Source organism: Corvus cornix, chromosome 1A (genome assembly GCF_000738735.6).
Source record: "Corvus cornix cornix isolate S_Up_H32 chromosome 1A, ASM73873v5, whole genome shotgun sequence".
Classification (NCBI taxonomy): Eukaryota; Metazoa; Chordata; class Aves; order Passeriformes; family Corvidae; genus Corvus; species Corvus cornix.
This window is the reverse complement of record NC_047057.1, coordinates 66,693,956-66,766,044: the sequence shown is the minus strand read 5'-3', so window position 1 is coordinate 66,766,044 and position 72,089 is coordinate 66,693,956. Positions and strand designations below refer to the sequence as shown.

Sequence of the window (72,089 nt, the reverse complement as noted above, 5' to 3'; positions counted from 1 at the left end):
CTGAGGATGAGGTAGAAATGAAAGCAAGTTTTGATATAGAATAAAAGATGTTTTGCTGAAACAGTGATCGATGAGTAACTGAGAAGGCAAAGGTTGGAGATGAGTTGGAAGGAGATTTTTAGGAGTAGGACAAAGGTATGTAACTACAAACAAAGACATGTTTTTCGCCAAGTAAATAAGTCTCAAGAAGAGCATAAGTAAATAGAAAACATGTCTTTACCAAAAAGAGAGATATGGCAGGCAAACAAGAAATGTTGATGTAGCAAGAAGAAGAAAGGTCTGAGAATTTTCCACTGTAAGCTTAAATTGTAACTTACTTTACTCTTGTGATTGGATAATAATGACTATAATATGGTGATGGTAGTAGCTATGATAGGCTATAGGCAAATGTAAAGGTATTGTGTATGGTGCTTATTGGTTGTTATGTATTAAGATACTCTGCAAAGAAAAGTATATAATGCTTTGTAACTTGAACAGAAAGCGGCTTCAGGTATGCCTACAGCTGGAGCTGGCAGCTGTAGGGCTGGCTCTGGATACCCACTCCCTGAAATGCTGTAACTTTGCCTATGCAATAAACAGCTTTCAAGAGAGCTGCCTGAAGTCCAGACATCCTCCGTGAAACTTTCTCCTATAGGTGTGAACTGGGAAGAATGAGCAAATAAAATTCCTATCCAGAGAAGAAGAGCAGAATAGCAATTACCCAAATTACAATTGGTCTAACATGGTATGAGGGTCCTCTATGTCCTTTGGCCTTTCAGCTTCCAACTGATGAGGCTCCAGTAGCTGTTGGTTGTCATTGTTCTGTACAAATTACAGCCTGCTAAAACTGGATTGATGCAAAACAGATTGTATTAAATCTGTTTTAATTACCCAGTTGAGTACTGTTTCCTTATGTAGCCTATTAGCCAAAGCTGTTGGATGCTACAGCTGACTTGACTTTTGGAGGTGAGGCAAGTGACTCTTGCTTATGGAAACAGTAAACTGGTTTACCATTGTGTCCAACTGTGTTCAGAATTTTGTTGGGCGATCTGTGCCCTTAGTAATCTCTCTGTGTCATGAAAGGAAATGGGTAAACCCTCTAAATTGAAAGAGAATTTGAAAGAGATGTGGTAAAATATTTGTGCTCAGCTTATGGGAAGCACAAAGATAAATACATATTTTGCAATATGTTTCACTGCAGCATTGGGACCTGACTACAGACAGGAAAGCTAAAAATGCAACAGCAAAAAAATGGGAAGAATATTAAGATAGAAGGATTGGGGGTTACATGTTTATGAACGAGATAGTTATTATTAGTTTAATTTAAATGGTTTTTAACCACTTGAGAGAGTTTACTATATGTTCTTGTCTTGCAACTAAATGATGCTTCCTTCCCACTCCTGCAAGTTTTTTTCTTCTCCAAAGCCATAGTGCCAGTGATCTTGCATTCAGGAAATACCAGCTGAGCCTTTTTTAGCCTCAGTGTATATAGCTGAATTCAGTGCTCTTAATTATTTTCCAGCTTTGTTTTACAAGGTTTACAGACATTTAAATGTTACAGCATATTTAAATACTGAGATCAGTTCAATTGTCCTTATCTTTTTGTTTAATAAATACACAGTGTAAATTCTGCTTTGTCAGGTTGGGGTATGTGAATGCATGTGTGTGAGAGGAAATTCAATTATCAGCAGATAATTTTTTGCTCTTCTCAAAGCAAGTAGCTGTGATTACAGTTCATCCACGCACACTAAAAAACCCAGTACAAGCCCTTAATGTATGTCAGGCTCTGGATTTCCAGATTGCTGTTTTGACATCTAACATGGACAGAACTGTGTGGTGTTTTTAAATTTGTATCTTGGATTTTTCTGTGACATTCCCAGCTTTTTTGTGTGACATTGAGCTGTTAGCAGCTCACTTTACATTCATTGAGTGGATCTTGCACAGAAGCAGTTTTACTGAAGACAAAAAAAATCTGTCTCAAAATGCTATAGTAAAATTTTGTGTATTGAAATCATCCCAGACCAAATCTAATTTGATACATATGAATTGACAACAAGAATCTTCAATTAATGTACAGATTTTGATTCTGAAATAGATAGCAGTGACTGGAAACAAACTGCAGTTTTGAGATATAAAATACTATTATAATTTTAGGATTCTAGATGGTGATTTTTAAATCTTGAAATGTAAGGTGCAGTACAAATGTTATTACTTCTTTATTTCTTATTGACACTGTAAGGTTTTATGGGGAATGTAGTTAGAAAATGGAGATCTGGTTGAATTCTAGGGCTTACCTAGAAGTTCAGGACCTTTTATTCCCATTCCTGGAAATGCATGCATTAGCTTCCTAATTCAGTTTTGGAGATTGCTTCCTCATGTATTACCTTAACAGCTGATTGACACTTGTTTTCACTGGCCCATTGTAGCATGAGTTGTGTATAGTCTATTTTATTTGATTACCCTGGAGGCCAAGATCTGCTTGACTTTTTACTTTCATCTGGCTTTGTTTGGTATACAGCAAAATTGGGCTCAGTGCAGTGAGATGCCAGTAAAAGCCATTCAATTTTGGCCATCCCCTGCCAGTGAAGGCTGTTTAATTTTGTGTGATGCTGAGGTTTTGTGTAACCCTGAGACCACCAGCTTCATGCTGAAAGAAACACGGGCAGTCTCAGTGATGTGACAGAAGCCATTTTCAGAGCTTGTCACACTGATATTGGGACAGGACTTCAGCAGCATTACAGCACTCCCGCTATTTTTGTGTTCTGCAGCTGCTTTGAAAGAAGAAGAGGGGTAAACCTGGCACAAGGGGTGGCAGCTCTCCCCATCTGGCAGTGGAGAAAGGGGATTCCCCTGCAGTGCTTAGTGGCAGTTTGGAGGCAACAGTCTGCTGATCACCACCATCATGTGGTGATGACAAAACAGTAGAGGGGAGAGTCAGGCAATGCCTGCACTCAACAGAAATAGGGAAAGAATCACAGAATCAGAATCACAGATTGGTGTGTGTTGGAACAGACCTTAAAGATCATCTTGTCCCTCCCCCTGCCATGGGCAGAGACACCTTCCATTAGAGCAGGTTGCTCCAAGCGCCATCCAACCTGGCCTTGAACACTTCCAGGAGTGGGGTACCCACAGCTTCTTAGGGCAATCTGTGTCAAGGCCTCAAGACTCTCACAGGGAAGAAATTCTTCCTAATAGCTAATCTAAACTACTCTCTGTCAGTTTGAAGCCATTCCCCCTTGTCCTGTCACTCCAGTTCCTGATGCAGAGTCCTTCTCCAGCTTCCTTATAGGCCTTCAGATATGGGAAGGTGCTGTGGTGTCTCCACACAACCTTCTCTTCTCCAGACAAAATCCAGCAGTCCACAGCTCTTGCTCAGTATTCTCTCTTTCTGTGGTGCCAGGCTGTTGCTCAAACCCTATCTCCTAGTCCCTTCAGACTTACTTCTCCAGAATTCCATGTTTTTTTCTCTGAGTTTCATATGCCACTTCACCTCCAGAGTAAAGCCATAAGAGAGAAAAAAAACCCATATAGTTGATACTTGCCATCACCTTGCCTCTTTAGCCTACTGGTTATTTAGGTTATAAATGTGTTCTGCCAAGTACTTTGCACTGCAAGGATCTGTCCCTGAGTGCTTGTTAGGCATTGCTATCCTACTGTTCATTGAAAACTTTATGCCAGCTGAGGATGTAGTTATTAGCACTAATTGGTGTAACTGGGCTCATTTCACTTGACGCGATCAACAGTCTCCAATGTTTAAGAATCACTTTATTTGTAACAACACTTTATGCAACATCTTTGTACAGCCTCTCACATCTGCCTGAGGCATTTGCAATGTCATCAAAAAGCCACCTCTAACTTTGGTCACCCTAATGATGCACTATGAGTTCCAGCAAAGAAATTTGGTTTTCTTAAACAGATTTCAGAATAATGCTACCTTTCATGGTACTCATTATTTTTAAAAATTACTTTGCAACAACAAATATTCCTAGAACAGCAATATGTGAATAGAGATTAATGTTTTGCATAGTGGGACAAGTCATTTCAAGTCTGCCCCTGTCTTGCCAAAAATACCAAAGTTAAATGAAATTGATAATATGGAAATGACAGCACTCTCTTCGCTTGCTAAATGCTCTTTCCTAGCCCCGAAGGCCCTCTCCCACAAGCTATGGAGTCCTCAGCAAGTCACATTTCATCTTAAACATGGAAAAAGAGATTCAGAGACATAGAGGCTGGTCCTTTTAGAACATTAATGAGAGACAAAGTGTTAGCATAAATGAAGGGGACAAACCCAGTATTTCACAAGGACTTAGGAAGAATAGATACGCTTCAGGTTTTAATAATTACAGACCCTATTCTGTTCATAGTTACTTAAATTACTTGAATGATGGTTGAATTCAATACAGGAGGCTCTGTCTAAATATAATTGATGATGAGTTAAATAGGCTTTAGGTCTGTTCTTCAACTTTCAGTGCTGTTCTCAAGGTGACGGACAGTAATTTACAGGGGTAGCAGCAATTCCTCAAAAGCTGGAAGCACCATTGATTTTGACCTAAGTTTTCAAGTAGGGAATTGCCAATCACTTCCCTGAAGGTTTCAGCTGCTGTGGGTGAAGCACACGTAGCACTGGCTCTTCACTTTGAGATGGCAAGATAGCCAATGTATCAATGCTGTCCTTTTGATAAAGCTCCCAGGCAGGAGCTGCTGTAGCACTACTTCTAGAAGTGGGGATTTTCAGACATCTCAGATATAATGATTTTCCCAAGTAGAGGACTTAATGTTGAGGTAAACAGAATTGCCCAATCAAAATTTATAAAGAAATAACATTTATTATGTGACCGAAATATCGGTCTCAAAAGCCACGATCGAGAAAAGCAGCACCGAGCCCGGGGTTGGAGCTGGGTGAACACATATAGATCTGATCTCTATCGCATCAGACCTCCCAAGTTCACGACTGCTGCTTTGGCTGGTCCCTTCTTATACAGTTTTTGGGCAGAGTCTGAATTAATTCTATTCTTCTTGTAATTTTAGCACATTCATGAAGTTTTCCTGTCCCAGAGTTGGGCTGCACAAAGCCTTTCCTGGGTCCAATGAATTGTCCATCCTGGTTGATGAGTGGGCCATTTCTGGTGATGGAAGGGCCATCTCTGATGATGGATGGGCCATCTCTGGTTCCTGGAACAGTTATTTTTAGTTCCTGGAATGTCCGATTCCTTATCAGATGAGATGCAGATATCAGAATGTGGTGATCAAGTCGTCATGGTGCAAATGTCCCGGTGATAAGATCCAACCCCACCTAGGTGGAATCCTCACTTATTGTGAGACAACATCTTTTAGTGTTGTGAAATTTTTCTCTCAGCCAGGCTGGTGGAGGGATTTTGAAACTCTGTCTCTACATGGTCTGATTACATTCCAGTTTTATACATAATAGCATGAATTACATACTTTATTTATAACAATGTGCATTTATTATTTACCAGCAATACCCAATTGGCAGCAGACACAACAGATACCAAGAGATGGTCTTGGCAAGGATGGATCAAATGTAAAGTCACACAAAGAAAAATATCAAAGCCTACAAAGCAAATCTTGAATGAAAAACTAATTGAAATTCACCATTGATTAGCTGTATAGGCTTCGGGATTCTAGTGCCAAGTGGAAGGTTTATTTGCACAAGTCTGGAGATTTGATTTTTGTTTTGGCCTTTATTCCTGGGTGCTGAGAAATTCATATAATTTTATCTAGTTTCTAAAGACACTGTATAAGGTGTTCTAAAACTACTCATAATTGCAGTAAGCAGATTTGCAAAATCCTTTCTCTTCTGTGCAAAGATGTTTATCATATGTATTATTCAACTACTCTGTAGTATACTAAGTACAAAGCTATTTGTTGTTATCTGCTATCACTGGCAATTCCAACTATCTTTATTGGAAACTCCAGGTATCTTTATTGCTGGAATCAAATTTAGAAAAAAAAAATTGCTATCATACAGAAACATGCAGGCATACATACGGGATAAGGAATATTAATGACACAGAGATGAGCCTTCCTTTAAGCCAAAAAGATTTGTATAAGTTATTTGATAATAATTGTATTGAATTGGAGATTTTTGGTAGGATGAGCTAGAAAATAGTACTTCACCTGCACTCTCTGGAAGACCCTCTAGTAAGGTAACCTAACTCATTGCTGCCCCTGCTATGCTGCATTATTTCTGCATATTTCTTGGATTGTGCTTTCTTGGGCTCCTGGTTCCCTTCTCTTCTGCATTTGTGAAGATCCCAGCAGAGAAAAGCTGAAGGCTTGAGTTCCTCCAATGCATGTAAATAAAAGGCTATAGCCCAGTGTTGCTGCCTGCCCCTGAGGTGCAGCCTGGCCCGGGACTGGCCAGGCAAGTCCAGACTTGTTTCAACCATGTGCTCTGATTCCCCTTTGTTCTAAGCACCGGTAAAACTGAAAGTAACTCAGATTCCACTGAAACAGAGTCCAATTGGCTGGTTATCCTGGGTCCACCCCTAGTTCTCTCCTTTCCCTTCCCCTGAGTAGAAGATGAGCCGAGCGGGCTCCACCCCCTCTTGCCTTGGCTCTCCTGTTAACAACTGCTCTTGTCTCTTTCTTGGAACAGGAGGAATAAAACAAACAGGATTGAAGCACAAGCTTGAGCTGTATTTCTACCTCTTTGCTTCTGCTATTGACATTGGCTTTACAGCTATCACTTGCTGCATTTTGGAGCCACTGAGTCACTGGATGGCCCGTGCCATCTCTCTAGGCAGCTCGGGGCTTTCTAAGGTGCAACAGTGAGCTGAACGACTGAGCAAGCTGTGAGCAATCGTCAGCCCAGAGATTGAGTAATACCATCTACAGAATATGTAGAATTTCCCATGTAGTTTTGGGACTTTCTGAAGAAAGTTTCTGCATAAGTATAGAGATTTTCAAGGAATTTCTAAGCACTATGAACCTTTCTTTTAATTCTTCCAGCTTTATTTCCAATGGCTTTTGGCTTTTTCATGTGCAGTGGTTGCTCATAGTAATAACCCTGAAGAGAAAAGGCAGCATAAAGCTTCTGAAAATAAAAGAGATGCTTGTAATATCATTGCCCTCTCTACAGGGACTTCTGTAAACTGATTCCTTGCTGCACTCAGCATGTAAACATCCAGAAGCAGAATGTTGTTTGTGGAATTTATAATAGAACCGGGGATTCCAAAAATTGATCCACAAAGTCTTATAACTACAGGAGCTCCAAACTATACATTTTCCATCTGCCTTGACTTTGCTGGTTTTCAAACACAACTCAGTTTGCATTTACATCCTATTTGGAATAATTTTCACTTGGTACATCCTTACAAAGAGACTGTGGAGAAGAATGATTATCTGCCAAGAACTGAAGTGTTTGGGAATATTCTTTGTGTGTTATTTAAATGAATGACTTCTTTTGTCACCCTTGAAATATGCATCATCACTTTGGCAACCTCTGTGTGGTGGAAGGTGTGCAGTGCAATGAGACGCAGAAACGAACAAGAGGCAGACAGCAGGGCTACATGATGAATGAGAAAAATAAGTCATTAGGAAAGCCTGGGGTAAAACCAGAAGGGGCAAAAAAAAATCTCTCTCACGTGGCTGAGGTAGGAAAATGGGGTTGGTTTCATTTTCTTCTGTCTTGGCAGATGTCTGGGACTGCTTGCAAAGGCTTAGAGGGAAAACGTGCATGAAAAATGCAAAAGTTCATGAAAAAGCATAAACTCCTCACTTCCAGTGTTCAATTATTTTATGACATTATTTTATTTTCTCTGACTCCCTGTTATTTTCCACTGATTCCTCTGTCCTTCCTATGAATAAAATGTACCAATTACTCACCATTACTCACACCCCCCCTCTCTGCAAGGCTCTGTAGCTGCAATCATTTTTGCTGCTCCAAAAGCTTCTTCTTCCCCATGAGCTCTTTGGTTATAAAATATGACTTTCAGTCATAGAATCTCTATCCCTATATTCCTGCCATCTCTGTATCCCACCTGCAGACATCAATGAGCACTTGCCATCAGCAGGCTTATTTCCAGAACGTCGGCTCCAACACCCTCAGCTCTGCTCTAAGCCCCAACATTTTGTTTGCCTATGTCCTCTACCTGTTTGAGGAGGTACATAAAAAATACATTTCTCTCAGTAACTGAATAGCATTTTTTATCTTCCTGATCAAAAATATTATTATTTCAGTAAAAAAAAGCCCCCCAAACCTATTCTCTTGCATTGGGTTTTGCTTATTCTTTTTTATTCCGGAGTGGTATCTTCAGATCATGATTAAAAAGATGAAATGAAATGCTTTTCAAATTAATTTTTCAATACGGTCATTAAAAATGATCGTATTGAAAAATAGGATATGCCTGTAATAGTGTGCAACTCAGAATTAATGTTTTCAAGGATAACATGATAGTTTGCTTTTCAATGAATTATGATTGAAAAGTTTAAATGTTACAAACTTTTGCTGTCCTGTAACTTTGTGGAATTCCAACACCAGTGCATATCTGTGCAACACCTTTTTTTTCCTTTTTTTTCTCTTTTAATTTTTTTTTGACTTGCCCAGCTTAAATCTGCGTATTATCCTTTTGCTACATGTGACTCCCAGTAGGGTTCTTGAATATGTACAATACATAAATCATCAAATCATAGAATCACAAAATGGTTTGAATTGGAAGGGTCCTTAAAGATCACCCAGTTCCACTCCCTGCTTGTCCTTGGACACTTCCAGGGATGGGGCAGCCACAGCTTCTCTGGGCAACTCTGGCAATAAGCAGGGCCTCGCTACCCTCACAGGGAAGAATTTCTTCCTAATAGCTAATCTAAATTCATTCACTTTTTTTTTTTTTTTTAATGGTGGGGGTTTTTTTAACCCTAAGTACATTCATGGAAATCCTGGTCTTTGATGAAAATGGCAGTACATGGACAGAACACCTTATTCATATTTCTATCAGCATCCCTTTTTTATATCAGTATATCAATATGCAATCAGTATATCAATACAGGTAAAGCAGTTCAATTTTTTAGTGTTAGGAAGATGTTACGTGTTATTTTCTTGGAATAAATTATATATATAAAAAGCATCAAACCCCATAAGCCTTTGAAGCTTGGGCATGTACTGTGTACTTGCTCCTGTTAATATAAAAAGCAGTAGTGGTGCCACCACCTTCTATATTCATTTGTTAATTGGCTGCTTATCTCATCCCCATGAGAAGTCCTAACTCCATTCATCATGAGTTCTTTAACCACTCTGAACACATTAAATCAACCTGCAAATACCTGGATTTCCTCCACTGCACCTCCTCATCCTACAGAACCACAGTATCCAGCATAGCTTTTTCTTGGTACTTTTTTCTTTCCTGATGGATTTCAGATATTGTTCATACTAATTTAGCTGCTTATCAGGCACACTCTAATGTATCCCCATTATCCCCACAAACTTGTTGCACTGTTACAAGATCACTAGACTGTCTTGCATTGCTTTAACCAACTAATGTTATTTAGCTTTAAGCACATATATTCCATTGGTTTAGGAATGCTTCTTGTCTTCTGAATTCCCTCTTCTTCTTCTTTTTTTTTTTTTAAATAAAAAGTGAGTATGTTTTAGGGCATTATAGGTGGGATACATATTTGAGAACCTGTGTGACAGCATCACTAGTTTTGTGAATACTGCATTATTTTTCACACATACCAGAAAAACAGAATTGCTACGCTACCTCAATTATTCCCACATCTAAAATCTTCTCCAAATTACATTTGTAGAAAGATGTTCCATGGCGAAAACATGTGATAGGATAAAGGTGTAATATACATGTAGCACAAATCTATTTGGGAAGATAGATTACTATTCCCTTCAGGATTATAAAGTCTCTGTTTAGGGATTGGTTTTGTGCTTAGCATGCCAAGTGTTCGTTTATGCAATTTGTCTTCCACAGTCATGGTCTGACTGTCCTCTTTGTGGGATGCCAGAAACTCATCTAGAGCAGAGATGCGTTGGAAAGCCCATGTGTCTGAGCTTTGGCCTTTTGTATGATCTCTCTTACCCAGACATGCTACTTAGAGATTTGGCAATTGACCTTTTAGAAATTTCTGGCAACCTGTTTACGTTTTCTCAACAACGACCTCTCAAAGCCCTTTCTAAATGATGGTTTTGACCTCTGCAATTCACTATAGCACTAAAGTATTTACCTTTCTGTGCTTCAAAGTGTTCCTTTTCAGGAAGAGACTGCATAAATAGAGAAACTAATACCACATTTGTAAGCACATTCAGCAAAAAATGCTGATAATCCCACACTGCTGGATGATGATTTGTCTTTTTGGCTTGTCTTTAGTGAGGCACTGGGGAATTTGCACAAATCCAGAAACAGGTAGGCATAAAACCTTGATGAATAGCTCCCTTGGCTTGAACACTAAGCAGCAGTCCCTGTTTGAGTGATGAACAAAAGGTATTAAAATGATAGTTATACAACAGTAAGAGATGCTTTCTCAGGGTGCTTCATCAGCACTGACAATTATCTTGTTAATGATGCGTTTGCAGAGGAGCTTGCTGGACTTACTGGATCCAGCTCAGGCCACCCCCAGCATCACCAGGATCAGCTGAACTCTTCCCACCTCAATGAAGGCAGAGTTTTTTGCACTGTGATTTATCAACACATGCTGCTTGGATGAAATACTATTATATTTGTACACTGGCTTTAAAAAATATTTTCACTCTTGAAAAAAGCCTGGTTGACGTAGAATATGAGCCACTGAATTATAATACTTTACATTTTGCTAAGAACAGTCTAAATATGCAAATTTATAGAAGGGGAAGCAATATTATTACTCCTGTTTAGGATGGATTTGATAGAAATAATTCTCTCGTCACTTGTTACAAGAACTAATAATTTAGCTTTGTCTGTAGAAAGGGAAAAGCCAGCAATAGTGTTACAATGTAGATTGCATAAACTGGTTGAGTGTCAATGCCTCTTTCCCTGTCACAATGACCGCCACTGACCACTGCCCAGGCTAGCTCCCGTGGTATGCGACAGGAGTGGGGAGCAGCTGGAGGCTCTCGGCTTCAAAGCTGCTCCTCAGGAGTTCAGCTCTGCCCAGGGGAGTTGAAGCTCCAGGTACAGTGGCTGTCAGCAGTCCCGACGAGGGAGAGGATAAAAAGTAGCAAGGAGGCTTGCCACACGGGATGATCCAAGTTTATTGGAGGCAACTCCCAGGAGACAAGCCTCGAGCAGCTCCACGGAACCTCTTATAAAGGGAAGTGTTACAATGGGGTGGCTTAACTGGGGACCAATAGAAATCTCTAAGGGAGGGATAGGGACGAGGATAGACATTTCCTTGGGCCAATAGCCTCAAGGGGAGGAGGGAAAGGGATCACATGCCCCAATGGGGCATCGAGGTTTAGGGGATTTCCAAAGGGGGAGGTATCTAGAGGGGTAGGGTCTCGGGGGATTGACAGGGACCATATAAGGGTAAATTGGGAGGGTTCAGGAGATGGACACTGGACCTTCGGGAACAACAGGAGGGGTTTGGGTGATGGATAGGGAAAGAGCTAGAACAAGGGGAGGAGAACAACCATGTAGGGAGCACTGGGGGAGCGGCTTGGGTCTGGGGCAAACCAACTGGGAATAGGAGTGGGGAAGGTAGGGATGAACCATTGGGGTACAGAAAACTTATATAAAAATACAATAGAGGTATCGCATCACCACATTTCCCCATAACATCTTAGGAAGAGGAAAAGATTTCTAGTGTTACACCATAGTTTTAATTGACGCAGACCACATCTTAGGCAAGCTCCCTGACCATTCAATTACCATATAAATAAGAATGTGGGTATCTCCCCTCATATCAGCATCTTGCTTTTTTTGTTGTTGACAAAAAATGTTAATGGCTAAGAGCAGCTTTTCATTTGAATAATGACTTAATGCTTCTGTGAATTTCAGATGGTGGAATAAGCCCTTTCTGTAAAAGTTTGCAATTTCCCTGGAGTTCACCAACTACCTTTACTCAAGGGAAAAAAAAGGCAAATGGGAGACTTCAAACCTCAGCACCTGATGGGGTGCTGCTGTGGTTTACAAATCTGTTTAGGGAGAGGAAGTATTCAAGTCCTCTGCTGTCTTTTGTTCAGAAGACTGTCATTGATGGCAGAGAGGAAAAGGCCCAGTGGTGTGTGATTTAGTGTGATCAGGCTTGTTTTTCGTGCCTCTCCAGGTGGAGGTGATCCTTGGCAGGTACACACTTCAGGTGTACAAGATCAGTGAGGAAAGAAGCACCCTGTCCTGGGTTGCAGTGTATTCTATTACCATCCTCAGGAGCTGTTGAAATCAGGTGGGGCAGTGTTTCCTTGCCTCCTCCCCCCAGACTATCTTGCTGTTAATGGCCCATCATTGTCCTGCTGCATGACTCATAGATAACTCCCTCTGGACTATCTTCTGTTAATGAGCCTAATCAACACTTGGCCTCATGACTCATTACCCCATTGTGAGATGCTCCACCCAGAGGGAGGAACCAAGCATCCCATCGTGGATATAAGCTGAGACTGAACACTAGAGACAACCCCTTTCCACTGGATTTCCAGAGGACAGGAGCTACACAGCCACCATTGGACTTCCTGAGGAAGAGCAGACTGTTTTACTACAGGATCACTGCTTCAGAGGACTGCAGCCACCATTCTACCAGACTGCTCCCACCACCCTGCCTAACAGGGTGTCAGGTTGTACCTTGACTCTGTCAGTTTGAAACAGTGTTTTCTTTTCGTTTTTTTTTCTTTCCTTTTCTTTAGCTTCCTCATTAAATTTGTTATTCTGACTTGGTGTCTCCCACTGGTTTGTTTTCAAACTAGCACACACCCCTACCTTCTTTTGACATGATTGTAAAAGAGGCAACAAATTCGAGTGAAAATGAATTCTGTGCAGGGCACTAATGTTAAATGTTCAAGATGGAAATTAGTTATGGGATTCAGTGCTAGCTGTCATGCCTCCTTCATTCTCCACTGCAAACCATTCCTCCTACAAGAAGTTTTGTTGTCTCACTTCATTTTTCAGTGGTAGGAGGATGGAAAACCCATTTGCTAGATAGTCAGTGAATTCCAAAATATCCTGCTGCCTTATTTTCCATTGCTTTCCCAAACTTGGCACACCTGACATCAAAATGGCTTTGATCCAGCTGAAAAATCAGTAACACTCCAGTCAAAATGAGAAAAATGGTGGGCAACAGCATTTAAACCAATCATGAGAGGTCTCTGATAGTGTATGAAGACGTGGTTCAACAGCCAGCCCCTAGGCCCTTCTCATGTTCTTAAGGGAAGCTCCCAATTCAAACAGGCATTGCAGTTCAAATCACTTTCCTAATTTAGGATGAAAAATAAAGGCAATACCATGCTCCCCACACCTCATTTCTGAAATAATTTAGACTTGAACACTGACTACTTAACAGGAGTTTGGAGCATGACAAGGAAGGTGAGAAAGTGGTTTGAGGCTGGAGTGTGTCTCAGTGCAGCATCCCAGTCTGTATTTCTACACTGAGGTTCACAGAAGGGCTCTGCCAGTGGTGCTTACGAGACAGAGCTTGCTGTTAAAACTGCAGACAGTTCTGAATCAGCTGTTAAAAAATCAACTTCCACTAGATGGAAGGCTCTTCGTTCTGCTTGCTCCTCATATCTTCCTCCACCTCACTGAGTCTGGGACCTGAAGGCCACTGTGCTTTGATTGCACCCCCATGTCACTTGGAAAAGCACTTACATTCCACAGACAATTCACTCTGCAAGGACCATCTTCTCTGTCTGATTTTTTAAAGGCGTACTTAGCACATCTGTCTGAAAAATCCAAACTGTTAATTAGCTCCAGATGATATATTTGTTGAAGTAGAAAGCAAGAAAAGTATCAGGCTTTTCACAATAATGATTTGTTTTTTCCAAGTGAATTCCTCAAAGTATCTATGTCTTTCTATTCCTTTCACTGTAGAATAAGAATCTATTACCATACATAGTCTTGCTAGAAAGGAAAATAATCTGTGTTGTATATACAATTGGAATGGTGCTGGTAGAGGAATGCGTAAATAGATAAGCTTGTATTTGCTGCAATCAGCCTTTGTGCAATAAAAGGTGCAATACTGCAATAGTTGTGCTGTAACAAAATGACCTGTTTCATTAGAATGGAAGGGTTTTCCTGTTAGTGGAATAAGATTTAGCTTAACCATCTTTATCAAACTAGAAAAAATTAAGTCAAGCAAGTGTGACACTGATACAGAAATAAAAAACCACATTAAGAAAATCCAGTTTGAGTTCTCTTTATATACCTTCTGGGACATTGGTGTAAACTTGTATTCCTAATTAAATACATCATTTTGAAAAGCAAAACACATGATTCCACAATAGTGTACAGAGAAGTTTCAACATAACAGATAGAAGTCAACAGAAGCCATATGGAAAATTAATGGGATTGTCTCGCTTTGTTGCCCATTATCATCTTGTTCAAGTTCCATATGGTGATTGAGCTCTATTTACATTACTCTGATGTGTAGGCAACTATGTTGTTGGATCTGTTAACAAATTAATAAAAATCTACTGCCATATGTGCTGATTCTACTGTTTGCTGTTGTATTTGCACTGGAAAGTGGTTTGGGGATTTTTGTTCTCTGTTCTGTTCTGATAATAATAATGTCCCTTCTGTCTTGGGGTGATTTTATGATGATACGTTATTCCCTAATCATCTGCTTTAAGCTCAGAAATGGCTGCTGTAGCTTTAAGATGGACCCGGGGGGTGGGGTAGGGAGCCTTGGGCTCCTGCCCCGTTTGGTTCAAACACTCTCTCTCTGGGTGCTTGGACTGCGGTAGACCGAGACGCTACATTGTTCCTTTTTTTTTTGATTAGTTTTTGCTAGCTTGAAGCAAGAAGTTTCTTTTTCTTTCCCTTCCCCTAGCCTGGAAGCTGTACCGGGAATCCTCTTGGAAGGCTTAATTTTTTCTTTTTTTCTTTTTTTTTTTTTTTGTTCCTTGAACTGTTTTGGCTTTGGTTTTTTTTGGTCTGGGGAGCCGGCGGGGGGCCACCCGTAACCCAAGACCTCAGAGAAGCTGAATCAACACAAGAAAGGACACTAAAATCCCCCAGTTTCGCCTGCTATGAGGAAGACACTAACGCCAGAAAGGTTCCCACCTATTCTGCCCAAGCAGCTGCGCACTGCCCTCTTTGCCTCCCAGCCACGTGGTTAGGTGGGGTGAGGGTTAAGGTTTTGAAATTTCAGTATCTAGCATTTATTCAATCCTTTTCTGTGCCTTGTGGCCACACTTTTGGGGTTTTTTTTTCCTTTGTTAATAAACAGTTTGGTTGGTTTTTTTTCACTTTCACCCACTGGTATTCATTTCTCATTGGCAAAAGGGATTACTGGAGCCCTTCTCTTTAGAGGAAACGCTCATTTCAGAGCATTTTCTCCTCAATTTGTCTCCAAACCGAGACACTTTCTGTTGCTGTTGAGACGGATGCGGCACTCACGAATAATGCACGCCAACTCAGTCAGAAGGTAAAAGGACAGAAAAGACATTTTATTCTACAAAGTTTCCATTTATATAGTCTCTTGGCTAAATGCTGTTCCCAGTTCTTAAAAGTTCCCCCACCCAGTGCCTTCAAGGTGGTTTTCAACAATCCATTGCACCGTTCCACTTTGCCTGCAGCTGGTACATGGTAAGGGATGTGGTACACCCACTCAATGCCATGTTCTCTAGCCCAGGTGTTTATAAGGCTGTTCTTGAAATAAGTCCCATTGTCAGATTCAATTCTCTTGGGGGTACCATGCCTCCAAAGGACTTGCTTTTCCAGATCCAAGATGGTGTTCCAGGCAGTAGCATGAGGCACAGGGTAGGTCTCCAGCCATCCAGTGGTGGCTTCTACCATTGTGAGCACATAGCGCTTGCCTTGGCATGCTTGAGGCAGTGTGATATAATCAATCTGCCAGGCCTCCCCATACTTGTATTTGGACCACCGCCCACCATACCATAGGGGTTTCACTCGCTTAGCCTGTTTGATTGCAGCGCGTGTCTCACAATCATGGATAACCTGGGAGATACTGTCCATGGTTAGATCCACCCCTCGATCTCATGCCCACCTATAGGTGGCATCTCTGCCTTGATGGCCTGAGGCATCGTGGGCCCATCGAGCTAGGAACAACTCTCCCTTGTGCTTCCAATCTAAGTCTACCTGTGACACTTCTATCTTTGCAGCCTGATCTACCTGCTTGTTGTTTTGGTGTTCCTCATTAGTCCTACTCTTGGGGACATAGGCATCTACATGGCAGACTCTCACAACAAGCTTTCTTACTCGGGCAGCAATGTCTTTCCACTCTTCAGCAGCCCAGACTGGATTTCCTCTACACTGTAAATTAGCTTTTTCCCACTTTTCCAGCCATCCCCACAGAGCATTGGCTACCATCCATGAATCACTGTAGAGGTAGAGCTTTGGCCACTTCTCTCTTTCAGCAATGTCCAGGGCTAGTTGAACAGCTTTGAGTTCAGCGAGTTGGCTTGATCCACCTTCTCCTTCAGTAGCTTCTGCAACCCGTCGTGTGAGACTCCATATGGCTGCTTTCCACTTTCGTTTCATCCCTGTGATGCAACAAGAACCGTTGGTGAAAAGAGCGTAGTGTGTGTGTCTTCTGATGACGGTTGTATGGTGGAGCTTCTTCAGCACGTGTCACTTGTTCTTATTCTTCCTTGTCACTGAGACCAAAGTTTTCACCTTCAGGCCAGTTTGTGATGATTTCCAAAATCCCAGGGTGATTCAGTTTTCCAATACGGGCGTGCTGTGTGATGAGAGCAATCCATTTGCTCCATGTGGCATTGGTGGCATGGTGGGTAGAGGGAACCTTTGCTTTGAACATCCACCCCAGCACTGATAGTTGGGGTGCCAGGAAGAGTTGTGCTTCAGTGCTGATTACCTCTGAGGCGGCTTGGATTCCTTCATAAGCGGCCAAGATTTCCTTCTCTGTTGGGGTGTAGTTGGCTTCAGACCCTCTGTAGCTTCGGCTCCAGAATCCCAGTGGTCAACCCAGAGTCTCACCAGGCACCTTCTGCCAGAGGCTCCAGGACAGACCATGGCTCCCGGCTGCAGAGTAGAGCACATTCTTCACTTCTGGTCCTGTCCTGACGGGGCCAACGGCTACGGCGTGAGCGATTTCCTGCTTGATTTGGGGAAAAGCTTGTTGCTGTTCAGGGCCCCAATGAAAATCGTTCTTCTTGCAGGTAACCAGTCAAGAGGACTCACAATGTGGCTATACTCAGGAATATGCATCCTCCAAAAGCCTATAGCACCTAGGAAAGCTTGCATTTCCTTCTTGTTGGTTGGTGGAGACATTGCTGTGATCTTATCAATGACCTCAGTGGGAATCTGACACTGTCCATCTTGCCATTTCACTCCCAGCAACTGGATCTCTTGAGCAGGTCCCTTGACTTTGCTCTTCTTGATGGTGAAACCAGCTTCCAGGAGAATCCGGATAACTTTCTCTCCTTTCTCAAACACTTCTGTTGCGGTGTTCCCCCACACAATGGTGTCATCAATGTACTGCAAATGTTCTGGAGCCTCACCCTTTTCTAGTTCAGTCTGGATCAGTCCATGCCAGATGGTGGGACTGTGCTTCCACCCCTGGGCAGTCGGTTCCAGGTGTACTGCACACCCCTCCAGGTGAAGGCAAACTGAGGCCTGCACTCTGCTGCCAGAGGAATGGAGAAGAATGCATTAGCAGTGTCAATAGTGGCATACCACTTCGTTGCTTTGGACTCTAGCTCGTACTGGAGCTCCAACATGTCCAGCACAGCAGCGCTCAATGGTGGAGTCACTTCATTCAAGGCACGATAGTCCACAGTCAATGTCCATTCTCCTTCCGATTTGCGCACAGGCCAAATGGGACTATTGAAGGGTGAGTGGGTCTTGCTGACCACCCCTTGGCTCTCTAGCTCATGGATCATCTTGTGGATGGGGATCACAGCATCTCGAGTTGTCCGGTACTGTCGGCGATGCACTGTCAAGGTAGCAATTGGTACTCTTTGTTCTTCCACCTTCAGAAGGCCTACTGCAGATGGGCTCTCTGATAGTCCAGGCAGGGTGTTCAATTGCTTAATGTCCCCTGTCTCCACAGCAGCTATTCCAAAAGCCCACTTGAGTCCCTTTGGGTCTCTGAAATACCCGCTTCGGATGAAGTCTATGCCTAAAATGCACGGGGCCTCTGGACCAGTCACAATGAGATGTTTCTTCCACTCATTTCCAGTCAGGCTCACCTCGGCTTCCACCAAGGTCAAATTTTGTGATCCACCTGTTACACCAGCAATAGAAACAGATTCTACCCCCACATGCTGCGATGGAATTATTGTACACTGCACACCAGTGTCAACCAAGGCATCATATTTTTGTGGTTCTGATGTAGCAGGCCAACAAACCCACATAGTCCAAAAAACACGGTTTTCCCTGGCCTCTACCTGGCTAGAGGCAGGGCCCCTCTATGCCTGGTTATCCTTCTTTCCCTGGGCATGCATCTTAGCGGTTCCTTCAAGGGAATCGGACATGTCATCATCTTTTCCATCATTTCTGGCAGTTTGGCTACAGGCAACTGGAGCTACTTCCTTTTTGGTGGAACTTCCTTTCTGAGATTTGCACTCCTTCAATTCACGCACTTGTGCTGCGAGAGCAGAAGTGGGTTGTCCACCCCACCTCTTCATGTCTTCCCCACTGTCACACAGGAATTTCCACAGCTCACTTCGTGGGATGTTCCTTCTCTCTGGGGAACATCCACGTTTGGTGTCAGAATCTCTGATCTGTACTGCCGAGATTTGGAGAAGGCACTCTTTAATATCCTGGAGACTCTTCTCCACCTTATCTTCCGTTTTCTGCATACGTGTTTCCACAGCTGCGACTCTTGCATGTGTTGGGCCATGCACAGAATCTGCATATGCTCGGAGCTTCCTTGCCATATCCTGCACAGTCTCATTCGTACTGTAATCTGCGTTTCATTATTGCTAAAGCAGAAGCATATTCTTGTGGCCCAAGTCGTATGAGTTTTCGCCACATGAATGGATTAACTCTGACCTGGTCTGGACTCCTCAATCCTGGGTCATTTGTGAAGATAATCTCTACCACCCCTAGTTCTCTCAGGCATTGGATCCCTTGTTCCATGGTCTTCCACTGGGTTTGCGGCATGTAGAGATCATCTCTGCAAATATATCTTTCATTCATGCCTGTCAAAACCCATCTCCACAGACTGGCAGAGTCAGCCCCCCTTATCACTGCTTGGTCGACAGCTGGATCACGTGATAGGGATCCCAAGTGCCTCGCTTCAGCACCATCCAGCATCACATCATCACCTGCAGCATCCCAAATATGGACCACCCAACTTATTATGGATTCATCAGACCGTCGGGTGTAATCCTTTCTTAGGCTGTGAAGGTCCTTTATGGACATAATGGTTTCTCTGCCTAAGTCAGTTGGTGGTTTCAAGGTTCCTTCCCCTGCATCTTTTGAGGTTCCTTCCCCTGCATTATCCTTATCTTTCACTGGGCGATCAGTATTGGTTGTGTGTTTTTTCCTCGTGACAGGAGCCACTGTCAGTGGCTTAGACTCTCCATCTGGTTTGGGCTTGCTGTCTGGTTTGGCTGTGGTCTGAGTGACTGCAGGGGTGTCTGCAGGCTTTGCTGATTTATCTTCCTGCCCCTCTACCTTTACCTGCTGCAGTGTGCGATAGGCATATGCCAAAGCCCAAAATACTGCAATAAGCTTTTTCTCATTAGAATTGTCATTGTATTTCTCTTTCAGATATTTCCCCACCTCAGCTGGTTTCTGAACTTGTTCAAGGGGGAAATTGCAAACCACTGGGTCAGAGAATTTCTTCAGGATTTGGCCCATATCCTCCCATTCCCCACACCACTTAGGATGTTCCACCTCTGGGTCAGGTGTCTCGGCAGTCACCCTGGAAATCTTAGCTTTCATTCTAGACAAGTTGTGAATCACATGGAGGAAGATTACCAAATTAAATACCAGGACAATGGTCTCTTTAACATCCAGGGGAAACTGAACATTCTCAAAAGGTGATGTATCAAATTTAAATTTGATCATCTCCTCTTCTAACAATCTGGGTGCAATTACTAATAAATTCCCAAAACAGGCTACTGAAACTAGGACTGGGGTTAGGACGGAGAAACCACGTATCATACACACTTTGAACAGCTGCCTGTACCTCTGTCAATTTCTTATATATCATTATCACCAAGGACAGCAAAATAGAAATCCGAATTCGTGCCCCTGCTCTGCAAAAATTCCTTATCAAGGATGGCTGTGGATAGGCAAATAGGCCTAGGGACCAGAAAGGCAACAGTACCTCAAACAAGCCTACGGACCAGAAATACATTAATATGTCAAGCCAGAGAGATGTTATGAACTCAACCAACATGGTGACTGTTTTACCCCAACACAGACTAAGTAAATTCAAACCAAAATGTAATTAGCACAGGTTTTTTCACTTTCCTTCGAGCCGCGCAGTTGGGAGCCACTAAATTTTGTGCCGGTTTGGCCAAATTTAGACATATATCCTCTGAGAGAAGGCAGGTTACAACCAGCCCTCCCCCACCAGATTCGGGGAAAAAAAGAAACCTTTTCCTCGAAGGAAAGTGAAAGAGATAAAAACTATTTATTTAACAAACACACAGGAAAAGGACAGTGCTGCTAAATAATAAAATCTCTCACTGTGGAGAAAAACCTGGGAAAATGTTAAGAGTCCTCCCTTTGGTCTCCCTCCTCCTCGGAGCTGGGACTTGGCCCAGGGCCAGGCCCTCTGTGCTCGGTGGAAAGTCCTCCCGATGTGTTCTGCTATTGAAGCAATCCAGCAGAAAAAGGGAAAAAATCCAAAATTCCTGGAAAAACAAAGTTCAACTCTCTGGAGGGAAAAAAACCCCAAAAAACAGCTGAACAAGCAAGCAGGTTGCTTTCTCCACTCCCGCTCTCCCAGCTGCAGAATGCAGAAGCCAAAAAAAACATGCAGAGAGTGAGAGTGTGTTATCTCTGTCTGCATCCTTGAGGGTTTTTTTTCGTTCTCTCTTCGCTCAGGCTCAGTTTAAAAGCATAGAAAGGTCTATGTACTAATTTCTGGGCATAGCGCAGTGATACAGAATACAACAGCAAGTCAACCCAAGACACGCACTTTGACTGAAGACCAGATCTTTTATGGATTCCATTAAGATCTTCCTGAGGAACGGCTTTTGAAATGTCTTCCTCCTAGGAAACCTGTGGCTTTTTGGACACATCTGGTATGCATTGAGAGGCTGGGAATACTGCTGCTTTGGACCAGCATGCTTCTTTCTGAAGCCTGTGCTTGTGGAAAGTATTTCTCAGAAAAATCTGTAATCTTTCTCCATTGATCCTGTCGTAGGTTACAATGTAAGATGTAACCAGAAGTATGTATTCTATTATCATCTTCACAATCTGTTAAATGTTTGTCATCTCCTACCATGACTCATCCTTGGTAACTCCCCCTGGGAGCTATCTCTGTTTAATGGGCAATCAAGGACCCACTGTATGACTCATAGAATTGTGAGATGCTCCACTAAGGGGGAGGAGCCAAGTATTCCCACCTGGATATAGTCTGGGGTTTTGAACAGTACAAGCAGCCCTTACTTCCTGGATTCCCAGAGGACAAGAGCTACTACTGGACCTTCAGGTGAAGACCTTCTACAGGATCACTGCTTCAACAGGACCACTTCATCTGGACTGCTATCACCACCCTGACTAACAGGGTGTCAGGTTGAATCCTGACTCTGTCAGTGTTCTTGTATTATTGCATTTATTTTAATTTTCCTATTAAATTATGATTCTGACTTGTGATCTCCCACTGGTTTGTTTTCAAACTAGTACACATCCTTATTTATCTGGGCCCTCCAGGAATTACCCGCCAGGCCTACTAAAGCAGCAAAGGTATTTGTACAGCAGTGCTTCCTGTGGGTCATACCACATGACTCTTGCAGTTATTCTGTGCCTCATAATTAGCTTGTTTGAAATGAGAATATGAGTGATTTGCCAGAGTAAATTGGTTTGCTGCTAAATTTGGTGATGCTAAGCAAGCAAATGAGGACTTGGCCCATGTTAGCGTTTATTTCCTTTAATAGGGAATGACTTTGAAAAGAGCCTATGGTTTCACAGGACTGCTATTACCATGGCTCACTAAGGATAATTAATGTGGAATTTCCTGTTTGAGGAAATCCAACTGTGAATTCATAAATGTGTCAAAGCAATGGAGAGGAAAAACAAAAGTCAAACAACCTTTCAGTCCCTTAAACCTTGCTTTTGATTTACATCTTTTCTTCAGTGTTCAATTCTATTTTGTAGCAATGAAAGGTTCTGACAAGTTGCCTGAATGGGGGAAATATTACACAAATAAGCCCATAAACGAAGCAGCTGTTTTTTATTGATGTGTATTATTTTTTACTCTAAGTGGTGAAACAGGAATTTTTTTTTCTCCTTTTAAATTAATATTTTTACTTCATTATCTATACAGTAGTACTGCACTGCCATTTTAGAAATTTGAGATGCATTGAAAGAATACTGGAGGTTCCACTGGATCTGTGTGTTGATGTTGCTGATAAATATATCATTGTAAATAAAAAGATACAGTGATCCATACTAAGTCATTTTACATTAGAGGGCTCTCATTTGCAACTTTAGAGAAAGTAACTTTTAGCAGTAGTGAATTATGTTCCTTAAGCATACCTGTTTATAAATTATAGCTTTAGAGATACCAAATAGCATGCATTTGGTTCTGGTTCATTTGAAATGAAAAGCTAGAATATATGCACAATGTAGAGTCAAAAGGGGTATAGTACTCCTATATAGTACTCTCTTATTCTGAACAGGAAGAAAAGCTGCATGACTTAGTAAGCTTAACCTGGTGAGATGTCCCAGCCTTACTCACAAACATAACTTTGTATGCTAGTTTAAAAACAATCTAGTTTTTGGTGGGTGGGAACAAGCTGCTCAAAGTTTCTACTATGTCTGGCACACAGCCAATTGCTGAAGGCTCTGACAATGGGCAGGTTACTAGCCCAATTATAGAAGTTGGTAACACCTCTGTGATGACATATTTAAAAAAGGAAAAACCATGGGAAGCTATCTTTTCTTCTCCCAAGGGGTGGTGAGGCGGCCGCCAGGGCCCATCCCGCCGGGGGCCGCATGGCCAGAGCCTTCCCGAGGTTGAGATCACACGTCCGGGGCTGCCCATGCGGTGCCAGCAGGGGCCACGCGGCCAGTGGTGAAAACACAGCAAACAATTCCTCAACACGGAGCACAGACAAGATCAACATTTTCAGTGCTGCGAAGTTCTATAAGAACTTTTCAGTTGATAGAACCTGAGAACAATAATACCTATGGACAACAATTTTCTCCTGAGCCATAGAAAAGGAAAAGTGAAGACATGTGTGGGGAGCCAACATACCAGCACTGAGCTCGGTAAAAGGAGGGAGGGGGAAGAAGTGCTTCGGGTGTTGGAGCTGAGATTCTTCTGCAAGCCGTGGTGAGGACTATAATAACAACAAACTGTTTCCCTGTAATTCATGAGGTATACGGGGAGATGCAGAGATCTACTCGCAGCCTGTGAGAAAGAGTGCTAATGCCGGAGCGCATGGATGCTGAAAGGCAGTAATCTAGTGAGGAACTCAAACAGAGAGAGAAAAGACCCTTGCTTCTAGAGATAGAGAACCCTTGCTTCCAAACTAGAAGAGCTTATCCTTAAAAGACTAAACCCCATGAACTAAAATGACCCCCTCTAGGCACCTGTGGGAAGACTGCTTGGCCCATGGGAGGGGCTCACATTACAGCAGCGTGGGCTGCTGGTCGTGAAAATTAAAACCATGCTAGAGAAATTCATAGAGAACTGTCTCCCGTGGGAAGGACCCCATGGCACAACAGAAGAAAGAACTCCTTTCCCTGAACTAACTGGAGAAAGATTCTTAGAAAGTGAAAGATTGACCAAAACCCCGTGTTTTGCCTCCTTGTGCTGTCAGTGGGAAAGAGGGAGGGACTGGGAAGAAAATAAGTGTTCTAAAGGTTTCTTTTAGTTCTCATTACCTTTTTTACTTTTAATTTTGTTAATAATAAATTTTCTTTATACTGTTTAATTTTGAACCTGTTTTGCCTTAAAGTGTTTTTCTCCCAATCCTTATCTCAACTCATGAAGTTTTTTTGTCTTCATTTCCCCTCCTCTGCTTAGCTATAGCAGAGGAAGATGAGTGAATAGGGTTTTTTTTTGTGGGTGCCTAGTGCTTAGCCAGCGTCAAACCTTGACACCTTGCTGTTTGCATAAGGTCCGCTGGCCTCACTGCTATCTCAGAGATGCACTGTGCAAACCTACTGCACCTTGAGAGGAAGCAGAGATGATCTTTCACCAAGTAAAAACCTGCAGCCTGATGCCATCCCACTATTTTATCAGTAAAACTTGCTTTTAGTGACCAAAGTCTAGTTAGTCTGTGCTTAGCATTAGATCCTGCCTACAGAATCCTGATCATCTATCAGCACAGTCAAATAACACAAGTGGTACACATCTTGTGCAGACATTGTGCCAAAAGGAGATGAACAGCTGAGTTGGCACCGAGGTCTTCCAGCAACAATCCTACAGTCCTTAATCGCTGCCCTGATTTGAATGTGATCAGGAGCTTCCTCTTCCGAATTTCTAGATAATCTCCTCTTACAAGCTGAGCTCACTGCCACAGTTTGCAGTTCATGTAAAGCCACCTCTAAAGCTGTTTACTCAGACATACAAATGGAGGCAGAGGGGATGAGGTGCAAAGGGAAGAGTTTCATGATGCCTGAAGACTATAGAAGTACATTAGTCCAGCAAAAATCTGGACTTGCCTTCCCACCCCTCCCATTTGTGCTACTGCTCTGAGAATTAAATGTCACTCTCAGCAAGGATCTCACCATGCTCTTCTCCGTCTGAAATTAAGCAACCTGGAGTCTTGTATCATTTGGGAGCTAATTAAGGGAGTGGCAAAGTCCATGGAAAGAAATCTCTTTAAAGACCAAACTAATGCTAGAAAAAAAATCTCTTTCTGGGTTCTCTAGGATGAACTTTAACACTTTATTCAGCCATGAACTTCACTTCTTCTACACTTCATTTTAAGGTGGCAGTTGGCTGCAACTGGAGATGAGCAAAATGGTTTTGTTTTAAATCAATAAGATTTATTCTAAGTTCATTCACTGGACATGTTCATGAAGAGAAAAGAAGAAGCAGCATTCTTCAACTACTCTTTTTAGGTTGCAAAATGTTAATACAATAAAAATGAAAGCATAAAGAAACGCATTTGAAATGGAAAAGGTCTATGCAAAGCAAGGCTATAACATTCAGGTTGTATACATAAAATCTCAAAGGCATGATTGTAAGGGATTCTGGGAACTAGGCAATTTGCGTAGTTTTGCAGAAGAAACCTGTGAGGCAGACTTTGAAGTAAAAAAAAAATTTGTCTTTTTGGGGTCTGAGGGGTTAGTCTAAAATAAACCACAGGCACACTGGGCCTTAATTTCAGGTCAGATCTATTGGCCACAGTGGCTCAAGAAACACTGAAAAGTCTAGAGATTTTTGTGTGGGACTTGCATGTGATGAGAAAATGGACTGATCCAAGCAGGCTCTTTATCTGATCTCATAAGTACACAAAGCTTTAGAACAAACGCTGAAGGAAAACTAATTAAAGATGAGGAAATATATGAAAACCTAGTTAAAATGCAGCAGGACTTCGCCAAAGATAGAACATACCACACTAAACCAGTATGATAAAGTCTGATAAATCATTCTCTCAGACAATGAAAATACAGTAGATGAAATCTATCGGATGTCAATAGAACATTTGAGAGGTTGCCATGTGAGAAAATATTAATTAAGATGGGAGAGATGTGGTTGAATGCAAGAAATGAAAAGTGGGGACAATAGAATGTGCTGAACGGGAGAATCTTGATGGACGAGGTTACTAATGTGGTTCCATAGGAACCGATCTCAGTTAAAATTTTGTTAGTGACCTTGGCAAAAAATGAAATTTGCTGACAACATAAACCTAAGACCTGCTGTTACAACAGAAAATGATTGGAATACCTCACGGAATGGGATGAGTCTGCTGACAGCAGAAAGAGAAATGACATGAAATTTAACAGAAGAAATGCAAAGTTGTGCACTTAGCAGAAATTCCTTTTAGTAAAGTGGGGTGAGGAGGATGGACAGAAGAAAGAAAAAGCATTGCACAAACTAATTGCTCAGAAGCAGGAGTGAGCCTGCAGTGCCAGTTCTGTCAGATGGGCACATGGAACTGTCCAGGCAATTGTACTTTGCAGCCACAGCCCCCTTTTCTGACAGCTGTCACCAGCAGAAGCCAGGGGAGGTGAGTCTGGCAGGATTTTCCAGGAGCAGTGGAAGAGTCTGACAATTTCTGACTTGGTGGTGCAGTGGCCTTGTCCCTCTAATTGTGGGGTTTGGGTTTTTTTCCCCCCTACTATTGATTTATTTCAGCTTACTTCCCATTCTTTTACTGGCAATTTCTGAGTGTGAGTGTGGGTTCCAGGGAGTATAAAGAAAACAGCATCATACTGGTGAAACTGTGGGACAGAAGATCAACTTGGAGTCTTTTGTCAGGATGATGATGATGCTTTGGACCTGTTCTAACTGTGTGGGTACATGAGTAGACCTGGCGAGCTCCTGGTGTCACACACCTATGCAGAATGGAACATGGAAAAGGGTAAAAGTCTTTTTTTTGCACAGGCTGGCAACTAGCAGTGGGCAGTCAGTGCCTGCTCACTCCTCGGGCTGACGGGGCAATGCCACCTAGCTCTGCATCACCCAGTGCCCTCCTGGGATGAGTGACCCAGGGTGGGTCCCCCGGGGCTCTGTATCACTGTGCTCCTCTCCCCACTGCAGTCAGGTGGTGATGCTGCAAAACTTGGCAAGTGATTTATTTCCCCCCTGAACAATCGAGAGGCAGTAAGAGGAGATTAATCCCCACACCCTCCTCTCGGGTTTCCCGACTGGAGCCGCCCGGCGGGCGGGCCGGGCCCCGCTCCCGTCCCAGACCCGTGGCCCGGCCGAACCCCGCCGCCTTCTGCCACCGCCCCGGGAAGCGAAACTGAAAGGCCGGGCTGGGCTCTGCTCCGGCACCCGGTGGCTGTCGCTCCACAAGCCGCACCTCTGGTAAAAGGCAAAAGCCGACAGACTTCCTAGAAGGACAGGGGCCGGGAGGGGCGCGGGGGCTCCTCCAGAGAGCGCTTCGAAGATGTGTATAGATACATGGATCTATACAGGGATGCGTCAAAGCAAGCACTTTATGCTTCTCGTTTTGGCAACCTGCTGGTCTACCCTTTTACCCTAAAGCACCATTTTTTTGGATGTGAAGTGTCCACTCTAAAGGGGAACCAACCATTTGCGTGGTCTGGGATCTGACCCACATTTTGCCCATCGGGCAGTGGATGCACCGAGCTCACTCAGTGGTGGCACGCCAGGCTTTCAGTAGGTTCCTTCTGCAGGACACCTTCATTATTACTGTTTCCCACCACAATGGTTCAAAGGTCGTAACAAGAAAAGTTGATACTGTAGTAGATTTTATAGGAGGCTGTTACTTTACACCTATGCTTACACCTCTGCTTGAGTTCTGGTTATTTTCTCAAGAATATGACAGCTGAACAGGATTCTGTACATTGAGAACATTTGGTGGATTTGATGGCGGGTAGGTCAATTTGCACTCTTGTGGATATCCCCACTGACTTCATAGGAGAGCTCCATGGGACAAAAAGTTTCTGCATATTACTCCTCTTGAAAAATTTGAGCTTGTATTATTACACTCACAAGAAACAGACGATGGGGTGATGATTGAAGTAAGCATTACATGGTTGTCTGGATGTGGTACAAGTTGTGCATCTTGAGATTGAACACTCTAAGCCACAAAATAGCTCTTGAAGAGTATCTCTAGGAGTGTATTGTTGTGCTGTGCTTTCAAGGTTCTATTTCCTCCTATTTGTTATCAGTGCCTTGAAAATGATTTCTCTTCAGCCCCCATTATGAAATTTATATGTAGCTAGTTCACTTTTCAGCACTCTATGTCACATCATATATTTGGTATGTCGTTAAAATCCATATTGTTGTGCGCATGCATAAGGAGCTGAATTTATGTTGTATATGGAACCTTTCCAGATGTCTGAGCAATGGCTGTTGTTTTGTCACAAGTTCTCCAGGCAGAAGGTGCCACAAAGTTTAGTTAAGGCTGATTTAACTCCTGGGTGGGCTGTGGTAGGCTTCGAGTACATAGTAAAACTGGTTCCTCTTGTTTGCTGCTGTTAGCATTCCTGCAATTCCTGCCATCCAGCCCTGCTTCCCAAGACACCGTGGAAGAAGTCCACCAACAGGCCGAAACTTTTCAGGGCAGACAAAAGAGATCAAGCCTCTCTTCCCACCCTTTCACAGCAGGGAAGCAGCCCCTTCCCAGTTGGATGCCTTTTCCCTTCACACAAGGACAGCCTATGGGAAAGGCAGGATTCCCATCCTTGCTGCAATATTTTGTATTGATGGGGATTTGGCTTTTCTTTTTAATACTGGTGAGCTGTTGGCCTCTTACTCACTCTCTGAGCTCAGTGATGGCTCAACTTCTCATCAGGACTTGAGTATGTCCAGCCTGGGTGGCTGGACACAGGAGTAAAGCTCCTCATGGAGTAGGAGTCAGGGTTATTGAAGGGATGTCAAGAATGAGACCACTCTTGATGTTAATTTTTAATTAACATCTGTTTTATTAGAAGAATAATTTTAAAAAATTAATTAAAGTTAAAATAATCCAGTCTGGGAAAATCCACAAGTAAAGAAACTCAAGTAAAAATCTTAAAACCCGGGTCCGCAGCAATTAGAGACCTTTAGGCCTAACTGGCACAAGGCCCCAGTGCAGGAAGCCTGCAACGCTGGTTAACTTTGGCTCCAAAGTCAGGTAATTAAAATGGCCCCTCTGGGGAATAGAGGCCTGAGTCACCAGCATCCAGCTTCCCCCACAGCTAATCCGAGGCAAATGCAAGCTCCAGAGCTGTGCACTGGATTTTATAATGTCCATGCTCTGCCCAGGTCCGCCCACAATGCAGCCCCTATGGTCTGGTGTGATTGGTGGAGTCTTGAAGTGAGGTCATTTGATCCAATGGCTAGTTTCTTGTCTAGGGTGCTTGAAAGGCGGGAAAATGTCCTCATTGACATTCATGTTGCCATGGAGCTGAGTTGCAGGTTAACAGACAGGTGGCTAAAAATAGCCCTTGACAGTTAAAAGTTTGCTTCTTGGAGCTGGGCTTAGAAACTTGTAGAACTTAAGGACAACTAACAAAAGCATTAAACTGCACTACAAACACTTCAAGGAACTTTTAAAACAGAACAATCAACAGTCATTTTAAGGAACTTTTAAAACTGAGCCATTAACACTTTAAGAATCTTTTTAAAACATACTAATTAACTCGGATAACTTGGGTATGGGCAGGAAACAAGACATTTGGAAATTTAAGGCTTAAGGAAGCAATTAAATTTGGGAATATTTTATCAACAGGGATTTTTAACTAGGAACTGTGGGATTAAATGGTTCTGACAATTAACTTTATATCTTTAACTAGTTTGATGGGCATTTTAAGTATGTAAAGGCTAATTTGGCAATTAAAACACTTAATATGCAAAATGCAAAACTAGGACATGTAACATCTTAACATGCAAAATCAGGGCACTTGACATGCAAAGGCCAATTTGGTGGATTTCATATATAACAAGGGAGGAATCTTATTTCAGACACCAAAGCCTCTCCCCAAGGAGGTGTGACCCCTGATTTTGGGAGGTGTTTTGGCATCTAAATGTGGTATTTGCCACTGAGGTGTTATAGACCTTCAGGATGCTGTCTAAAGGAGCATGCTATTTTAGTCTCAAATCAAGGAGTTTGCTAAGAGTTCTCTGAGTAGATCTGAGTTGGTCGCTGATGTTTCTGTAACCAAATAAATAATTTTTTAAAGTTGCTTTGACACAGATCATTTAATCCAGTACCTTCAGACAAAAATATGGGGTAATGCTAGGTGGAACTTTACTAAGTGAAATGAAACAGAGTTCCCCATGTGATTTTTTTCATTGTTACATCAGGAATTCAAAAAGTAAATAAGCATGGGGAGTTATAAATTATATTTTTAAAGTTCTCCTGGACTGAATAAATGTTTAATAGTAGTACTGCCAGGGGAAACTTCTAAACAGCATATTTGTACTCCACTATGAACTTTAAACCATTTTTCAAAAAAGAATATGCACAGAGCCATGAAGTCATTGTGTGACTAAGCTGAATGAGCATTGGGTTTTATAGGTTTTAAATTTAAGAGATTTTTTTCAGATAAATTGTCCAGAGTCAAACCAGTCTTTGGTGCAAAGGGTTTGTGCATATTATAGCTGTGTTTGTGCTGTGCTGACTGAATTGGTTTAGTTTTGTAATTCATATACAACAGAACAATAATTTTTTAAGAGGCATTGTGTTATTGAAACTATAAATGCCATTTAAAATTGATTTTTAATTAAAATTAAAATTGCTTGTGGTGGGTGCTTGGTTTTGGATGGTTGTTTTTATTTTGTTTTGGTTTTTTTTTTAATGAGATTTAACATTCTAAGTGTAGGGTTAAGGATTATCACCTTGCAAGCAATATAAACCATGGTACAAGATCTTCTGTGGCTGGGGAAGTAGGATTGCAGCTCTGATACATGGAAATCGGGAATCCAGGTGGGCTGAGCTCAGGAATGGGTCGAGCAGCCAAGGCCACTTGAGGGTGGCTCCCCAATGTATGTTGGATTAGCTCTTGCTGCTTACCATGTCCACAGCTGTGGTTTCAGAATTCCTGTCAGCTTCCACACCAGCATAACCCATTGCCAGGCAAATGATACAGACTGGGAGCCGTGTATGACGTGCCTGAGCAATACACAAGGCTGGAATCACACAGAAGAGTAACCTTTCCTGAACTCCTGTCTTCCTTGCACGCTACTTTTGACGTGGGAAAATTTCAACCCACTAATAAAGTTGTGAATAACTAAAAATAGAATCTCAGACTTGGAAATTCAGGTGATACCAACTAGGCTGTGATACCAGTCCTGTCCATAGTAGAGAAAATCCCCTGCAGCATAACTTTGCTGCCCTTCAGCAATGACTGCCTTAAGGGCTTTTTCTACAATTTGTTCATTCTGAAGGTATCTTTTATACTTTTTTAACATTAATACATTCTGGGAGTGTTTCTTTTAACTATAAATTCTTAGCAAAGGCTATAGCTGACCTTTTGTGCTGTGTAGTGATTGTATTTCACTAGTTTTTTATAACTTTGAAATTAACCCTGTAGAAGACCTTGGGGTTCCTCTTCCATATGGGTCACAACCATCAGGGAGTACTTGGCATGCGGCTGCAGGATCATGGTGATAAAGCTGAATATCAGGACTTCAAGAAGGACTTAGCTGTTCTCTGACATAGGGTGACATACCCTGACAATACTGAGACATGGTGACAGCATAGCCCACTGAAGATAACATGTAAAAATTTACATCATATTCCAAGTCTCTGCAGAGAGACACTTTAAAACCACCCGCGAAAAATTAAACTAAACCTTAAGCTGCTTACAGAGTTCTCGGACATTTGCAATCCCTCAATGTGGATTTTACTTGCCATCCCAGGCTCACACTGATGAGCATGGAGACTTGGACTAGGTGTGAAAAGGGATGCACAGGAAAAAGTTTAAAGGTTATTTACAAGGAAATAGGTATTTTTTCCTGTTTTTCTTGATGTTGCCCTCTCACACACATGTGTCTACTAAAATTTTTCCAGAAATGCTCACCAGCTAAAAAGCTGTAGAGCTACCTGTTACGGTTTAAACTCAGAAAAGCAAAGCAAGCTAAGTCTCTGAGCATAAACCGGAAAGAACTGAGAAGGTTCTAAATATTCCCAGAAAGGAGATTAAAGCCAAATGAGATTAAATATTGTTGCCAAGAAATTGATGTATTTTATTTAATAGTAGAGAGGCAAAGAGAAGGAAAGAGAAAAAAAAGAAATAAATAGAAAAAGAAGTGTGCCTGGGGGAACAGGGAGAGGTGACAGGGGTTAGGTGGAAGCATATCACCCATCCGAGGGTCCCGACGACGTCTTGTTGCTCCCCTCCATCTGGTCTTCTGGTGGCGAGGGTCCCCTGTCGCCACCGTGGCTACACTGCCACACGCCATGCCATACCACCACATGCCAAAGAGTACAGAATCCTGTGGATTAATATACGCTTTGGGCCAGGTGGGAACACTCACGTGTCTCTCTTGCAGGGGCTAGCTTGATACTGTCCCTTGCAACACTGAGGGTCTGTTGCATCATCTCTGGTGCTCTGGTGCAGGGTCTGGGGACCCCTTTGAGGAGGACCCCTGGGATGGGCCATGTCACCCCCTTCTGCTGTGGATAAGCTTCTGACCACAGGCTTTTCCAAGATACCCAAAGCCTCTCCTCCCCCCACCCTTTGGTGCAGGGGGTCTGTTCGAGCCTGGCAGCTGATAGCCCTGGGGCTGTGGTCTCCACCTTGGAGGTGTTAAGCCTGTGCTCTGTGAATGTTCCCAGCCCTGAGTTGTTACTTTATCTTATCTTCATCAGTGAGCAGTGTAAGGCCTCAGTCAGGGACCCATCCAGGGTGCGGTAGTCTTTTTTGCAGCTTTTGTAATACAGTTTTACATGTCCTTTAAGAAAATGTTTAGGGCATAAAATATAATATTTCAGTTTCTGACACCACCTCTGTATGAAGGTTAAAGAAAACCTATTACATATGATTTGTTAGACCAGTGAATGTAAGGTCTATAAATGCATGATAATGTGCATGCTGAGAATCCAGGGTATTGGATGCTCCATCCTGAAATACTTCATGGTATCTTTTATCACATAGCTAAGAAGAACTAGAGAAGATTCAGAATATAAATCTAATGAGTCTGTTCTTAATTTTAAGAAAGCATTGAATTATTAGGAAAGAATGTATAACCTGCCATACAAGAAATAGGCAAGACCAAAGTGTTTTTGTTCACAGAGTCTACACGTCTGTCTTTACTATTATTGTTCAGTAGCTAAATCTGTCACGTGAGGCTGAAGAAAACCACAAAATTATTATGTTTGCTATATACATAATCTTTCATATGTTTACACATATTAAATATATAGAATAATTGCAGCAATGAAAAAAGTCAGGAGTTTCATAGGATTCTTTATCTCAGTCTTACTCTGTGTTTTGGTCAATGTTACTAATGAAAGTCTGTAATGTCAGGTGAGCTTCCACTTTCGGAAGCTGTCCCAAACTGTGGAAGCTACTTGCTTGTGAAACCCCACCTGCAGAGCAGCCTCCAGGTCTGGGGTCCCAGCTCAGGAAGGACATGGAGCTGCTGGAGCGAGTCCAGAGGAGGCACCAAGTTGATCCAAGGGATGGAGCACCTCTCCCACGAGGAAAGGCTGAGGGAATTAGGTTTGTTCAGCCTGGAGAAGAGAAGTTTCAGGATGACCTAATTGTGGCCTTCCGGTACCTGAAGGAGTCAACAACAAAGATAGAGAGAGACTATTTAGAAGAACCTGGAGTGACAGGTCAAGGGGAGATTGTGTTCAACCTGACAGAGAGTAGGTTTAGATGGGATGTTAAGAAGAAGTTCTTTCCTGTGAGGGTGGTGAGGCCCTGGCACAGGTTGCTGAGAGAAGCTGTGTCTGCCCCACCCCTGGAAGTGTTCAAGTGTTGGACTGGGCTTGGAGCAGCCTGGTCTAGTGGAAGGTATCCCTGCCCATGGCATGGGGTGGGATGAGATGAGCTTTAATGTCCTTTCCAACCCAAACCATTCTGGGATTCTGTGATTCTATGAAATATAAAATTGTTTTTGAAATTTTCTTCCGTTGTAATTTCAAAGCATCTATAAAAATCTAGTGGGGGATGTGATTTGAAAAATCAAGATTCTGAGGATGAGATGTGCTGATGTGAATAGAGGCAAAATTGACGTGGACTGCATTATGGGAGGATTTGGGTTCAGGGTTACAGCTGACAACAAACCAGCTATTGTTACTGCTGGATTATATGGCTAGTATTGAAGACATGAACTGGTTTGGGCTTTCCTGACCCCCTTGACACCAGCAGAGCAGTAACTGAGTTACCTGAAACACTCACTGACTGCCTTGTCAGCTCCATGGACACTGTGCATTGAACTCTTGAAGTAAAACACTTCCATGCTTTACAACATTACATTTCCTGCACAGTAAGTTATCATAACGTAACAAATTAGCCATGTTGCAAATATTTAATCTTAATACTTGTGAGTTAATGGAGAAGTAATTGGTTTGGGCAAACCAACAGCTAGCTGGGTCTTCAGTGCACTGGTTAAGAAACAGTCCAGTGCAAATAAAGAAACAGTGAGATGACAGGTGTTGTTACCATCATTTAACTTGATTTTGAATTGTTTATAGCTAAACATGGGCTATATGATCACCATATCAAATGGCTTTTGGAACTCCAGTACTTTACAGTACTGTTCTGTTTCGTGCAGCTCAGAAGTGGAAGGGATGATGGTAAGCCTGGGTATTTTGGCAAGAACTAGAAACCTTGACCTGTGTTGCATAAATATAAGAAGAATATGAATTTATTTTAAAAGCCCTAATTTATTCCAGCCAGAAGAATCCCCAGTGAATAATTATGCAATTAAAAGAACCCTTTTTACACAATACACCAACATTTTGTTCAAAAACTTGTCAGAGGAATTTAATTAAACCCCACAATCTTAAAAATACACTTGTCTGCAACTGAAAGTATGTAATCCCTTGGGATGGAAGCTAGTTAAACATGAGTTCAACCCAACATAATTCTGCCACATTAGTGTGTACTACAGTGTATTAATTTGGAAGCAAGTTCCATAGATGACTGATCATTAGCATTTATTATGATTACATTATAGTAATTTTTGTTTAGTCAATAACCAGTGTCTTGGGGTGACTTTATGATGTGTATCCCATATCGCTGCCCTATGCCCAGGAATTAATTTTGTGCCTTTCTATGCCTTTAAACTGAGCCTGAGAGGGGGGAGCAAAACTTCTTCAAAGCAGTTTGCAGCTTGTTCAAGGTCACACAGAGATAGAGTTTTTTTTTCATCTGCAGCAGCAGAGTGAGAGTGGGGAAAGCACCCTGCTTGCTTTCGGCCAGTTTTTCAGCCCCTTTTTCTTTCTCTGGAGAGAGACGGAGAGTTGAACTTTTGTTTTCCTGGGACTTTGTTTTTTCTTTTTTTTCTCTGCTGGACTGTTTCAACATCAGAATACATTGGGAGGAATTTCCACCGAGGCCTTGGCCCTGGAGGTGGGCCCACCACCCCGTCCCAGTGACAAGGAGGGGGAGAGAGAGATCTATGGAAGAACTCTGAAATTTTCCCAGGTTTCTCTCAGCAGAGCGAGAGGTTTTATTATTTAGCATCATTATCCTTTTCCTGTGTGTTTGTTAAATAAATAGTTTTTATCTCTTTCACTTTCCTTTGAGGAATTTTTTTTTTTTCCCCCGAGCCTGGTGAGGGAGGGCTGGTTGTAACCTGCCTTCTCTCAGAGGATATATTTCTAAATTTGGCCAAACAGGCACAACCAGTTATGCTGAATCCAAAACATGTAGTGTATTGTATTGCATTGCAGCCACTTATCCATGTTCAGATAATTTTGTCCTAATGATGGAGCAAATTTAAAAGGTTTTCTTTCAATTGGTTATACATTAGTCACTTTTTTTTTTACCTCATGTGCTTGTACTGTGCTAGATGAACAAGTGGATGTGATAAGAAAATATCTGCACTGTTTCAGACAACAAAAAAGTATTTCCAAAATCTCTATGCTAGTAATGGCTAGAAATAGTCCCTTTACTTTAGTGCTGTCTGAACTGAGAATGTCTGATACATACAGGTATTTATATGCAGAAAATAAACACTTTTTATTTCACTCTGACATGCTTAATTATTTCCCATAAATAGATTTTTGACTCCTTCAGCATAAAAAGGTATGGCAGGGTGTACGGGGAAGAGATTGTGCTCACATATTTTGTGGTCAGTGAAATGACAGTGTATCACAGGTTTTCCAGTAGAGGAAAACTGGTGATGGGGAGTCAAGGTTTAAGATTTCCTTACCTGCTCCAGTCCTGCGACAGTGATCACAAGCATTATAAAGGCAGGCAAGGTGCAATATACTTAGAGGTTGGACATACAGTGTAACTGTAGAAAAATGTTTCATCAAGTGAGTGTCATCATGAAATTCTTCCCTGTGAGGGTGGTGAGGCTCTCGCAAAGAGAAGCTGTGTCCAAGGCCAGGATGGGGCTTGGAGCAACCTTGTCTAGTGGAAGGTGTCCCTGCCCATGGCATGGGGTGGGATGAGATGCTCTTTAAGGTTTTTTCCAACCCACACCAGACTGTGATTCTATGATCCTGGAGTAAGCACTGAAAAGACCCAACTGCATGAACTTTGGCTTCTAAGCATGGGACAATATATACCATCACTGAGTAAACACTGCTCGCCTGTTTTCCAAGTTGAAATTGAATGGATTACCCCAGTAGAAAATTGCTGTCAGAGAAATCAGCACTGTTTGATCAGTGTAGAACTTGGTAGGATAGAGCACAGATGCTCTTGACAGGGAGACAGTCTTCCTTTCTTTCTAATTTTCAAGGCTGTGCCTCAATCCATTGAGGAATTGACTTTTGTGTGTGCTCCTTCTCTGATCATTCTATGAAGAGAGACTCAAAATCCCCTAAAATAGTGTGATATAGAAAGAATAAAGTATTTGGTTTGTTTTTAAGGACATACAAATTTAGGTTTTACGTTTTCCTCTTCCATTTTAACATAATATTTTTTCATGTTAGCTTTAAAACCAGGTAAGTTTTTGTGTTATTTCTGGGACAGAGTAGTGATACTACATAGCACAGTGTTATTTTGTATGGAGAACTGGCAGTTTTCACAATTATGAATTTTTTACTGATTTTATTAATTCTGAAAGAGCAGAGGTGTCAATGTAACATGTAAGAAGCCAAATAGTGTTATATTTTATGCACACAATAAATGCTAAACAGTTGCAGGAATATTTCTAATATTTTGCTTTAAATATTAGCATGACATTTTTCTGTGCTCAGTGATATGGTCATCAATTTATATAGTTCCAGTGAGGAATAGTGATTACGCCTTTAAATTTGATTGAAATAACCATACATAGTAGTATAAACTTTTGTAAACTTGCATTGAACTTTTCAAAATAATAATTCTATAATTCTAAATATTAACTTACCAACCTGTGTGGCATCAGCATTCAAATTCTTTGGGTTTCTTTTCGAGTTGTCAAATTATTTCAGCAGAGAGAGGCCCAAAGAACCAGAGCCCTGTCTGTGCTCTTGCTGTCAGTCTCAGTGTCTATTTGTTGATTTTCACCAATGTATTGCCAACAAAGAATGAGTGGCAGGTCAGTAAAGAATATGAAAATACACTATACCAAACAGCTGAAAACAGCTGATAATGAGAAATATAGACTTGAAGTTTGGTAGACATTGTGTAGGAAATACACTGTGGAAAAATACTATTTAGGGCAGACAACCTAGGGGAAGGAAAGGAGAATGTTTTGAAAACATTTTTCATGAGTACATTATGCGCTCAGCTCATGTATTGCTGTGTTTATAGACTCTGTAGCAAATTTCCTGCAGTATTATAAATAATAAAATAATCTCCTGAAACCCATTTACCTGGTTTTGTATCTGATACCCCTTAGCAGATACTGGCTTTGCACAGAATTCTCATCCTATCAAAATGTAAATTGCAGACTGATGTTACACGGTAAGCTTGTCACACCGTTTAAAAATAACAAAGAATATCAGTGGAAGGCAAGAACATCAGAGAAAAAAATGAAGAGAAACCACACTATTTACATTTGAATAAGAACATATCTGACAGCTGAGTGTACAAAAAGAATAGGTGTCAAAGACGCCTGTGCCTTGACAAATGTTGGAGGAATCTCTTGCCTTTGTTTGGACTCTCTGTAGATGAGAGTTCATTACCAGGCAGTTCGTTTTGTGACTGCCTTCATTTCCGCTGAAGTAATACTCCTTTAGAGATGTCAGCAAGTAATAACCTTGCCTCTGGAGGAACACAGTCTGCGATATTTTGTAAAATACTTCAAATTTTCTATTATTAATAAAAGGCTTGTAGTTTGGCTCTTTTCAGGGCTTTTTGTTTTAATAACCTTTCTGATGGGGTGAGTTTGGGGAAGGCACTAAATCTGAGACTTTACTAGAAATAGTGATATGTGGCACGGGAACACTGTTAAGGAGATTATGTTATCTCCCAGGAACAGAGAATGCTGCGGTCAACAGGAAATCAATTTCTGAGGGTGCTACACTAAGTTTGTCTCCTAACTGGAAACTTTCTAATTGTAGCCCCAAGGGAACAGTAAGCTGAAAACCAGGCAGATGGCTTCTTCCCCACTTCCCTTATTCTTTGATTCCATGTAAATTATTTCTAGCTTCCCAATAACTTTTTGTGTTAAACATTTGTAAATGTTTTAGCGCTATCATAGTTAGCCTCACTTGTACAGTAACTTTGAGGTTGAAAAGCCAGATGTCTTTCAGCAAGTTTTGGGGGAGATTTAAATCTGCCCTCTCTAGACCGAGCCACTACTTCTAACTAGCATTAGTAATTAGTATGAAGGAGAAGCTGTATTTTGTCCCATGCTATGTATTGAAGGATTGTATTTATTTTTTTCCTTCAAGCAGCGGCAGAAGAAGATGGCTTTTTTTCCTTCTTCTATAAATTTATTGAGACCTTTATTACTCACGCCATCTAAAAAGCATTCTGGTGTCAAAGATATAGCCTAATTTTTATGACTTATGATTTCATTCATGGTTTATGGTTTAAATTCAATAGACTGGAAAGGCCTGAGGTAAATAGGTACTTCAGAAGGAAGGTAAAGCCCCATTTCCTTTTAAGAGATTTTGGAAATACTTGGTCGGGATGAAGTCCATGAAGCTCAGATATAGTGAACATTGGCTTTGTTTGCTCTGAAAGTATGAATTCACAGGTCCTTGAAAACTTCTTCAAGTCCTTACATTCCTACAAAATGTAAACCTTTTGTTTAGGAACAAATGTGAGAAAATGTTCAGATAAGATAGAAGAAGTCAGCTTTCCTTATTTTATCCTCATTTCATTTTTTTGCAGCTTGGCTTCATAAACACATTTAAATTTTGTTCATTCACAGTAGTTATTTATGCATCGTTTATTCCTGACCATCACAGGTGCAGATAAGCAGATAATATACCAAGTACTTATGAGCAAGCCATCTCACTAAATAATCTACCATACCTGGTACAGATTAATTGCTAAAAAAAATACATTATCACATCAGTTACTAACTGTGAATCTTAGAAATATCTGAATATCAATATCTATCAATAATAAAGTACTAATTGGACTATCAATCACTATGCATTTTTAATAGTAATACAAATCTGACCCAGAAGTGCTCTTTTTTAAAAGAATATCAGTGCTCAGTGAGAAATGGAATAATGTTCTTTTTTGAACTTAATGGGACTTTCCCCTGTGTGTATGGACTTAATTAAATTGAGTTTCCTGTAAGTGGACCTAATTATTTTCAACAAGGAACAAGTAATATTGTTACAAAATACCTGGTAAGTTTATGAAAATATTCTAAGTGGTAGAACCTGCAGCAAGCAGGAAAACTGTCTGGACTTTTTTTGGTCCAAAATAATTTCCCAGTTTGAGTGATTTGAAGGAGCAATACAAAATCTAATGTCTTGGCAGACATGCTTGTGTATGCCTTTTTTCAACCACCAGGCCATGAATTTGCCCATTTTGTTTTTATTTAACATGTTCAAATCATACCAAACTGATGTAAACCAAGGGGGTAAAAGAAATTCAAAGGAGAGGCCTAAAAGCTCGATTTCTTTCTCACCCCCACACCTGACTCTGGGTTTTTAATGTAAGGGAAGTACTAATTTGGAAGTACTCATTTTGCTTTTTGGAGCAGCTGCTTGGGGAAACAGATCCTCTAAATCCTGTTTTTTGGTCCTGATGATAATTTTGAGTGTGTTCCTTAGTATTCTGTTTGCTAAGCACAGAGCTTTGACAAAAAGCAGTGATTACACACAGGAACTGTGGGGGTTTTTTATATGTTAGCGCTCTCTTGAAATTTTCATGAGCTCTTTCATGTGAAGTATGAGGTATATAAAACTTAGAATTGCTATAGAAAAGTGACCTGGTGTGAGGGTACGGAGTGTATATATCAACATCTACATCAAGAAAAAAGTAAGTTTTAAGTTCTTTTCAGGAGTGAATTAGTCAGAAATTCTGATATTTGTCATTAATGTTGTGTAATACTTAAGTACTCTTGTAAGAAAATAGTAGCCAAATGTCAACAAGGTTTTTCCTGTACAACAACTGGGCAGTAGGATTTCTAGGGTGGGTTTTTTGTTTCTTTTGCTATTTGTGTAGCACATAAAATGTGCCACATTGTGATGATAGCTTCCTTTGTTTATTTTTGTAGGGCTACATGGCAGGGGGGATGAACCCCAACACTTTGGAACATCTCAAAGTCAGATTGGTTGTTTCTTTTGTATTTTTGAGCATACTCTCCACTTTTAATAACACAGCTCCCATTTCACATACTCACAGATGAGCATCTACTATTTCCTTTTCTCTTTTCCCTTTGGAACTTTCTTGCCTTAGGTGGTTACGGTGCCCAGATATGAACAGAAAAAAAAAAAAAGCAAAACCCCTAATAAACAAAATAGTGCTTTACTTGTTCTGAGCTTTAACATGACTTAAATATTTTTACAAAGAAAAAATTGTGGAATTTACCTACTGCATTATATTTGCATTATTATTCTTCCCAGCTTTTGGGGAAAAACCATTCAGTAAAGTCAAAGAATACTTTCTCAGTTAAGGTTAGTGTAGCTTTTTATGTATGATAAGCTTTTAAAAGGTAGAAAAATACACGTTTTGGAGATAATAGGAGTTTAAACATTTTTGTGTATATGAAGAGGACTCTAATGCTGTCTGTCTAAAGGCAGATTTTTTTTCCTGATTTATTTTCTGAGAAGGCTTTTATGTGAATTCAGACATAAAGAAATGTAAAAGTGGTGCACATGTTGCTGAATCCTTTGTGTTTTGGAGAAGCCCAGCCACCAGTGGCATGTTTCATCCTTGTGGAATGCTTTTTTGGTACAAATAATGTTAAAAATGAGACAATAAAGCCTTCATGTGGCTGGTTGCAGGATAGAAAGATACTGAGAAACTGTGAGTGGAAAACATTCCAAAATATTTAATATGAGTTTTTCTCTAAAACTTACTAGCTGCTGGCACATAAATCTGTCTGAAATCATTATTTATTTTCTCTGCCCTAGTGTGCCCTGCATGTTGGTCAAGGAACATGAACTATGCAGATGATGAGAAGACAAAATGTTCTAGTACTTTTTAATGTGACACTAGTAATGTTATAGATCATACAATAATGGAATGCCAGGTTGGAAGGGGACCTTAGGAGTAATGTGGTCCAACTTCTCTTAGCAAAGGCACAGTTCAGACAAAATGGCTCAGCACCATGTCCAGCAGACTCTTCCAAGTGTCCAAACTGATAGATAAAAATGTTAGTTCTACCTTATTAAAACCTGCAAGATAAAAAGAGGTGGATGATGTACTGCAGGTGGTGCACCATAAACCGTTAGTTTTTCTCTTTACCTGTGTCTTCTCTTAAGCCACCAAGACACTTGTGTATTAGTTACTACTAATTACCCCAGATCCTGTTCATTTGGATATGTACTTAGTATGAGCTTTTTTTTTAACCTTACAACAGTTTGGAAAAAACTTGGGTGTGAAACAAAACCCCCAACAAACCCAGAAAGTCCTGGAACAAGATTAACACAGTGTTGTTCTTTTCAGTATTGAGTATATATTACTTCTAGTATCTAGTCCAGAATATACTGAAGTTGGGAGAAGGCTGCCCATTTTACTGAGATTTTACTGGGCTTTTGAGCAGTAATTTACACCCTTACTTGGCCTCTAGCTGGAGTATATGCTGGATGGACACTTGGCTGCCTTGCTCATTCCAGGTTCAGATGGACACTTGGCTGCCTTGCCCATTCCAGGTTCAGAAGGTTAAAGCATTTCAAGGGGACAGTGGGTTTTGGGGAAGGTGAGATGGAGATTTGTTTGCAATTTGCTACCCTTATGTAAGCTGTGAATCTGCTCTGGAGAGTGTTCACATGAGGTGTTAATGTGGAGTAGCTGTCAATGGATATGGCAGCAGCTGCAAGTTCGGCTTCTCTGTTTGGGCAACCTTGAAATAAAATGCAGGAAGTTGTAGATGGATCCAGGCAGATTAAGGGAGTGTAAAAAATTATGAGACAACAACAGCAGTCATGAATAGCAAGGTCTCAGCATGCCAGCTGTCCAGTCATAGAGATTTTTGTGAGCATCACAGGAGATATTAATCTTAAGGAGTGTGTGAAGATAGATCTGGGGTATTGAAGAGTTTCTTTTCCCACACAAGAGAAAGTGTAAAGAACAAGAAGCTGACTTGTAACTGCAATGGATAGTGATAAAGACCTGTGGTTTTGTCAAACTGAGCTAAAATTCAACCCTTCAATGGTGTATCAGAGACAGAAGTTTTTCGCTGTTCATGAACACTTCTGTGTTCTCGCTTGCTCCTTTAGAACTGCAGAAAGATGAAATGGATGATACACACTCAGAACAGGAAGAAACATTTCTGCCTTCACCACTTGAGAATCCTGAGCTAAATATCAATCACCCCTACTATGATGTTGCAAGACATGGCATCATCCAGTTGGCAGGTATGTTTGGAAAATCCTATGGTTTTACCTTACTACACACATTATCACATTTTCTTTACTGTACTCAAGGTCATACATAGGAATCATGTTGATGCTTTCAGCCTTCATCCTCAAGTGCACTCATCTGTAGATGAATTATGAGCCAAATATTTGAAATTAATCTTGCTTTAAAATATAACTACAGCAATATCTTATGATCTAAGGCCTAACTGTGACTGTGACACCTCTGTACTTCACTTGTGATAGGCTTTGTTTCCTAAATCACCTGAAGTGTTGTCATTTTTCTTGTTTGCCCTGGAAAGGCTGTGCAACAAAGAGATATCAGTTAAGTATATAAAAACTAACAAAAGGCAGAAAGGAAACAGTTGACATGAATTTTAACTGCATTTATTACCTAGATTTCTCTTGTGGCTTGGAGAGAAATTATGGATACATAGCATATTTCAATATCGGATCCTTTAATGTTTGCAGTTACTTATTTTTAAAATATTCTGGCAACATATAAGACATGCAGCCATATTTATGATATAAAAGCACCTCTTTAAAGTGTGCATTGCCTATATTTTTTTTCTTTTGGCTTATTTTTGGTATAAATGTACTTGATAAAATAGCATTAATAATCACAATCCTAAACTAAAGAAATTAGTATAATAAGAAACTAATTGTGATATTTAATCTTCATCCTAATGACATCTAAGGTTGTGTTACATTGTATACACTTTTTGTATTTTATACTTTAGGTATATAAGCCTAGGAAAATGATGAACTCAGATTATAATACATAGATACCTTCCTGAATTTGAGCCATAAACAAGTAAACATCAAGTTTAGCAAAACCAGTGCTCTAGGGCAGTGAAATCTATGGTAATTTGACTTCTGACTGAAAATGGGAAGAGGAATTTACTCATAATAACTTCTCTCCTTGAAGCTGGTTATACATATGGTAATAATCACCTTTTACCTTGTTTGAAATGAAGCCCCCAATGTAAGACTCAAAACCATAAGCAGGGGAATAACATATTTACATTCTTGTGATTCAAAATCTTGATAACTCATGAGGATGTTTCTCTCTCAAGTATGGGGAAAATACCAAGATATTTAAGTTGTTAATGAAATCAGTGAAATCAAACTGAGAAAGTGTGATAGGTGTGTTAACGCATGCTGGATGCACCAGAGCCACTGTAACTGTCCACCTAAGAACCTCTTCCTGCTCTATTAGGCAGTGCTACATGGTGACATATCAAAAGAGATCTTCAAGCCTTTTTTTATCCTGATAATATACTCAGCATCAAATTATGTTGGGCTATGCTACTGCTACTGCTACTGCTGCAACTTCAATTATGCACAGCTATTTAGTAAATGTTTGTTGTTGCTCCTCATCCTTCATTTGCGTAAAGCTGCCCTGGAAGTTGTAAGCACTGGGTATCTGTCTGGTTTAGCTGGTGTTAATTCTAAAAGGTCCTTGTGGGAATCATTGTGACTACTGGTGATGAGCTGAACTCCCTGAGCCTCTGCTTAGACAAAGCTCCTTTTCTCCATCCCTCCAGACCAGGGGAAAGGGGAGAACTTGGCAGTCTTCCAACCTCAACTGACAAAGGAGACATTCCCTGCCTTTTCCTGAGCAGCCCTGCCTGGCTTCATTCTAAGCATGTGCCTTATTAAAGAATGGGAATATGCTCCAGTATAGTGTGGTGAAAGTGTTTTTTAAAGAGACCTACCTGTAGCTTCCATAGTTTCATTGTAGAACTTGCTTTGTATCAGTGTTTACTTGGAATAAAGTCCAAACCTTTGGTGTACTCCTGGTTTAATTTCACTGGTGCAAATTTTGCCTGAAATGTTGGATTACCTCTGATGGTTTTGTCCTTAGCACTGCAATCTTTTGTAGAGGGAAAAAATTCCCTGGCCATGTTTAAGCCCAGAAAAGAGTGACCTTACCTACAATTTCAGCCAGAAATACTTGGTGGGGGTTTGCAAGTCTGCTGGACAATTTAAATGCGAAGCACAAGCCAGTGCTGTGCTTCAGACTCCTATGCCTGCAGCCTCCAAAATAGCTCCAAGGTAGGATGCAAGAGGAGAAGGCAGAGGTGTGCAATGAGTGCAGAACACAGGAAAGGTGAGATCATACCCAAGGACATGCTTCACCTTCACAAAACAAGACCTCCCTATCCCGATGTTAATGGTATGGAGTCAGGTCTGAATATTTTCAGGATTAACATTCAAACAAGGAAAAGATTCCTTCCCTTCTTGGAAGATGCCAGTACCTTTGGAAACAAATAGTTTTTAAACAATTTGTACCTAGTTTGTAATAGCTTTCATATTTTTGAGTAAGACAAAGTATGAGTTCAGTGTTTGAAATCATTGCTGTGTTTAAGCAATTCAGAAAGCTGTTAATTTTTTATTTGGTGATTGAAAGATGAGATGTATTGCTTGAAATGACTGAAGAAAAAGAAATATTTTAGGTGAAAATATTTGCAGTAATTTATCCATCTATTACAGTCATCTAGTTTCCAACAGTTATTTAAAAAATGACCAAACCCACACTAGAATTCCTTCTTGCTTTTCATAAACTAAAATTACTTATACCTGATTTCCATAACAAGAGTTTTGACTATATGCAAAGGAGATTTTTCGAGTTGTATTCATACAGTGTAAAAATATAATTTAAGAAAAAAAGAACATTTTAAAAACATGTAAACTTAGTTAATTGTTTATTAATTACAGACTTAGTTATGTCACAAATCCCAATGTGCAGCTGACAATTCTAAGCATATGTAAATGGAACAATGCTGTTGTGCTGGTTCTTTTTATTTCTGTTTTGAAGGAGAAGTTTCAATCTGTTTGCCTGAAAGCAAACTCAGGATTATTTTTCTTTATGGCAAAAAGGAGGGGACATATAAGCATATCAGATTCATCAAACTTCCTTATTTTCTGTGGTTGGCTGCTATAATATGATTGGTGACAACTTTTTGCAGTACCTTGTTTTGAATATGTGCTTATTTTGTTGGACTCTGTTTCTGCTGCTTGTGCTTTTATAAACTGCCAGTTACATTCTTTTATGTATTAAACAGAAATTTTAATGGAATCCAAGTCCACCATTGTTTTAATCTTTATTTTCCTCCTGAGCCTTTTGTTGCTTTTCTATTTAAAAACTTCAGGTATCCAGGTCTTTGTAGAGACTGTCCATAATTTTTTTCAAGATCTAATTGATTTCATGCCCCTTGATTTTGAAACAGTGCATTAGAAACTGATTAGAATAGGATGTGGATCAGACTGTCAAAGGTAAAGTTGTAATTTAGTTTTTTCAACATGTAAGGAAAAATTGTAGTGAATTATCTAATAAGCCTAATGTAGCTGTAGAGATGGGTCACGACAAATATATACACTGACAACTCCAGGCAATGGCAAATGCGCCCTTTATTTCTATAAGGCCTCTTTTATGCAGTGGTTAGGCACTCGTGCTGTGTCTCTATTGGCTTCTACGTTAACACCACATAAAACTACTGGTTACTTGCAGCTAACACCCATTAGAAAACAATTCTAAGCGAATAACAGCCTCCCTAGCGCATCTGTGCATTCTTCATCAGTTGTTTATGGTTTCTTGCTTCTTATTGATACTAGGCTTCTCACGGGTAAAATCAAGTTCTCAAGGGTATATAGGGATTGTGTCCAAGTCGATGTCTGTGAGACTTTCTGAACAGCTGTCAGCTTCCACAGCCTAAGGCACAAGTTCTAATAGTTTTCAATCATATCAGAGACAGCTTTGCTACTTCTTGCAATACCTTCAGGAGCAGGTCTGTGGTATGTAAATTGCAGTGCCACAGGAAAGAACTGTGTTCAAAGATTTTTTTTTCCCTTTTCTTAAAAGATTTACTTTGTTCAATTTTTGAATTTCCGAAGTGTATTCCTGAAACCAGTATCTCTGACTTTCTTCCAGGAGTATCCCTTTGGGGAAAGCAACAAATCAATTGGAGATACCCAAGACCTGGGCAGATTTCACAAAGGAAGCTGAGGGCTCTGGTTCCTGACCTATTTGTAGCACAAGAGCAGATTTTAATGTGGGCTTTGTACTTTACAAAGCATGTCCAAACCATTTGGGTGTCGTCATGTTTTCCTCTTAGTAGCTAGAGAAGCTCCAAAATAAAGGCTACTATCTATGGAAAATATTTTCTGCTCTAGTGAAGAGGAAACTTGTCTGAGTGATTGAAACTTTGGTTCAAATCTTTCAGGAAGAAGTTGAATTTGGATTTTCCAAGTTCTGCATGTGTTTTTCTCAGAATGTGAAAGGAAATAAATCCTTATTTACTGCATTTCTCTCTTTGAACATTCGACTATAAGTTATAGTGTCTTTTTTAAAGACAAAACTGAGTTAATGATATCAAAATATATGGACATACTTTCTTGATGAACTTGAAAAAATATAATGCATCTCCTTTAACCATAATTTCTTGAGCAACAGGCTTGCTAAAATAAATGATGACTTAAAGTGCCAAATTCAGATGAGAATGTCAACTCATTTTAGATTTGGATATCACAGGTCGTTCTACACCTGAATACACCTCATGTAAAAGAAAAGCCTAGGCTGCTTCCCCTTTGCTAAGTCAATTTAAATTATATTCTGTTTCTATTTGACTATTCTGTTGTTTATTTGCTTTCCTTAAATTTTGTTTTATGCTTTCTCTGAATTATCAAAATAGTTGGGTTTGCATCACTGAAAGTAGTTTTGATGTTCAGCGCCCTTTTTCAGACTAGTCCAGAGAGTCAGCCAGAGTTGTATGGACATTAGAGAGGCTGACTTCAGGAATTACTTTAACTCATCCTCATTTCAACTTACTTTACAGACCTTAAGAGGAGCACAGATGAAATGAAAATAATTAAGTACATCAGAAACCAAGCTGTCTCTTTGCTTTCATCTGATCCGAAAAAAAGGTCTTATGGCAAAGTATTTTCCTTATACAAATTTTAAGAGAAAAACTACTCATGGAGAAATCTTTGATGAAGAATCTTGGCTTTCTGAGGGGAATAAGGAGGTTCCTGATGTGGGAAGTCTCCTGAAAGTTTGCTTATAGTCATTCTTGTTTAGGAAGACACCTGAGCATGTACTTGATTTTAATTGCAGTTTTAGCACTTTCCAGAACTAGCCAGGTGCAGTACAGGTGCAATCCTCTCATAGGAAGTTGGTTTCTAAGTACACATGGACATGGGTAGAATCCAGAGGAATGAATGCAAAGAAGAAACTTTGTGAAATCAAAATGAGTTGACTCTTGGAATTTAGAGTTGGTGTAATTCTCTGTATTTCCATGGTGGTTCTGGTCTCTGTCCCAAAGAATAAACATTACAGTGGCTGTTTTAATACTTCATCCTTAAGCTGCATAACATATGGTGCATTACATTTTCGTATCATCAGCTGAGGTGACCAATGCCAGGGAAAGAGGTCTCATCTCTACACCCAAAGTTAGAAGCTTCTCCTGTTAATATTGAGACTCAGCTGTGTTATCTTGACTGTTTTTTCTTAACTGGCTAAGAAGTTTCCCATTGTGGATGGACAGAGAACCACAGTGGATTAGTTGTGGGTGTATTTACTGTCCATTACTCGTCCTAGGCAAAACACAGATGTTTCACAATGACTTCTTAATGACTTTGTATTTCCATGAATTGTAGAGAGTAGGAAGCTTGAAAGCACAGTTTGTCTCACCATTTACCAGTGTGTAATTGAAGTTTAAGTTCATTTCCCTAGCTTAAATTCTATTAAAGAAACAAATATGAGAGCAAGTGTTTTCACTGGTGTGGCAAGTCCCCTGGATTTTGACCCTACTTCTTTTTCCATTGAAACCCATCAGAAAACTTCTGTTGACTTGAGGATCTTGTTTTGCTGTAAAGTGATCATAACAAGCTTCGGTAAATTAAAATATTTCACTTTTCACTTGTAAAATAGTAATGTTTAACATCATCAGAACAAAATCTCTTGAAAAAGTAATGTTAAAATTACAGCAGTTGAAATATCTCATTTGTGAATTGGAATGAGCTCTTTCATTAGAAAAAAAATCCTTTTAATTTGCAAGAAGCAGTTAGGAAATGCTGTGCATCCAAATTCTTAATTAAAAAAAGGTACCATCTCCTTCACCTCTTGCCCTGCCCTGTGTCTTACTGTAACATTTTTTTCCTACTGCCAAGTTTGATATCAAAAGTGATGTATGATTTGTGTCCGTTTCAGTGAAATCCAGACAAATAAAACTGCAGTAAATAGGTTGTGTTATAATGTATGTAAATCTCTGTGTAGACAGCCCACTCTCCACACCTGTTTTTGTTCATCATGCACAGGGAGGAGGCTGTTTCTGTACTGTGTTTCTAGGAGTGGCTCCATGACCACACAGCTCATAATCCTGAGCCTACCCAGGAATGTGGCTGTGAGACAGCAAGTGCCTGATCCAAAGGCAGGAGCCTTCTACCCATGTGTGAGCAAAGTCTATCAGACCTTTCCTCTGCATGAGGGATGTTTAGAAAGGTGCAGGAGGAGTGTGAGTGCCCTCAATCTTTGGGAATGTGCCCTGAGTATTTGGAGCCCAAAACCAGTGCAGAGAGATCAAGGGAGGAACACATTTTCCATGGAGGGTAAAAGAAGTTTTGATCTGAAGATGTCTGGTGACATTAAACTGGGGAATAAAGTAGGTTAACACAAAACTACACATTTGACCTGAAAGTGAAATATCAAGGAGCAAATCTGAAATTGCAGTTCTTTTTTCCTTTGTTCCCAGTAGAAGATGAGGCGTCTTTCAGTTCTAAGTTGTTGGGAAGTATGGGTTTCTGGTAGAAAAATACAATCTGTTCAGGTTTGAAATCATCATACTTCCAGTTACACTCTTCTTTGTGTTTGCCACTCCCCATTTTACTTTTCAAACTTTCATGTCTTTGGGTAAAAATTCTATGCATAGAATGCAGACTGCAGTGGACTGGAAAGCAAATGTTCTGGCACATGCAATAGGCATTTTCCAAGGTCACTGCCTTCCTGAGGGAGCTTTACTGTGCTCATATAAATTATTATTTCTAACAGATAAAATACCTGGAGTGCATTGTAACAGCAATTTTTTCACAAACAAGCCATGATTTAGAAAGAAATCATATTAATGTTTTAATTTTAATACATCATTCGTATTAATACATGTCACATTATAATGCCTTTATAAGTACTCTGAGAATATAAAACAAGACACTTAACTTCAGGAAATAAATTATGGTCTGTTTAAGAGCAATATGTTGACATACCTGAGTACATATAATTGTGGTGTTGCATGCTCTTTAGTGGTGCTCAAGCACCTTATTTAACCCAGGAGTCAGAGTTCATTTTTAGTGTAGGAAGGGACATCAAACCTTGTGGTATGAAAAAAACCCCTTTGAGGAAGATAAAAAAAAATAAGTAGCCAGCCAAAAAAAGAACAGGAGAAAAGAGTCAGCCAGTTTTGTCTAAAACTATAGGACTGAAGTGATAATTACCAAAATTCAAGCTGAAATAGACCTTTAGAGGTTGTTAAAGGAAATAGGGAAAGGTTCTTTGTTTTTTAAATTTAAAAAAAGAAAGAAGTAATCTTCTGTGAAATAAGAGTGGGGTGGCTATCAGAGATAATCCAGCTGTAGCTGTCAAGCTAAATTATTACTTCATCATTTTTTCTCAGTAAAGACAATAATGTGAATATCATTAGGAAAGCTTTTTAAGTCCTCTGTGTGATGTTCATCTGAAATTTACCATATAACTCTTGTCACTTGGGAAAGACATGTTCAGGTTGGAGCAGAGTAGAGAACACCAATATCAGGGGAAAGATAGAAGGTGTGACCTGTTTACAAGCAGTAGAACATGGGCTGGGAGGGAATGTTGTTATTGCCCGGAGTCCTTTGGGATGATAAATAGTGCTGAATGAGAAGCACTGCTTCAGCTGAACGATGTTGTCACAAGAACAAATTTGTACAAATTGAAAATGACTTTCAGACTGGAATTGAGAAAATGGGTTGCTAGTTGTCAAATCAGTGAGCAGGAGAAGCATGAAACTGAAAAAACCTAACTGGATTTTAAGATAGGCTTGACAAATCATTGGAAGGATTATCTGGTACAGTTCCTTGTGATGACACAGGATTGGAATTGATAATGCAGAAGATGTCTCCCAGTCCATGCTCATATGTGAAAAGTAATTGCTAATCTCATCGCTTCCCTCTCTTTTCTCCTTTGGCACCCAAAATGGAATGGGTTTAAATAGTTGCTGTCCTATTATGACTGTCGAACTGGACAAGGCAAATACAAGATTTTTTTTCTTAGTCATGTCATATGTCAGGTGGGGACAGCCACCTCTTCCTCAGTTGAATGAAGTATATGGTATCAGTGGTGGGTTTTCATGGAAAATGTGTGTTTGCAATGCTGGAAAGTGTTTTGTTTGTGCAGATGAAGTAGTTTGATCAATAATACAAATTAGCATGGTTTAAGATGTCTGAAGCTGTTCTACCCAGTTGTCATAATAATGCTCATATAATTTTATGTATTCATAAAATTTTCTGATTCTGTTGCAGATTTAATTTCCCCCATTTTACTCTTTTTTGTTTATTCATTACAGCTACTTAATTGGGGGTGAAAGGGGAATAACAGAATTATAAATAATAACCCCTTGACTTTCTTGTACTCCTACTAATATCAAAGCCAAACTTTGGTGTTTTAGTGGAAATAGAAGCATAGGAAATAGAAGTGGAAATAGAAGAAGGATATTAAATATCCCTTAGCTGGAACATGGGAACTAGACCAAGAATGTATTAAATGTGATTAATTCAGTCTAACTGTTTCCTGGGATGTTTCTGTATTCCTTTAAAAGGAATGGTATCATTCATGTAGATACAAGTTAAAATCTTAACACTTCACAGTCTTCAGTGCCGAATGACCTTTAGTATGAGCATGTGTCATGGGTTAGCATAGCTACGGAAGTGATTCTTTTGCAAAGAGGTGCTTACAGCTTCCTCGATTACCTAACAGAACCTTTCAACTGGCTAGTTTGAATACTGACAATTTTTTAAGCCACTTAAAAAGCTTGACACGCCTCTGTGGTCCACATTTAAGAATGAACAAACCCCAGGAAAGCTCTCTCTTGCTTCCGGCCTTGGGACAGGCAGCTGGGCAGGGCCTGTGAGGCCCAGCAGGGCCAGGCCGGGCCTTGCTCTGCCCGGGCCAGACTGGGACACAGCCATCCTGGAGCCGTGTGGCCCTGTTCCATCCACGGCCCTCTCCCATCCCTGTTACGTGCAGACAGTGCAGACCGGCTCTACACACTCCCCCCTCCCCACTGCGGCTGAAGATACAACTGAAGCTGCCCCGCTGCGCGGCAAAGATCATGCGACCAACAGCGATAAGCGAACTTGAACTGTAAGGCCCAGGTGAGATTAACCCTTTTAGTGCTGTAAGTTTCCTCCAGAACAGATGAAGCCTGCAGACATTAAGTAAAGAAAGAAGAGCCGAAACCCTGAGGGAGGACAAAGAGGAGATGCTTAGAAGCTGAAATTCTGTTGTAAAGCTATGGTGGTGATAGACTATGATATATCAGAGTACCTGTTGTAATTTCATGAAAGCATGGGGGGGTTGGAGCGTTCAAACTGTATTTGTGAGCAAAAGTACCTGTGATGAAATAAGCAAATGCTGAAGCAGCTGTAATTGAAGTTTGAACAGGGAGAGATGGAAGTGATGAGGACTCTTGCTCCAAATCGGAAGGAGAAGACCTATGTTCCTAGAGATGCTCCCAAATGTAGTCCTAGAGATGATGAGGACCCTTTTGCTCCCGGGAAGGGGGTGGGCCTCTATTCTTAGAGATGAAGATGCTCCCAGAGATGGGTGAAGAGAACCTTTGTTTTTGAACAGATCAGCCTTAAAATGGTACCCCAGTAGCTCAAGATTGGACTCTTGAAAGCAGTTGTGGGGAAAGCTGCAAGTCGGGGGAAGGGACTCTCACATGTGAGCAGAGAACCAACCCAGCTGGCAGTCTCGTGATACTGAAGCCATGAGAGAATCTCTTGTGCAGATGTCTCCATAGCATGAGCAAGAGAGACTCCTCTCCCTAAGTGAACTGAAGAAGGTTATTATGGAAGTGGCAAACAGACTGAACATCTCAAGGGTTGTCTTTTTACATTGTCAGTGGGAGAAGGGGGAAAGATGGGGGGAGGAGAAGTGTTCTGAAGGTTTAGTCTGATTTTTTTTTCTTTCTTTTAGGTCTGTTAATAAACTTCTTTATATTCTTTTAAGTTTTGTGCCTGCTTTGCTTTTCTCCTAATTCTTATCTCACAGAAGGTAAATAAGTAAGTAATGAGTATTTTAGACCAAACAACTACAGCATGACATAACCTCTGTTTGGCTTTCGGTGTGGGGTGTTTAACTTGGGTGTGGGGTGGGCATGGCACGAACACCAGCCTTGTCTGTACAGACAGGGTGGGTGAAGATGTCATGAGTCAAAGAGCAAATGAACTTGAATGCAGCAATACATGCTTTGTCAGAGGGACTAAGGGATGTATACCTACAGATCTTCAGGTTAGGCAAATCATTCTTGTATGCCTTGCCCCTTGCCTGTTGTGTTTTAATGTGAGGTTAGTGTAGCAGTGCTTCTGAAAGAGACTATCTAAGAAAGCTTAAGTTGGTTAAAAACATCCAACTTAACATGTGTGACAAAGCAGATGCCAAAAGTGCTTGTGTTCTAATGAATTTCAGAAATAATGCATGAGGAGTTTGAAAACATGTTATTGCCAAGACTACTAAGGAAAGCAGGCCTGTTTTCTTCCACAGCTGAATGCTCCAGGAGGATCTAAGTGTTCCCTGTCTGGAGCTGAGCACCACCACCACTATTTGCATATGACTTTCTGAGCTTTGCCTTATTATTTGCCCAACTTTCTGCATGTAATATGTGACTGGGCAGTGAAGTTTCATGGGCTGTTCTGGGTAATAACAGGAGATAGAGGTAGCCCCAATATCAGAAGATCCATGCCATCCTTTCAGATACCCAAGGTCCCATAAGTAAATGAGTATTGTCTTTACTAACTGTTTTGTTTGCCAGGTGATGACAGTTCTGGAAGGAAGGTGATAGCCTTCAGCTGCTGCCGCATTCCCCATCCCATCAACTCAATCACACAAGGTTGCTTGAGTAAGTTGCTTTTAATTTCCTGCATGGACTACTTTACACAAGAACTTCTATTAGCTTGCTGCTAGGGGGATGAGCTTTCAGGGAGGAGAAGCAATAGGCAAGGAGTGAAATAACAAAAGGATGTTAGACCTACTAGTGTTAATATTAAGTGAATGAGATGTAGATTAAACTACCAGTTAACTCACCTGGAGTCTCTACTGGAAGAACCAATTCATAATTGCTGTCTTGATTTTATTGACAAATTCTTATTGTATTAAAAAAAAAAAATCATGATGTGGATCAATGAAAGAGAAATTCTAGCAATTTAGTGCTGCATATATGTATTCTCATGAATAGCTGTGTTTGCTTTAATTTGCTATACTTTATCTCCTAAATCACTCAGGAAGAGCATTGTTTAGTTATTTGCATCTTAGTGGGTTTTCTGTTTTATAAAATTATCTGCATTATGTTCAGTACATTATGCTTAACATTTTTATATGTATGTAATTTTGGTTTCTTTATGTTAAAAGGGGTTGTGAATATGTAAATTAACAACATTCTTCCTTATAAACTTGCTGCAGCAAGGTACCAGGACATGTTTTTGCCTCGTAGTTTGTCACTGCAAGGAGACTTGTTTTGTCCTGAGAGTCCTATCCTTATTAAGCATTTTAAACCTATTTGGAGCTCTTATGCAGCCTCCATTGCCAAAATTTTGAGTACCTTTTAACCCCCACCATTGGAAAGGACAGAAATGCTGTTGTTTCAACTTGTCAGAAGTGGAGAGGGATTAAAACACAGGTTACTTAAGAAATGATTTTGAGAGCATGTTGCTTCATTTTTTATGCTCTTCATAGCACATTTTCCTGTATCTGAGCCCACATCAAGTTCACTTGGAAAATCTGTCCGAAGAGAGAACTGAAGGCAAGTGTTGAATGTGAAGGTAGTAATATAGCTATCAAGGGATCTGGTTTTAGGTAATTAGACTCAGATGTTGAATTCTGAAAAAAAGCTGTAGGCAAGGAGTAGGCCCTGATTGCTAGATATTTTGTGATGAAGTCACTTAAAGAATTGATTTGGTAAAGCTTTTGTAATGTCCCTGCAATTCTGTTACAGTCTTGGAACAGGTAGACTGTAGAAAAATACTGGTTATTATATGCCCCCAAAATACTCTTGGTTATTTTTAAAAATAAATGTTTTCTGGATGCAATGTAACAAGGAATTTACATGCTGTAAAATAAAACACAAGGCACTCTGTAACAATATCTGTTTAGGTGTATTTTAATTTCACATTCTTAAAAAAAAAGTCTTGATTGACTCACTACTACTTTTTCCATTAAAATACCATTAAAATACCATTAATACTTAAGTCAGGGATCAAAACAGCATTATAATAATTGCAGCGGCAATCCTTTTCACAATATACTTGCAGTCTAAGATTTACAGTACGCTGAGGGAATAAGATAAATGAGGCTGTGGGAGTACAGGGTAAGAAGTGAAGGGCTTTTCTATGCAAAGGGAGATAGTCAAAGTGTTCTTCATATTTGCAGATAGTCACAGCCCAGTAAATGGCACATGGAACTATCTGCTTTATTGAATGAAAATCACTTACATGCAATTAAGAGCAGTAGCTGGGCCTGTTGCAGAATAAGAAGATAGCATTGAGAATAACATGAGAAATTCGAAATCTGACATAGCAAGGAATGAGGCTAGAGTGCACTGCTCCATCATTGCTTTATTTGAGTCATTGAGCTGTGTAATAGGCCATCCTGTGTTCTCAATTGTAGGAGAAAGGGAATGAGAATCATCTTAAACTATACTGTAAAAGAATGAACATACAGCAATCTGCTTATAAGACATGCAGTATAATTTCAAGATGGGATACATAGTGTAGTTCTTTAAATTAATTTTAAGGGATTTAAATTAAATTTAAGGGAAATGATGTAAGAACTCAGTCCCCACAATGCAAACAAGGGAAAGACAAATATATTCAAGAAGAGCAGTTTAATTAGGGGTAATGGATTTTTCAAGGATTTAGAAACTTTTAAATTGAGAGGAAAGCCCAAAATGTAATCTTATTGTTTTGAAAATACAAAAAGACACTGTTTGCTTGTCTAAAAGGAAGGACTTTACAAAGACTGAAAAAAGCAAGCTAAAAGTTGCTTTTAGTTAAAATGCATCTCTTAAAAAAATTTCTTGACAAACACAGTCCTATATTGTCTTCATTTTTAAGTGATTCATGAGCACCATAGTTTTTGTAACTAAATATGTTCTTTAAAATTTCAGGCGTGGCAACAATGTGGAATTATTTGCTACTAGAGCAAGATGAACGTCTTAGATAAATACTTTGAAGCAAACATGAATTTCCAGTCACAACCATACTGTGCAAAAATAGCACATTTTCTTTCCCAGTTACTGCTTCAAAAATCGCATCCAGTAAACTATCTTAAAACCAAAGTGTTATCTTTCTCCTCAGGTACGTAAAGTATACTCTGGACCAGTATGTAGAAAATGATTATATGGTTGTTTACTTTCACTACGGCCTGAAGAGTCTGAATAAACCATCTCTGAAATGGTTACAAACAGCCTACAAGGAATTTGACAAGAAGTATGTCTCTAAAAGACTTAGTTTACTCTTCAGACTGTGTAATGTCTATAACTAACTTCCATGAAGGAAGTTAGGTGGATCTGTCCTGATCCACCCACAATTAACTGAGTTCACTTTGCCATTGCAAATTCTTAAATGATGTCAGTGCTGTTGGTTCTTTTGTTAAGTGTCTTCTGTGCAGTACTGAGGAATGGCCTGGGTGCTGCAGTGGTTATCCAAGGGTATAAAAAGCCATCAGAACAAAATCAAGATCTGTGTTGGATGTACCTGAACTTTGGAGTACTGATGGCTGTGGTTCAGGACTTCATGGAGTAGTTGGTTATAGTATAGTTGAGGCCAAAGCTCTTGGATAAATTGCATTTTAATAGTGGAGACCAGAATAGTGATGTTTGTTCCCTGAAAGTGTGAAGTTACCAATGGAGCAGCCAGTCCCTATTGAAGTCAGTCTTTTACTTGTCTGCATATTGTAACTTGTTTGTAAGTTGGCCTCAGGAAGGCAACGTGACTGAATATGGGTTGTATGATGTATCTGTTCTTTCTAGGACTGGGTAAAGGAGAGGAAAGGCAAAGGTCTGTTGTATTTTGTCTTTGATGAGAGGTTTGGACTGCAGTACTGGGTTTTAACATGCACTGACAATTCCAGAACAAAACATCGCACTGTTCTCCTCTTGGGAAATTCTTAAGCTAAATTTAGAGTTGTGCTATGGGAAGAAGCAGTACATGGGCAGTGTCTTTTTATTGGCTTTTTTGTTGCCTACAAGTGCATGATGAGACTGATTTATTCCAAAAATCTGTCTCTATTCCCCCACCCTGATCCAGAAAACAGTAGAACAAAGGGAACGTGGAGGCTTAGGTCACCAGGCAGAACCCATCATTTTATTAACAGTTGGAACTTCTTGGCATACTGTCATTGACAACTCAAAGCAAAATTCCCAGCCCAACACATATGGGGTACTGTACTAGCCAGAGGGAAAAAAAACTCCGATACAAAAATAGCCCTTTTCAGATTTCTGGGGTCAAAGGGAAGGGAGGACAGATGAGAGTACAAAGGACAAGAGTAATTAACCAGCATCATGAAAACAAATGTTGAACAGGAGTAGTTTCAAAAGAACCGATCTTGCTTTGAAGGTTCACAGCAGAGGCTCAGTAAAGTCTTTTGGACATTGTAATCGAGGAAACTGAAGAACATCCACCATATGGCTGTTGCTTCAAGGTGCAAAACAAAGTTAAAATAGAAACATTAGTAAAGCAACTTGGGTGTTTTACTAGTTAGTTTTTATTGTGGACTTTGGGCTCTTAGACAAAAATCCCAAAAAGGAAAAACTCATGTAATTCTTGAGTTGGTCCCTTTTCCCCCTCTTAGTATAACCTGTTACAAGAAGATTTTCCTTTGGAGTTCATGATCATATTTTTCCCTGATCATTGTCTCTACTGGGAAGCAAACTTGGCAAAGTAATAAGCAAAAATATATATATAAAAGCAAGATATTCCAATATGCATGTCTCAATTAAATTTTGCAATACTATTGAATAAGAGTCTTTTTGTGCAGCCTAGTTTCCATTTCAGTTTCAGCCAACTAGAATCTATTGTTTAGATATCATGAAATGACACTGTAGAATCAAGCAAAGCAATAATGAAGGAAGATTTTGTTTCATACAAAAGGGGCAATGAAATATCAAACAACTAGCAGTTGGCTTCACCTTTAGTAATTACTAGCAAAGCAGGACAAAATTAGTGGTAAAATTAAAGAATTAGGTGTAAATTCTGTATCTGAAAATGTAAAAATTTTTTCCAACATGGAAGTCCTGCAAGCAGAAAATAAAGGGATAGGAAAAAAGTAATTTTTTAAATCAAAGATTTCTTTAGAGATCCTTCATTCTCCTATCAGTATTTTTTTCCAAATTACCTAATATCCCTTCTGTCTCCCTAATATTAAATCTATGAGACACCAGACACTGGTTAGGAACATAATAGTTAATTTGGGCTATTGTCAAAACTGACTACTTTTTAAAATTGGCTTTTTTTTTTCTTTTCTTAATTTTGCATTCAATTTTTTCTGAATTGGGTCTTTTTAATGTATTTGAAAAGAATACTGTGTAATATGCCTGTAATAATAACCTTCCATTCAGTTTTATCTATTCAGTTCTACCATCTCTGGCATTTAACATTTTTCTAACGATTTCGTTTTCTTTTCCTAGGTATAAGAAAAACCTTAAAGCACTGTATGTTGTCCATCCAACCAACTTCATAAAAATTTTGTGGAATATCTTTAAACCTCTTATAAGGTACTTGGCAGTTCATTGAACACATTATTCCCATTTAGTTCAAGGATGGTTTGTTCTCTAATAAGTTGCTTTTTAAAAGGCTTGAGGTAAAATATGTCAAGTAACAGCACAATACCCATTTAAACTGTCTTGAACTAAAGAGTAAGGTGAGTTTAAGCTTGGGAATGAATAATAGGGTAGAGTTCTTTTTTTTCTAAGAAAAGGGAGTCTCAGTTCCTAGTAGTTTTACTGGTATGTTAAAGTAAATATTGCTTTTAAAATGTGGTTATTCTGTGAATGACTTTTTTGTTGTGTTTGACAGCACAACATTCATAACGATGAATGACTTTTTTGTTGTGTTTGACAGCACTTAGGAAAATGGAACTGGGTGTGTGACTGGAGTTACTGGGTGGTACAGTAAGGTGGACGATGAATGGTTAACCTTTGGGCTGATCTGAAGTGTTGGGATGAATAGGAATGACACTGCTTATGTTCTCAAAGTCAATGGATAATCTCTGAAGTGCCCACAGGAATTTGAATAGAAGGATATAATGGTGAAGGTGATGTATTTTACTGGGTGTTCTTTTCCTTTGCATGGTAAGAATTTGTGCTGTCTCCAAGGAACCACCAGCAATGGGCAAACACTGCTAAGTGCAAGAATGGTAGAGCTTGCTGAGCTTCTGCTTCTGAACTTCTGTCACTTTCAAAGAAATTCTGACATTTTGCAGATCATATGATGAATATTCTTGGGGCTGCAGGATGGAAACAGCTAATCTTGAGAAGCCATAATGAACCAACCAAAAATGTCCACTACAGTAACTTGCAATCAATTCAGTTTCTGAGTGCTAGAAAGCTAATTAATTAGAAAAGGGAAATTTAAGTTGTAGACAGATTAGGACCGCTAAGGTGCATGTGAAAATTTTTTAAGAAGTAATTATAGCTAAAAATCATTCTAGAATATGCTGTTCTTGAAACAAGAAGACTAACTCTAGATCTTTATTTTAACTGGCAGTAGAATAAATGTCACTGATCCAGGACACAGAGCAGTGGTGGGAAAAGTGTGACAGAAGCAGGATGTCCAGTACCTGATGGTGTCTCAGGAATGGAGTTGGATTTACTTCTGTTGTTGGTTTGTTTGTTTCTCATTTGCTTTGGGATGGGTATGGGAACTTTCTAGAAAAAACACAAACAAACAAACAAAACAATAAACAAAACCCAACAATAAACCCAGAAAAATTCTTAATGGAACTACAATACTCTGCTGAAACCATCTTCTTTCTCAGAGTTAGCTGAGAGCTCCTTGGGAACAGCTCCAAGCAAATGGCTTTGGGACACCAGTGATTTTCAGCCTGTGCATGTTAATGTCCTCAGTGGAGCCACAGGTGGACAACAGCGGTACTACTTGACTTAGAGCAATAATTGCCTGCTAATTCTTAAAAAATACGAGTTTACAGGTACCCATTGCAAATAATAATTTTCCCTGGATCTTACTATGTCTAAGTATTTTTTTTCTGGGAAAGTGTGGCACACTGGCAATTGAAAAATGGGTGATCCTGATAAACTTAAGCATTCATACCTAGCATAAATAATTCATAATTCATAAATCATTCAAACCAATGCCTGTCATCTTAGATGCATCCTCATCTTGACCTTGTGATCACCCTGTTTTCATCACAATTGGTTGTTTCTGTTTGTACTTGGCTTTTACCACTGTGTGTCTAGATACTTGTTTTGAGTGTAATTTAGTAAGACTCTGCTGTCTTTTATAAATCTGTGGCCAAGAACAGCAAAGCTGTGTGTACACTGGGACTGACAAAATAATTGAAAGTATGAGTAAACTCTGAAAAGGTTCACAAGCCAGAAATCAGGAATCAGCTGAAGCTAGGGAAAAACCCTCTTTATTTCTTAAAGTGGTTTAATAGCTGACAATGCCTTTTGCTTTTCAGGTTGACTGTAGTTTGGGTTTGTCAAAAACGTTTGGCTTACTAAGTGTGAAAGGGCCCATGTACAATTTGGCTAAATTATACTTCCATCAAAGACTAAAACTTACTAATATTGTTAATTTACTAGAGTAGTACAATTTAAACATTTTTCAAAGTACCTTCTCCTTCCAGTTTAGACTAATCTCAGAAAATTATGCTGTTCATTTAAGTGTCAATATTAATCCAGTTCACAAAAATAAGGGAGAAAAATCCTCTGGACTTTCTGTTTCCTAGCTTTGCTGAATTATAGCCCAGACTCATTTGTAGATAATGTTGCTGATAAAAATAGCAGATGTAAAATAGATTTCATTATTAAGAGGCATGTCTGTTAGTACATTTGGTACCTGTTAGCACATGGCCTATGTACTTTTACATAGTGATTGTATTTGCTAACAACTGGACAAACAGAGTTATTAGAGTGAAGGACAAAATTATTAAAATTATTTTAGCATACTTTTATTTGATAGTATTTAAGAAAATGTAAATACTTGAAATTTTTCAAGTTCCTGAAGTTAATTGATCTTCTTTCCAGTCCCAAAAGAAACAAGCAAGAAGGCAATGTGTTAAGTCAAGAGTATTTACTCCAAAGTGAAAGATAACTGTAGGAAGGCCATATTTCTATGTCTAACCTAACAGAACCTGTTATGAACATAATATACATTTAGATGGCAGTGGTGATGCAGCATTTTTAAGGAGCAGCACTAATTCCTAATTGCCCATGACTGTTTTACATATTGTGGGTTCTGTGACATGTCCTCTATTACCAGAGCTGATTAGTTATAGAGCTTTGTGCTCACCTGTGGCTTAGAGAAGATGTTGGAAGTTCTGGCTCTTTTGGATAAAAGACACTCCGGGGAGCTCTGAAACTGTGCATGCACAGAATGATATTCCTCATGTGTCCCAAAATTCCTGTTAGCAAAATTCAGGGAACTGACTGTTAGTTCCATGTACCGCTAGAGGGAGCATGTGCATATGGATTGGACAATCCCGGGATAAACTCATCCATGCCGGAGATTTTCCCCAATTGTACTATGCAGGTAAGTTGCAGCAAAGTATACTTTGCATCATCAGCACCTACTGTTTTTCTTGCCACTTCATTACAGTCCAGATATTTCGTGTTGTGGAAAAATAAGACATCATTTCAGATCATATGTATAAACACGTCCCTGACCCTTGTTTGAATATCTCGGCCCGTATAGTTGTGTATTCTGGCTAAAACTCAAGACCTAGTGAATGATACTTGGGGCTTCAAATTCAGAAGTCTGTTTTGTACAATTTGTAGAAAAAAAATATTATTTCTGATGTTTCTTAGAAGCTATCCAGCCCTTTTCAAAAGGGGTAAAGCTGATGGCCCAGCACTTCAAGAGTATACACTATCAATGCTTTGAAAATTTCACCTGTTGCTTAACTACTCTGTAGTTTATTTCTACAGCCCCATTATTTTGTCTTTTTGCAGAGTGAAATACCTGCATAATACAAACATGTTGTTCTGTTGGCTGGGTAACATTCTCTCCAAGGTTAACAGTTCTTTTAGTGAGCTTTCTAAAGCTGTGTGAAACCTAGTTTTCAATGCCTTTTAATGCAATGTTTTTCATATCTATGCAAATCACGAAACATTCAGATGGAAGTCAGTTATTTTTATTCAAATCAGACTGTCAGGCATGGACTGTATATGTTTGATCATATGAAATGAAATACATCTGATGTCTCCTGCTGCTTCAATTACAGTCTAATTTTGAGTTGCACCAGCACTTATATTTTTGTAGAATTAGAAACTAAACCCTTTATAAGTATTCCTCCCGAGCTAATTTTTATACTACTTTGTGATTTTTCAAAAAAAAATTTTTAGCCACAAGTTCGGGAAAAAGATCACCTACTTGGACTATTTAAGTGACTTCGGAGAAAATCTCAAATATGACCAGTTAAATATCCCTCAAGAAGTCATCCGGTATGTGGCAAATTTAAAATACGTTGTCTCACTTTTTTCTCAGGTAGAGTTGCATCCTGATTACTGTATTCCAAGAAGAATCTATTTCTTCAGTGATTAAAAGTGTGATTTACCTGTTTGTGCTTGGTTGGATTAATTCTGAAAGCTGCATTGCCACCAGAGACATGCTGAAGTGCATCAGGTGTTTAGTTTTCTATAGATTTGGAAAAACTCCATCTCTGTCATGGACTGTTTTCTTAATATGATTGCTACTTCTGTGTGAGTGTTAGCAAAACCAATCTATATGTCATTGCTGCTTATGAGTATCATGCAATTATCTTGGGCAAAACTGTAATCTTGACCTCTTTCCTTACGTATTGCAATAGATTGACTTCCTTTCATGAAGAGCATTCCCCGTCAGCAAAGAGTTGATTGCTTTTAAACTTTACGGATGTATCTGTTGTTAGTGGATCAATTATGTTTATGTGGCGTGTGTTTGTGTGTTAGGGAGAAGCATTGGAGAGTGGATGGGAGATGAAAAGTACTGCACAGCGCGGGGATAGTCAAGTGCCAGTATTAGTATCAATAACAGTCTTTTTAACATGGTACTTTACATGGAAATGCTTTGATGTACTGACAGATTTTATGTCACTGCTGGATGGAAGTAACTGGAAGCTTTGATTATGACTGTTACTGATGCCTGCTGGCTTTTTACACACCTTTTGTGTAAATATGGGATAACAGAAAATACCTTAAAGCTCTGAGGTTATAAATTGGATTGCATGGTTGCCAAAGAAAAGGGAGTTGTATTTTGAGAAGCAAATAGGTTTGAATTTTGCTGTTAAATTATAGTGTGATTCTATTTCTTGGACACATTTATTACTATGCTCCACTGGCTGAAGCAAAAAGTCTCTTCTATGTCTTGCTTAAGTATTCCACCACAAATCCTACTTGAAGATTTCCTCATGCTGAAATGAAGAGTCTGCAGCATTTACACTATTGTCAGGAGATCAGCATCATGAGCAATACTTGCAGCTGTTCACATATACAGTCTGTCATCTGTGGTGCACAGAATATCACAGAAATCTTGATTTTTTTGCAGACATGATGAAAATCTTTGGAGGAAACAGAAGGGAAAAATCCCACCTGTGTTTAAGATTCCTCCACCACGGCCACCTCTGCCTACCCAGCAATTTGGAGTCAGCCTGCAATAGTAAGCCATAAGATTTGTAAAATATGAGATTTCTATACCCAGCAGCTTTCTGTAATGTGCATATTCACCAGACAGACTGGCTGCAAGTAGTTTTCTGGTTATATGTTTAGTTTCTTCTTTCTTTGAAAGTCACTAAACTATAAGGCCAGACAATAGGTTTTATGAATTCAGGACATATCTCACAGTCCCAGTGACCTGCCTGGTTTTCATGTTACAGTAACTTTAGGGTAGCCAATGCTATCATGGTTACACAACTTTTCTTGGTAGACAAAAGTTTGCCTGTATGCGCCAGAGCTCCGAGCTGATAGGTTGCTGGTGGATGCTGGCAGTCTGAAAGTGTTTTGGAGATGTTTAGATTATGGGTAGCCAGGCCAAAACAGAGCTTCAGTCTCTACAGTGGCTGCATAAAGCTACAATAGATGCTCGAGCCTTTATACATTGCTCTTTTGTTGCTCACGCATTGTTCTGATGTTTTATGAAATGAATAAAATCATGTCCTTCCAGAAATGCCCTGACAGCTGTTTGCATAGATTGCAGCACTGTATGTAGTATAAAAAATTGCTTTCTTTACATGAGGAATGGGATGGCATTAGGACTTGCAAGATTCAATTTTAGTAAACATCAACAACAACAAAAAGACCACAAAACTTTCTAGTTTCCTACTCACAGTAATTTCTGTCATCTTTCTATTCTTCTCAAAAACAGCTAAAGAATATTGTTCACATTCAGCAAAGGCAATTTAGGCTGTCTGGTACATGGACTTCTGTCAAACCTCCTTCTATCCCCAGTCTACTTTTCTGGTTCTAATGATTCAGTTGAAAATGAGGTACAAAATAGAATTTTTCTCTGGTTCAATGTTAAGCATTAGTCCTTTCTAGAAGGCATGAAATTAGTACAATCAATATCTATTGTGTAAGAGCTACTATGAGAATAACTTTTATGTTTATGAACTCTTTAGAGTTCAGCCTAATACTTGAAACATGGCTAAATCACTTCCCTAATTCAGAGAATATCTTTTAGGGGGTGCTACTAGGCCATTAAGAAGGACCATGTTTTATGCCATATTTTATTCGCTTTTGCAGAAGAGATGGTGTGGCATCACTACTTAAAATTACAAATAAACAAATACCCTTTAACTCTAAATCAGAAATAAATTAACTAATTTAGACTGTTTGTGAAGAAAGGTGAAAGTGGAGGAGAGGGAATAATGTGTGTTGGAAGCTTCTAAAATCTGAAGCAAAAATAGGTATCAACTTTCATCTTGAGGAATGAATTGCTTCTGTTTATTCCCTTTCCTTTTATGATCTCTTTAGACTATGAGGGCAAAACAGCAGTGATCTCCCACCTGTCTGGCAAAGGGGCAGGTTTAAAAGCTTCTACTGGTTGAGAGGCTCTTCTCTTTCCCTGAAGAGATCTACAGGAGGGCTGATTTTATTTTTATATTAGCTTATGGGAATATGTGGACTGTGTATTTCATTACAGTTAGTAAAAATTGCACTATCAGGGAAGGTGCCCAAATAAAGCTACTGTCATTAAATGACTGTTTCTCTGTGGAGTCTTTCTTTAGTTTAAGAATAGAAATTATAAGGCACATAGGCCTGAGATACCATATTCAGTACTTCTGGGATGATTTTTAATCTGTCAGTGAAAGCTTCATCCAAAGCCTTCCTCGGTGGCCTAATTTTGCTGAGATGTTTGATAATGGGATCACAGTGATGTCTGGCTATGGAAGGTGGTAAAACTATCCCCTTTACAACATGCCTCCCTAGAAGCAGCAGGCAATGCTCTCTCTGGCAATACTCCCTCTTGTAACTTTTTTATCAGTTTATATTGGTTAATGCATTTGCCTTCAAGACCTGTAATTAAAAACTAGAAGAGCAGAAAGTGCCTAAACATTGGTTCAAAATATCTCACTTTTGTCCTACACATGGGAGGGAAAAATCCTGTTGTAGTGGTTTGGTCCAAAATACTCATTACTATCTACCTTCTGTGAGATAAGAATTAGGAGAAAAGCAAAGCAGGTACAAAACTTAAAAGAATATAAAGAAGTTTATTAACAGACCTAAAAGAAGGAAAGGAAAAAAAAAAAAATCATACCACACCTTCAGAACTCTTCTCCTCCCCCCACCTTTCCCCCTTCTCCCACTGTAAAAAGACAACCCTTGAGATGTTCAGTCTGTTTGCCACTTCCATAATAACCTTCTTCAGTTCACTTAGGGAGAGGAGTCTCTCTTGCTCATGCTATGGAGACATCTGCACAAGAGATTCTCTCATGGCTTCAGTATCACGAGACTGCCAGCTGGGTTGGTTCTCTGCTCACATGTGAGAGTCCCTTCCCCCGACTTGCAGCTTTTCCCACAACTGCTTTCAAGGGTCCAATCTTGAGCTACTGGGTGGGGTACCATTTTAAAGTTGAGCTGTTCAAAACCAAAGGTTCTCTTCACCCATCTCTGGGAGCATCTTCATCTCTAAGAATAGAGGCCCTCCCCCTTCCCTGAGGGCAAAAGGGTCCCCATCATCTTCATCTCTAAGACTATCTCTGGGAGCATCTCTAGGAACATAGGTCTTCTCCTTCCGATTGGAGCAAGAGTCTTCATCACTTCCATCTCTCCTGTTCAAACTTCTCATCAAATTACAGCTGCTTCAGCATGCTTATTTCAGCACAGGTGGTTTTGCTCACAAGTACAAGTTGAACGCTCCAACCCCCCACGCTTCATGAAATTACAACAGGTACTCTGATATATCATAGTCTATCACCACCATAGCTTTACAACAGAATTTCAGCTTTAAGCGTCTCTTCTTTCTCCTCCGTCAGGTTTTCAGCTTTTCACAGCACTAAAAGGGTTAATCTCACCCCGGCCTTGCAGCTGGAATTTTGCTTGTTGCTGTTGGTCACATGATCTGTGCCAGACAGTGGGGCAGCTTCAGCTGAATCTTTGGCCACACTGGAGAGGGGGAAGCTGGGCTGCGCCATCTGCACGTAGCAGGGCCGTGCGGGGGGGGTCGCGGGTGGAACAGGGCCGCACGGCTCCAGGATGGCTGTGCCCCGGCCCGAGCAGGTCCTGGCCCTGCCCAGTTACCTGTCCCCCGGCCGGAAGCAAGAGAGAGCACTTCCCAGGGTTTGTCCATTCTTAAATGTGGACCACAGAGGCAGTCAAAATTTTAAGTGGCTTAAAAATTTGTCAATATTCAAACTAGCCAGTTGATAGGTTCTGTTGGATCATAGAGGAAGCTGTAAGCACCTCTTTGCAAGAAAATTACTTCTGGGACTATGCTTGCTAACCCATAACACCTGTTTTGTTAGGACAGCAAAATGAAGCTGAAGGACGTTTCCATTTAGACAGTGATAAATCAATGTGTTTCCAAGATCAGTACCTTGCCTCAGAGGAATCTTTTAACTCACAGTGACATTTTTTGATGTAAGGCAACCGGGCATTTAAAAATCAAGGAGGGTCTGTGAAAAGTGGGAGTATAATTCTTGGAAGTGTAATCTATACAGAGTTTGGTTTAATTTATGAGTAAACAGAAGGGCTTATTATCAGGTCAATTCAAAACTTTTCTTTCCTATGTTACCTGCATCCACCCAGGATGCAAAATCTAAATTTAAAATGGCTGCATTTGCTCTCTTTAAATGCTCAGTGTCACCCTAAGCTCTTTGTGGAGAGGACAAAACAAACAAACACACAAGTTGATTTCATATTATGTGTCTATCCAGCTTTACTTACATTTGCTTGTCTAGGACTTAAACATGTACTTTATATTAGGCACAGACGTGAAGTGGAAAACCTTCCTCATTGTGAGCTCCTGTGAGGACTCAATAATTTGGTCACAGCAGCTTGAACTTGAATGTGGTAACAAGTTGTCCTGAAGTTTCTACTGAAGCTACACTAATTCCAACAATATAAGTGAGCTTAGTAGAGGCATTTAAATCATCCAAAGTTGCCTTATAGGACGTCCTCAAAATAAAGTGTGGGGAACCAAAACAGGTTATCTGTTACCCTATTTTAATTCTTTGTGCCTACAGGTATAGACCAGATTTTCCCAATTTGCTGAATAACAGTCTTTCTATAGCATTTCTGAGTGGCTTGCCTGGTTGCCAAATTTTACCTTTGAAGGTTTGCTCGCATGTTAAAAACAGGGGAATTTCCTTGAAAATATAAATATAAATATAAAATAAGACAACTGAAATTTATGTTCATCTTCATGGGAATATCTGAGAAAACAATTCTCCTGAGGAGGTTTTGTCCACACTTAATTTTTCAGTTAGAGTGTAATGGGAATTCATGCTCAGCTTTGATATGCGCTGATGAATGTGTCGCACAGAGTGGGTGGGATGGCTTTGCGCATTTGCTGTTTATTGTGTCCTGCTCTAACTGGCTAATTCAAGCTTCTTATGTGCAGATAGTGAGGAGAGCAGCAACCACAGTGAGGTAGCTGAAAGGTTAATCAAGCCTCACCTCAAGTATTCAGCAGAGGGAAATAGCAGGGAACAACATTGAAACAGGGCAGGCACAGAGGGATTCCTCCTTGGCTGTAAGTTCCAGCTTGTAGTGATCAGAGACTTCCAGAGCAGAGTACTACAGTACTACGGAAATGACTTTCTGTTACTCACCAGTAGCTACTGCTTTCATAAACCCAGACATTTCAATGTTCATGCATTGTGTTGCTACAGCAAGGCTAGTTTCCTGTTCTTTCAACAGTGTTGACTTCACACAAACTTTGTAGAGCAGGAGGAATTAGCTATTCAGAATGTATCTACTTTAGTTTGCTCTGCATGTCAGGGTGAAAAATAGGATTTTTCTTCTAAAAGACATTAGTAAAGATTTTATGTTTAAAAAGGCAAGGAAAAGTATAGGGGACCCTCTGCTTTTGTTGATCAGGTAAGTGCACTTAAAATGCATTAATTAACAGTCCTAAATTCCAACAAAGAAATTAATAATTGACTCTATGGGCCAAGCAGCACCACTGTCCTGTGCTGTATGTTCAGCAAGCTCTGATAAACCCCTGTTGCTGCACCTGATTGCCTCTATCATCAAGGAAGGTCACAGCTTGAGCTCCAACACAGCACACAGAGTTGACCTTGACTAGCTATTGACAATTGTTCTATCTGATTGGTTTTAAAATCTAAAATTAAATATCTTTTGTGAGAAGACAGGAAATGTTTTCTTTTTTCTATCTAATGCCATAGATGGGGAAAGGGGACAGAGAAAATGTTCAGAATTGCTACAACTGTACAACTTTTGCTTGTTAAATTATCATAGTCATTTCAGAGTGCGTTCCTTTTGGTCTTTCTGCTTGTCTGTGCTGTGTATGCGTGACCAGGGAGGAGAAATGCGTTCTAAACCAAATCTCCATGTGCCTCAGCAGGGAGAAAATGAAAGGGAGAGGAAAAGCAAAGAGAGAGAAAGATTATCAGCGAAGAATACTTAATGACATTTCAGTACAATGTGTGAAGGCCTTACGTGGGAAATTGTCTGCTGTCTAGAAATGAGTCACTGGGTGTGTAACGGGTTGCAGTAACTGATCGTGTATCCTACAGTGAGAAGTTCTTCTTCCTGGCACTATGTTTACCAGAATAGATCTCTCTGGAATCTGACATTGCTGCGATATGACTGAGATCTGTGAATCATTTTCAGAAGCTGTACTGAGCACTGTAGAAATGTTCTGTCCTGCTCATCACTTAAGCAGAGAGAGTAAGAAAATATCTCCTTTCAAATTGCCTGTTGTTGCTGTGACCCAGCCCACTGCTGGGCTGGGACAGGGGAATGTCAATCAATTCAGGGCACTCCCTTGGGTAGAATTTCCTCCCCCAGGACAGTGACAATGAGGGTGGGTTGATGGACAGCACAGAGACCTAAGCCACGTCCCTCTGGGTGGCACCCAGGTCCAAACCGCCTCCCTCTGTTTGGGAAAATTCTCTGTTACTCGGTTGTTCACTGGTTCTTTGTTGTAACTCCCGCCTCCTGGTTTCCCGCAGTGGTTCTTGTTGAATTGTATCTTCCCCCTGGCTTGTATCTCATTGGTTGCCTTCCCTCCCCACATGGTTTTCAAACCCCCTATAAAACTGAGGGAAAAGCCTCTCGGCACCATTATTATTATTAGCCTGGTTATCTCTGACAGTAAACTTGTTGGAAGCCAGACCAGAAGCTCCTCTCTTTTCCTTTGCCTCCAGAGTAACGTGAGCCCAGACTGATTTACCAAAATATGAATATCGATCTAATATCGATATCCAACTGAGACGGACAAAAACTCTCTAACAGTTTAGAATTAGAAAGCGTATGTTTTATTTGGCACCAGGCACTGCGTGGGATAGCTCCCTAAGACGCAGGGCCCCGATACAAGCGAACACGACACTTTTTATTTCCAAATATTATGAATATCCAAAATACAAATGCATATTCATAACATTAATACCTCCCATTCTCCACTTCGTATAGAAATGAGCTTAAATGTCATTAAGAATGCACAGTGTGTCCCCTGAATTGAGTCGGTGGTCTTGAATTGGGTCAGTGGTCCCAATAAAGATGAAGTAACTCATCTTCCTCATTTTGACCTTTTTGCCTTTTTGAACTTTAACAATCCTAATTTAGTGACCTCTAAGTTTCCTCTTGCGTGACTTTTGAATGGGTTCCCACAAAGGGAGGAAATTGGTAATTGTCCTTGTTCCCTACACCAACTTATCAATGTTTCTATTCTTCGTTTTAAGCATAGCTAAACAAACATACAGATCATCAGTTATTTGGTAATCAGTTACTAACATCTTAAAACCCATTTCAGGTCCAACTCTCTTAACTATTTTAATTAACTCTAGCTGGGCCCGAATTCCTTCTTACTCTAACTTATTTCAATACAGCTAGCCTCTACCTAAAATGTGCCTCAGCAGGGAGAAAATGAAGTTTCTTCTAAATCTATGTTTCAAGAACACCGGGTCCCTGAAGTGCCTCCTTTGTGGAGGAGCCAGCACACACGCCCAGCCAGCGCTTTTCTGCTAAGCCAGTCCAGAAAGACGTCACAGAAATAACACTGCATCTCCTCTGACTGAGGACACTCCAGAGGTTGTGGAAATGAGTCAGGGACAGCGTTAGCCTGTAGCACTGCCTGAGTGATAGTTTGCGTTATCTATCGCAGCTCATACCACCATCCTGGACCAGGCAGGAGAAACATGGATTGCTTGGCAGGATCCAAAGAGAGAGGACAGAGGTGTCATTTTATTGACCTTTGAGCTGGTCTAACTTACATTAGCTGAGGTAATGTCCCGATCATTTTATCTCACTTTCGGTCCAGTAAAGTGAAAGCTGTGTCCCACAATGTGAAATGCTCTGAAAATACACATTCCAGCTCACCCCAGTGCTGCAGACACAGAGCAATCCTTTGCATGACTGTAGGGGAATATCCTACTCTATTTTAAAATACCATTTTTCTTGAGAACCTTGTTCATTTTACTGAGAACAGAACCTTTCCTTCAAAGGAAACTGGAATCCTGTAGAAAATGTTAGAAGTGCAGAAACTGTGCAACTGTACCTTTTTTCCCTAGAAAAAGGAAATGTAATGTGTAGAGTTTATTATTACAAATTATAGCCTGGTTATTTGTTTCACTTCTCTGACAGATATACTAGTTCTCAACAGGAGCAAGTGCTGTAAATAATCTGTTTGCTATTTATACACTGAAATAGGAAACACATTTATGGGTAACAACAATAATTGAAGAGCATTTGAAAAAAGCTACTAGGTTGCTATTTGGTGCCTCTGGAGTGAGCAGCTGTAAAAAAGCAAATGCAATCAGTGCAACTTTAGAGAGGCTGAGAATGGGTTCCATGAGCTTAAATTGTCAATAATAAAGATGTAACAGCTTCCAAGCACATTAAAGTCTTGATGATGTTCCCATTTAAGTGACTTAGGCTTTTGACAAATTTTAATAAAAGCTGCCCTAAGTGTTTAGGCTACTGATTTAAATACATGAAGTAAAATCCTTTGACACACAAGGAGTATGTTAGAACTATTAGAAAAGCTAAAATTAATGTGCGTTTTTTTCCCCTTGCCTTGATTTGCTGCAGGCTTTTCCTCACTGGCATCTGGACCGTTGGCCTCAGTACTGACCTCATCTTCCACCCCCTTTTTT

The 72,089-nt window shown here is 40.1% G+C and overlaps 1 protein-coding gene across 1 annotated transcript; it reads left to right on the top strand.

Annotated features, from left to right (window-relative positions):
• The first annotated feature begins 42,678 nt into the window (after positions 1-42,678).
• ARHGAP8 (Rho GTPase activating protein 8) lies at positions 42,679-64,428 on the top strand. Its single transcript, XM_039570853.1, is given in 7 exon segments — positions 42,679-42,850; positions 53,914-53,961; positions 53,964-54,000; positions 56,453-56,584; positions 58,783-58,869; positions 62,680-62,778; positions 63,860-64,428. Coding segments are annotated over 7 exon segments (687 nt in total). The 3' UTR covers positions 63,972-64,428.
• The last annotated feature ends 7,661 nt before the right edge of the window (positions 64,429-72,089 follow it).